Below are 72,089 nucleotides of genomic sequence, written 5' to 3'. Positions count from 1 at the left end.
CAAGGAACCGATTCATTTTTAAAATAAAATACTATGACATTATGAAATGTGCGACAGTAAATCACGTCACGTTGTATTGCATTGCACAAGTTATGCATATGCATGTGTAACGAGCCAAATCCTTTTATTTTATTTTATTTTTCTTAATGTATGAGGGTGCTTTGGTCTTTTTAGGTAGTCCCTCCCTAATGCCGCCTATGCGCATAGGTTACAGCCTAGCTATAATTTATTCACCCCTTCACAACTTAAGTGAATAATTAGTCAACCTGATGCTGTTCTAAAGCCATATTAGGCTACCTTTTTTTCAGATCACAAGTAAACTTCTTCAATCTTTTTACAAAAAGAATTCAAATGTCATAAACTATGCAACTCATTCCGTATCCCAGGTGTTCCTAAGGCATACGGTAGGGTTTGCTGAGAAACAAATGGAAAATGTAATCTGTTATTAAGAGAAAATCTCCAGTCATTGCTTCGTGCGTTTATACGAGTGTGGGGCAGTTCACGCCTGCACGCCTAGGAAAAGCACACAAGCAAGTCATTTTGAAACATCAAGACAAATAAAATCATGACACGAAACATGATTCTTTCTTCTCTGAGGTTAATATATCTGTTCGGAGACAGTCAGACAGTATTACCCAGCCTTGAAAGTGCGCAGAGAGCGCTACCTCATATATTCACCAAAAGCTGTCATTCACTTCAGTTCATCGTGATCTTGCTACGTTCTGTTACTCAATGCAGCTGTCTACACTGCACAATGAATCGCTTATTTACATCGTATTAGTGGTCGACCCAGTGCTTGAAGTGGAAAAAAAGAGGTGCCGGTACTCACCCCCCCCATTTATTTATTTATATTAAAGAAACTTTTTTAAGTACTTAAAAATTTAAGTACTTTTTAATCATTCACAATGTATGTATAGTGCTGCAATCAATTAATCAATAATTAAATAAAAGTGTTCAATACAAATTAGCACAAGTCAAGCTGCAATGCCACACATGACCAGAGGAAGACGCCAAAGACCACTAAATTATATGAATGCTTGGCTAAAGAGATGTGTCTTTAATCTAGATTTAAACGGAGAGAGTGTGTCTGAACCCCGAACGTTATCAGGAAGGATATTCCAGAGTTTGGGAGCCAAATGTGAAAAAGATCTACCTCCTTTAGTGGACTTTGCTATCCTAGGTACTACCAAAAGTCCAGAGTTTTGTGACCTTAGGGAGCGGGTTGGATTGTAGCGTGGTAGAAGACAAGTTAGGTACGCAGGAGCTAAACCATTTAGGGCCTTATAGGCAAGTAATAATATTTTGTAAATGATACGGAACTGAATAGGTAGCCAGTGCAGAGACTGTAAAATTGGGGTAATATGATCATATTTTCTTGATCTGGTAAGAACTCTAGCCGCTGCATTTTGGACTATCTGTAGCTTGTTTATTGAAGATGCAGGACAACCAGCTAGCAGTGCATTACAATAGTCCAGTCTAGAGCTCATGAATGCATGGACTAGCTTTTCTGCATCAGAAACAGGGAGCATGCTTCGAAGCTTGGCAATGTTTCTAAGATGGAAGAATGCTGTTTTTGTAACATGGGAAATATGATTTTCAAAGGACAAGATGCTGTCTAATATAACACCCAGATTTTTGACTTTAGAGGATGTAACAGTGCATCCGTCTAGTTGTAAATTGTAATCCAAGAGATTCTGTGTACTGTTTTTTGGTCCAATAAGTAATATCTCTGTCTTATCTGAATTTAATAGGAGGAAATTATTGGTCATCCAATCTTTTACATTTTTTACACAATCTATTAGCTTAGATAGTTTAGAAGTTTCATCTGGTCTTGTTGAGATATATAGTTGAGTATCATCAGCATAACAATGAAAACTAATCCCGTATTTTCTAATAATATTACCTAATAATTACCTTCTAATAATATTAAATGACTCCCCTTTTAAATGAACAAAGTGGTAGCGATCGGACAGGTAGGATCTAAACCATCTTAAAGCCTGCCCTTGAATACCAATATGGTTTTGTAATCGATCTATGAGTATATCATGGTCTATAGTGTCGAACGCAGCACTAAGATCAAGTAATACTAGCAATGAGGTGCAGCCTTGATCTGAAGCAAGAAGCAAGTCATTTGTAATTTTAACAAGTGCAGTTTCTGTGCTATGGTGAGGCCTGAAACCTGACTGAAATTCTTCATAGAGATCATTTTTTTGCAAGAAGGAGCACAATTGAGCAGACACAACTTTTTCTAAAATGTTAGACATAAACGGAAGATTTGAAATGGGTCTGTAATTTGCCAGTTCATTAGAATCTAGTTGTGGTTTCTTAATAAGAGGCTTAATAACCGCCAGCTTGAATGGTTTTGGGACGAGACCTAAAGATAACGATGAGTTAATAATATTGAGAAGCGGTTCTTCTGCTACAGGTAACAACTCTTTCAGTAGTTTAGTAGGTACAGGATCTAATAAACATGTTGTTGGTTTAGATGCACTGATAAGTTTATTTAGCTCTTCCTGTCCTATAGTTGTAAAGCACTGCAGTTTTTCTTTGGGTGCGATGAATGAAGCTGAAATACTAGACGCAGTAGAATCTACATTTGATATTGTATTTCTGATGTTATCTATTTTATCAGTAAAGAAATTCATAAAATCATTACTATTAAACTGTGAGGGAATATTTAGATCGGGCGGTGTATGTTTATTTGTTAATCAAGCCACTGTGCTAAATAAGAGCCTTGGATTGTTTTGGTTATTATAGACGGTGGGCCGAGGGTCCGTATCTGCTTTACTTTTCGAAATGGATGATCCCCATGGAGGGAGAACCTGGATTTGTAAAGTTGGGACGGTTGTTTTATTCTCAACGATATGAAAAGTGTTGCCACTCCCATTTATTGCACATTTTCCCAGAAATCATAATGCACGAACCGTAAATTTGCAGGCAAACGCGGTTGCCTACTATATCAGTTGAGCCAATAGCGCGGCAAGATACTGACATGGGATTATTATTAACCAATCAGATGTAGTTTATTTAGAACAGCTGTTACACGTCACAGATGATTTAGCTATCAAACATGAGCAGCAGCAGCAGCGCATTGATCATCGTCAAGGACATTCTTTGTGTGATTGTAAGTATTCATTTAATTATAATATATCTATATAAAATGTTTGTTTTGTACACTGTGTTGTTCAAACATGTGTAAGCGTCTCGTTAGTGTCGTTTTAAGTTGGGTAACGTTTCAGCTGGCGAACTAGTAGTAGCCAGAGCCGTCGTAGAATAACATATTTAACGGCTCTGGCAGTAGCTAGCATCATGCGATTGCATATTTGATTTGGTGTAAACATTCCATTCTAACGGTAATACTTCGTCCAACTCACATAGACTACAGCTCCACTGTATGTTGGCGGATAATTACCTCAGACCGTTTTGCAAACGTTCGCCAAAAACTCAAGGCAAACATGAACCTGTTGATGTTTTAAGACAGTTAGAACTGTATGTATTAGAAATAAGATTATAACTATCAAATAACATAAACTGCATGTAAAAGAAACAAGATTATAAGTATAACTATCAAAGAACATAGGCTATCAAAGAGAGCTGAGTTATAATGTACATAAACATGTCATACAGATTTACTTCTGCAGGAGTAGCCTTCACACAAACACACCACTCCCCACATGTGTACCTGCATACACGCATGTGCCCTAGTCATCTTCAAGTGACTTATTGTCACAGTTTACACACTGACAGAGGTTTGTACATGGCAGCTCATGCAGTTTACATGTGCATCTACCCTTAACACAATTCGTTTTTTTTTTACATGAGCAGTGCACAAGTTCCAGTATGGCCTCTGGAGCTGGCGGAAGTGTCATCCAGTCCACTCCGTAGAAATCTCCTAACATCTTCCAGCCATGATTTACAGGAGGAGGAATGTCTGGCATGCAGGGGAAAACTTATGCTCCATATATTGGTTCCACCTATTCCCTTAACATGGGTAATAAACCAGTTTCACAGCGTTCAGGTGCCCGGCCTTGTTAATGATGCCATAATTCGAAGGGTAAATTTTTGCAGGGTGTTTTTATTATATTACTGTTAATTAATTGTATTTATCTATATTAAGTTGGCTTGAAGTTTCTATATCTTTTCTAACTGGTTGGACTTTTCTAACTGGTTAAAATCCCATTGACTTCCATCGCAGAATGTTCAAATTGAGCCAAGGCTACGGTGGCCCAGTAGTGCCCAACACAAACTCAAATCTAAACTCCCTGAGGTCTTACACTCAATTAAACTTCCTTCCTTCCTTCATATCTATCTTTTTTCTATCTATATTTCTTTCTAACCTTTCTTTCTATATTTCTTTCTAACCTTTATTTTTTATCTATTCTTTTTTTCTTTCCACCTAATTTATTTTATTTTTATTTTTTGACCCATATATCGAACTGTATTGCCTTCACTTTCGGGCTAGGCCTTTTCAAGCCAACTTAAAAGTTTGCCAACAAATTTCATCTAGTTTCTTGTACTAATCTTATATTGTTACTGCAACTACACTGCGCACATCTGTATATGTTGTTCATACTGTATATCTATTCTGCTCTTATATATAATATATTTAATTTATATTACTGTAACCTATACTACTTTCTTAACTGTATACTACTGTCCATACTGCACTGTACAGTACAGGTCAAAAGTTTGGAAACATTACTATTTTTAATGTTTTTGAAAGAAGTCTCTTCTGCTCATCAAGCCTGCATTTATTTGATCAAAAATACAGAACAAAAACAGTAATATTGTGAAATATTATTACAACTTAAAATAATGGTTTTCTATTTTTATAATATAAAAATAAAATATTTAAAATATAATTTATTTCTGTGATGCAAAGCTGAATTTTCAGCATCATTACTCCAGTCTTCAGTGTCACATGTGACATCCAGTCTATCACATGATCCTTTAGAAATCATTCTAATATTCTGATTTATTGTGAGTGTTGGAAACAGTTCTGCTGCCTAATATATTTGATGAATAAAAGGTTAAAAAGAACTGCATTTGTTCAAAATAAAATATTTTCTTATAATATAAATCTTCTTTACTATCACTTTTTATCAATTTAACACATCCTTGCTGAATAAAAGTATTGATTTTATTTAAAAAAAGAAAGAAAAAAATTACTGACCAGTAGTGTATATTGTAGTTACAAAATATTTCTATTTTAAAAACATAGCTTCTTTTTTTTTTTTACTTTTTATTCATCAAAGTATCCTAAAAAAGTATCACGTTATGAAAAAATATTAAGCAGCAGAACTGTTTCCAACTTTGATAATGAATCATATTAGAATGATTTCTAAATGATCATGTGATAATGATCCTAAAAATTCAGCTTTGTGTCACAGAAATAAATGATAATTTAAAGTATAATAAATTGAAAATCAATTATTTTAAATTGTAACAATATATAACAATATTACATTTTTTCTGTATTTTTGATCAATTATAAAATTTTATTAAAAATAGTAATGTTTCCAAACTTTTGACCTGTACTGTATGTCTAATACTGCACCGCCTGTCTATACAATATAATACCAACCTTCCTTTGCAGTTTCTTCAACTAATACTGCCTTCTCTCTTCTCCTTTGTGCTCGTTTTATCTTCGTGATATTTGTGAAATGGCTGTAGCACTCCCTGTGGTAGCCAGTGTTAGCTGGTTTGACTAACTGGTTTGTAGGTTCCTGGCTTTGTAACTTGTATGCCTGTACTGCCTCTTCTGCAATGATACCTTCTCTGCCCTCAAGGTCTTTCCACAGAAACACTGATTTAATAAATTTCTCCCAACTTATGTCTGTGAAGGGAATGGTGGGTCTACCACTTCCCTCAAATATATGCATACAGCACTTCATGTTTTGCCATTTCTTCCAAGTAAACATGGGCGGGAAAAAGAGTTGTCTGTCTCGTTTTTTCATGACGTTGTGTTTCCAAGCAAGCCATTATGTCAAATGTGTTAAATCAGAAGGGTATATTTATTAAAGATTACAAAGAAATGACAGGACATCGTCTGACAAAAGGTGGTTACATAAAATAAAAATAGTACAAATGGATAACGTTACTTCTACATTCTCATTTTGTCAAACTGAATATGTAGCAAAATTAGGTAAAATAGTTCTTATCTTAAATAGAATAATCTGAAATCCTGGGCGCGAAGCGCGCCAGTGTGTCGCGTCACCAACACCGACACTTTCCACGCACGCTATTGGATGAAGGCAACAAATACGTCATGCAGGTCGGACCCCGCACGTAGCTGCTTGCTCTATTCGCCGGGAAAATAACCTGGAAAAAGTTACCGATATTATAGTAATGGACAAGGTGTGTGAGAGGCAACAATTTTTATTTGCTTTGTTGAAAAGCGTAGCGGTTACATATAAAAAACTGGGTTATCCCTCACCACAGATCGTTTGAAAACACGAAATCTCCCCTCGGCCCACCGTCTATTATCTATGAGTTTGCGGATATGCTCTACCCTGGCAGCTTTTAGAGCCTGTCTATAGCTGGACATACTGTTTTTCCACGCAATTCTAAAAACTTCTAATTTAGTTTTTCTCCATTTGCGCTCAAGATTACGAGTTTCCTTCTTGAGAGAATGGGTATAACTGTTGTACCATGGCGCAGTACGTTTTTCTCTAACCTTTTTCAATTTGAGGGGGGCAACAGCTTCTAATGTATTAGAGAAGATAGTGCCCATATTGCTAGTCATTTCGTCTACTTCATGTGTATTTATGGGTACACAGAGCAGTTGAGATAGATCAGGCAGGTTATTTGTGAATCTGTCTTTGGTGGCTGGAACAATAGTTCTGCCCGGACGATAACGCCGAGCCATATAACTAATATCAGTAATAGGCAGCATGCACGATACAAGGAAATGATCAGTAACATCGTCACTTTGAGGTACGATATCTATATCAGTAAGATCAAGTCCATGCGATATAATTAAATCTAGCGTATGATTAAAACGATGAGTGGGCCCGGTGACGTTTTGCTTGACTCCAAAACAGTTTATTAGGTCAGTAAACGCAAGTCCTAACGCATCATTTGTATTATCAACGGAATGTTAAAATCTCCAACAATTAGCAGTTTATCGACATTAACTAGTAGATCTGAGAGGAAATCTGCAAATTCTTTTAGGAAATCTGTATATGGCCCTGGCGGTCTATACACAGTAGCCAGAGCAAGAGATGAGAGAGATTTCTTTTGCATATCTAACAGTGTAACATTAAGCAGAAGTATTGAATGAGTTAAACCTCCTGTATCCTGTTTTCTGAGTAACATTGAGAATATCACTATATATTGTTGCCACACCGCCGCCACGACCAGTCTGACGGGGCTCATGTTTATAACAGTAGCTTGGTGGAGTAGACTCATTTAGACCAAAATATTCATTTGGTTTCAGCCAGGTTTCAGTCAGGCAGAGTACATCAAAATTATTATCTGTGATCATTTCATTTACAATAACTGCTTTGGGTGCGAGTGATCTAATGTTTCTAATGTTAAAAATGTTTTTTGTTCATTTATTTAGCGTTTTTCTGGTTTAATTACGATCCGATTTTTTCTAGATCCTGCATTAAATTAATATTTTGACCTCACTATTCGGGGGACAGACACAGTCTGTATAGATTGGACAACGCAAGTACTTCTATCTTTTAAGTGGGTAGAACAAAAGTCATCATAACAGTTATTTGAGAATTGGCTTATAGTCAGATGGAGCGTAGCGTCCTGGAGATGTTGTCCAACAGGAGTTCCGCTCCGACTCTGCTGGGGTGCAGGCCATCAGCACGGAAAAGCCTAGGACGCTCCCAGAAAAGATTCCAATTATTAACAAAGAGCAGTTTCTGTTCTTTACACCATGACAATAACCATTCGTTTAAAGCAAACAGTCTACTGAACCTTTCGTTTCCCCGTCGATACGCGGGAAGCGGTCCTGACACGATGATCATCGTCGCGGGTGATGTGCTGTGTACCGTCTCGATCAGGCTCCTGAAGTCCCTCTTCAGTGTCTCCGTCTGAAGCAGCTTGGTGTCGTTAACCCCCGCGTGCAGCACGACAGCACCGATGCTCTCATCGCCCTTCAGGATCGCGGGTATCTGCGCAGAAACATCGAGAACACGAGCACCGGGGAAACAGTGAGTGTGCACTTTACCTTCAGCTAACGTAGCACGGACGTGCCGGACGATGGAGTCTCCGACGATCACAGCGTCGCGTTCCGTCTCACGGAGGGGAGCGAAGCGGTTCCGGGTGGAGATCTCAAAGACCGGAGGCGGCAGAGAGGTCGTCGCCTGGGGCTTGGCTCGCGTCTTCCGCTGCTGGTGCACCTAGGGTCCGTGGCGTCCCGGCGACGGAGTGAAGGACATCTGGGAAGATCGCGTCCTGGATGCACAGGGCCTGTGCAGAGACACACACGGAGTAGAGGTGGTGAGAGTGTTAGCAGCCTGCTGTATACGTCCCCCGGACTTGTGAGCGTCAGCCCAGGATGTTTCCAGCGCGGCTCTCCGCTCTCTCTTTGTTACATGGTGTGAGCAGAACCATCTACAGCTCAATGTGACAAAAGCAAAGGAGCTGGTGGTCGATCTGCGGAGGACTAGGCCACCTATGATCCCTGTTTCCAATCATGGAGTCTCAGTCGATACTGTAGAGGATTATAAATATCTTGGAGTTCACATGAATAATAAACTGGACTGGACTAATAGCTCTGAAGCCGTCTACAAGAAGGGCCAGACCCACCTCTATTTTCTGAGGAGACTGAAGTCCTTTAACATCTGTAGGACGATGCTGAAGATGTTCTACGAGTCAGTGGTAGCCAGTGCTATCTTTTTTGCTGTTGTATGCTGGGGCAGCGGATTGAAGGTAGCTGATGCCAGGGGCGTAGATTACGCGGGGGACGTGTCCCCCCCACTTTTTATAAAAAGTAAATTCGTCCCCCGCACTTTTTCATTGGACAGTTGTGTTCTCGACATGTTGAGGTTTTAATGGAGCAATGTATATAAATGCAGAATAATTTAAGTGCAGAAAAATTCAAAGAGACAAGATATACATGACGTTTACGTTTCCATGGCAATCAGTCACTCAGTTTGTCACGTCACGACATGCCCAGGCTCGCGCCCGCGGTCCCGCGCTGTATCCGTCATTCAGAGGTGGAGATGAGTTCAAAGCGGCAAGAAACTCTTCACTCCTTTTTTACGAAGAAGTCAAGAAGCGTAAGTTGGCATGTGGTATCCGAATAGTGTTGCACAATGTTCAGTGACTCTGCCTATTGCTCTTGTTGAATAATTAGCAAGTTTGATCTTCATTATATGGAGAAAACAAAAAACTGCCTGGACAAACATGCACTTATTTATTTTCAGTGTATTTTTCCGTAACTCTTTTGTAACGTCTTTTATTTTAACACGTATCTATGTTATCAGAACCCTTCAAATAAGAATAAAGATAATGTTGAACTGAGATTTTACAGCGTTTGCAGCATTGTGACATGTTTAACTCTAATGTTCAATTATACATGATGTATTTCAATCAAGTATAGCACTGATCTGATACAGGACCGATCTTCATTTAGGGGTGCTCTGTCATTATTGCACTAATTTGACGTTTTTATGTGTTGTCAAGAATGAACAAGAAACAATCAGCCTAGGTTTGTTAGGACAGAATTAGGACGGCACACAGTGACAGGTGAGAAGAGTGGCTTTTAACACCTGGCTGTTTTTACATTGTATAAAATTATTAATACACAAGCGTTTGTAGGATTATTTATGGTCCAATCATAGAAAACACATAATTAGTAAAATATAGAAAAATAAAAAATAACATTAGTATGATGAATAACTTCTCAGCTATCATTTTTAACTACAGTAGGTAATTATTAGCTTGCATATTGATTGTTTATTAGTACTTAAGCACATATTAATTCTGTATTCTTCATGACCATATTCTGCATCCCATAATCCTAAACTTAACAACTACAACGACTACCTTACAAGCTATTAATAAGCAGTAAATGAAGAGTTTATTGAGGCAAAAGTCATAGTTAATAGTGAATATGTGTTTATCATTCTAAAGTGTTAAAAAAATAATTTAGGATACAAATGATTGGTTATTGTCCAGCAGTGTATTTAATGTGTTATTTTCTTCTGTATGTCACTATTCCCTGTATGTACATGTTTCAAACACTGCTTTATTTGCTGTAGACAGAGGCAGAAGTGAATACAGAGTTGAGAGTGAATGAGGCAGAGAGTTTCAGTGACGCTTCAGAGGTAAAGATTATTTACAGCATTGTCTATGATAAGATATTTATTTTAACAGAGTAATCAGACTAATGTATAATAGAACAGAACAGAATAAAGTAGTATGTGAATGTGCAAGTATCCATTACTGTGTGCCATGTACTCTACATACAACACTCACAAAATACAATCTGAAATATGTAAACAATAGTACTCTTATAAGGACATCTTTGTAACTTATAATCAAAAAGGTGCACATATAGAGTACCAATATGTACCATAATGTACAACTATGAAACTCTTTGGGGTAAATAAGGTACAAAGATGTCCTTTTAATGGTACTGTCCCAGTGACAAGCTGTTGTATTTCTTTCTTTTTTTCTTTTTTCTCTCTTTCTTTCCTTCTATTTTATAATCATATACACCAATATAATCATAAAGCATATTAAGCAAAAAGGTATGATTAAAAATAAAACCTGTCAATTAGACAAGGGTTAACTGAAAAAAAGAACAGGTATATCACTAGACATTCCGTCCCCCCCACTTTTGAAATGATGGCTACGCCCCTGACTGATGCCAATAGACTGAACAAACTTATCCGTAAGGCTGCTTCTGTTGTGGGGATTGAGCTGGACTGTAGTTTCTGAAAGAAGGATGTTGTCTAAGCTTCTGGCCATCTTAGACAACACCTCTCACCCACTTCATAATGCCCTGGGTAGATACAGGAGTACGTTCAATCAAAGACTTGTTCAACCTAGGTGCTCCAGAGCGACACAGGAAATCTTTCTAACCTGTTTCTATCAGACTTTATAATTCCTCAGTACAATAACGTACTTTATTGTGCAATATTATATTTTTACTTGTATAGTTATATAAATCTTAGTAGTTGATTTTTATTTCTTGTATATAGATTTCTATTTGTATTTTTATCTAGGTGTTTTGGAGCTGCGGTAACGAACCTAATTTTCCTCCGGGGTTTAATAAAGTATTTCTGATTGTGAAACACGAAAACCTGCTGGTCTACTAGTCTCATTCCACTTCCATAGAAGTGTTGAGCAACAGCTCAGTGCACTAAAACCCAGTGTTATCTTCCCAAGAAAGGAACTTCCTCTTAAAGGGTGCAAACAAGAGATATGGCAGGAGGACTGGAGCTTATCAGAGCAAAATACAGAGCAAAAAAGATGAAAAGAAAAAGAAAAAGAAGATGAATGTAAGAATTACAGAACCCCAGACACTTTGAACTTTTTAGATGGACAACACACACACACAGTGCATATGCATAGATATAATAGTGAGGCTATATCACCCACGCCTACTATATATTAACATTTATATGGGAACATCTGACAAATATGTTTTGTAATATATATCCATATATGTATGTATATATCCCATAATTTATGATTATACATTTGTGTGTGTGTATTAATATACAGTAAATATAATGTTAATATCTACTAAATGCATGTGAAAATACATTTGTACTATATATATATATATATATATATATATATATATATATATAAAACTTGCTACGTGTACTGCGTTAGGCTAACCGAGGCTTGTCACAGCACTTTTATTGCTCTTTTGTTGGTTTGATTGCTATTGTCCTCATTTAAATCGCTTCGGATAAAAGTGTCTGCTGAATGATTAAATGTGGACGTTAATTTGCCTGAATCTGCATAGAATTGGGGACCGTTGTAGGCATATTGGGAATGTATTTTTGAGACATTTAATTTTGTATGTAAACCCATGTGTTAATAAAAAGGAATGAGTGTTTCATTAAAGCTATGTAGTGCTGTATTGTTTCTGTCTTATTGCTAAATATATATTTTATATGTATGAATATATGGCTATACTTGGTTCATGCATATATTGCAGAATACTGAAAAATATAAGGACTAGAGTCCCATATATCAAAATATATTATTTCATATATCACATTATATCTTCCAATATATTCACATATATTTTAGTTTCGTAAGGGATTAATGTCCCATATTGTGAAGATTCTGGAGAGACTGGTGCTGGAGGAGCTCAGGTCCATGGTTAGGCCTTTTATAGATCCTCTTCAGTTTGCCCACCTGGGAGTTGAGGACTCTATCATCTACATGCTGGATCAAGCTTATACTCACCTGGATAAGGCAACAAGCACTGTGAGAGTCATGTTTTATTTTACTTTTCCAGTGCCTTAAACACCATCCGTCCAGCTCTACTGGGTGAGAAGCTGACAGCGATGCAGGTGGATGCTTCCCTGGTGTCCTGGATTGTGAACTACCTGACTGGCAGACCACAATATGTTTGACTGCAGCATTGTGTGTCAGACAGAGTGGTTTGCAATGATTGTGATAAACACGAAAACCTGCTGGTCTACTAGTCTCATTCCACTTCCATAGAAGTGTTGAGCAACAGCTCAGTGCACTAAAACCCAGTGTTATCTTCCCAAGAAAGGAATTTCCTCTTAAATATGGCAGGAGGACTGGAGCTTATCAGAGCAAAATACAGAGGAAGAAAGATGAAAAGAAAAAGAAAAAGAAGATGAATGTAAGAATTACAGAACCCCAGACACTTTGAACTTCTGAGATGGACAACACACACACAGTGCATTAACATACAGACATCTGTCTCCACATCCCACTGAGAGAAAATGTGGGAAAACGCCTCTCTCACATATGCATCAGTTCCTTTCCATCCCCTCTTCCCCTCACCCATCCTTCCCTTCACTCAGCTCACTCAGAATGCTCAATAGTACAATATAATGTTCTACGTGAATGCAAGTGATATTTACAGTCATGTTTGGTATCATTTGAATTGTCTCAGGGCGACTGGTACATTGGTCTCATTCTTATAAGAAGTAAAGTAAAAGGTACAGATCCTAACAGTTCAGAGATGTTTTGCATACTGCAGAGGGTGGGTCAGTTCCTAGTGGTTTTCATGCAAATTACCTTCTACATTTACATTTATTCATTTATCTGATGCTTTTATCCAAAGCGACTTACAATTGCTATATATGTCAGAGGTCGCACGCCTCTGGAGCAACTAGGGGTTAAGTGTCTTGCTCAGGGACACATTGGTGTCTCACAGTGGATTCAAACCCGGGTCTCTCACACCAAAGGCATGTGTCTTATCCACTGCGCCATCACCACCACCTTCTGTCCCTAAAGGTGTTAACTCGCAAATTACAACTGTTATATGTATAATGTACAATTGTTAGTCCCTGTCTCCACCTCGGGGGGTATTGGTCTTGGTCTGAAGTACTTAAGGAAATGTTGTAAAAGGATCGGGGTGATTCTGTAGCCAGAAGCCCGTAGTGTGGTGTGTCTCGATACTAAACACTATGTATTTCTATAAAGTCAGGTATGCATCTTTTACCCGTAGATTTATCTTTGAGAATTCTATGTTTTGTATTGATATGATTTGATCTCTTTGAATTGCTGTGTAATTGACATATTCATACAGTATTTAGCTGACTGATAATAAATTGTTACATTTGAGCTTATTCTGTTTTCTGTAATTATTGACTCTAGTAGACATGAGCACCTGAATGAACGAGTAAATATAAAGTCAAGAGTTAACTAGAATAATCAAATATCAGAAGAATACTAATTAGAAATAGACAATCAATTTGCATTTTAACCTAAATACGAAGTCATAATAAAATGGAGTCAGATTAAATAATAAAATGTAGTCAAATTAGAATTTAACTTAAATTGAAGAACTTTGTGCATTGAAAAGACCGAACACGCAGGAAACCTTCATCCACCATCGGATACCTTCATTGGGCCAAATGTGTGGACCTTACATGAACATAGAAATGGCATTTTGTATTTACTGTAAGAAACAAAATTACATAAATGTTTTGTGAATAGAACTGATGTTTCATTGGCGTTTTAGACCTCAGCTTATGGCTGTTTCCTGTTCTTGGTTTTGTGCTGTTTTTTTATTGGCAGCGGCTATTTGCACTAAGTGTAAATAGCATATTTTTGAAGCGATAGATACTATTTACACTAAGTGCAAATAGCAATGGATTCTATTTACCCCAAGTGAAAATAGCAGTATTTTTTAACGATATGCTATTCACACTAAGTGCAAATAGCTATAAATTGTATTTACACTATGTTAAAAAAGCAATATTTCTGCTATTTATACTACTTATTGCAAATAGCGGCAATTATCTGCACCTCAGTATTGTAGTACATTATAAAACTGTATGCAATAACAACGTACTGAGTGTAAATTACAGTTTTAATTCAAATTATTAAATTGATGCCACCTTATTGGTCTAGTCAAGTCAAGTCACCTTTATTTATATAACGCTTTTAACAATACAGATTGTGTCAAAGCAGTTAACAGTATCACATTGGAGGATAGAGTGTCAGTAATGTATAGAAATAAGATTAAACACTACATTTTCATTATTGAATTCAGAGATGTTATTGTCTAGCTCAGTTTAGTTTAAATAGTATCTGCTAAATCAAATTGACTACAAATCAAGTGTCCCCAGCTGAGCAAGCCAGAGGTGACAGCGGCAAGGAAACAAAACTCCATCAGAGACAGAATGGAGAATAAACCTTGGGAGAAACCAGGCTCAGTCGGGGGCCAGTTCTCCTCTGGCCAGGAGATTATTGTTTATTTATTGTTTACTTATTGTTTTAATTAAAATTTTAAATGTATAAATGTATTATATTTCTATTTTATATTGTTGCAATTTCTAACAATAATAGTATTATATAGTTAGGTATTTTATTATATTTTTTGTCATTTTCTTTTATTTTTATTTTTATTGTATTTAACTCGAGGTCTTCACTGGGGATATGTCCCCGGGGCTCATCCAGGTGTCCCGGCCTCCGGAGACGATCAGGGAGACATCATCTCCCAGCGCCGATCCACCATCTGATCCGGACACGGACTGAGAAACAGAATAAGAAAGAAACAGACAAATATTAGCGTAGATGCCATTCTTCTTATGATGTAACGAGTACATCGTGTGTTATGGGGAATGTTCCCGGTTCCGGTTGATCTAATTAATGCAGCCTAACAATCCTTTAATGGATTTGAATAATAGAAGTGTATTAGTGTGTTATGTGTAAACCAGGTTAAAGAAATGGGTCTTTAATCTAGATTTAAACTGACAGAGTGTGTCTGCCTCCCGAACAGTGTTGTTCCAGAGTTTGGGTGCTAAATAGGAAAAGGATCTGCCGCCAGCAGTTGATTTTGATATTCTAGGTATTATCAAACGGCCAGAGTTTTGAGAACGCAGCAGACGTGGAGGACTATAATGTGATAAGAGCTCGCTCAGGTACTGAGGAGCTAAACCATTCAGGGCTTTATAGGTAATTAGTAAGATCTTAAAATCTATACGATGTTTGATGGGGAGCCAATGCAGAGTTAACAGAACCGGGCTAATATGGTCATACTTCCTGGTTCTAGTAAGGACTCTAGCTGCTGCATTTTGGACCAGCTGGAGTTTGTTTATTAAGCGTGCAGAGCAACCACCCAATAAACCATTACAATAATCTAACCTTGAGGTCATAAACGCATGAATTAACATTTCTGCATTTGACGTTGAGAGCATAGGTCGCAATTTAGATATGTTTTTGAGATGGAAAAACACAGTTTTACAGATGCTAGAAACATGGCTTTCAAATGAAAGATTGCTATCAAACATCACACCTAGGTTCCTAACTGATGAAGAAGAAATGATCGTCAGCTGTCAAGTGTTAGATAGTGTTCTAGGTTATTACATGTGGGGTTTTTAGGTCTGATAATTAACACTTCTGTTTTTTCAGAATTTAACAGTAAGAAGTTACTCGTCATCCAGTTTTTTATATCGACTATGCATTCCGTTAGTTTCTCAACTTGGTGTGTTTCACCGGGCATATAGAGCTGAATATCATCAGCATAACAGTGAAAGCTAACACCATGTTTCCTGATAATATCTCCCAAGGGTAACATGTAAAGCGTGAAAAGTAACGGCCCTAGTACTGAGCCTTGAGGTACTCCGTACTGCATTTGTGATGGATATGATACCTCTTCATTCACTGCTACGAACTGATGGCGTTCAGATAAGTACGATTTGAACCATGCTAATGCACTTCCACTAATGCCAACAAAGTGTTCTAGTCTATTCAAAAGAATGTTGTGGTCGATAGTGTCGATACGGTCTAAATCCTGACTGGAATTCCTCACAGATATAATTTTTCTCTAAGAAGGAATATAATTGTGAGGATACTACCTTTTCTAGTATCTTTGACAGAAAAGGGAGATTTGAGATCTGTCTGTAATTAACTAGATTGTTGGAGTCAAGTTGTGGTTTTTTAATGAGAGGCTTAATTACAGCCAATTTGAAGGTTTTGGGGACATATCCTAATGACAATGATGAATTGTATTAATAATAGCCAAAAGAGGATCTATGACTTCTGGAAGCAGCTCTTTTAGTAGTTTAGATGGAATAGGGTCTAACATGCATGTTGTTGGTTTAGATGATTTAACAAGTTTATACAATTCTTCCTCTCCTATAGTAGAGAATGAGTGGAATTGTTCCTCAGGGGATCTATAGTGCACAGTCTGATGCGATACTGTGGCTGACAGCTGCATGATTACAATTTTATCTCTGATAGTATCGATCTTGGAAGTAAAGTAGTTCATAAAGTCATTACTGCTGTGCTCTTGGGGAATGCCAACACCTTTTTGGCGCTTTTCCACTGCGTGGTACGACTCGGCTCGGCTCGGCTCGGTTCAGAACGGCTCAGTTCGGCTCGGGTTGTTTTTCCACTGCATTTTAGTACCGCTTTAGAGTGGGCGGGATTATTCACGTGTCGTTATAGTTGCGCTGCCTCTACTGCCGTGACTGCCGTGAACCTTTTAACTCTGCGTCGCTTTCGCTGGATCCGCTCTCGCTGGATCCGCTACTCGGCTATCAACGAGAGGAACGTCTGTACAGACAACGAAACAGCCATTTTTTGGTTGTTAAAAGAAAGGTGCGCTCATTCAAAACAGTTGCGCTCGATCCTTCGCTGGCGGTGCTGATTTAAATCTAGTGGGTCTGTTGGGTCTCGTGCCACAAGTTCAAATGATGCAAAAAAAAAAAAAAAAAAGTTAAAATGAGGCAGGCAGTGACGATTTTCTCCGGCCAATCAGTGATCAGCATGGTTTACACGTCACGTTTTGGTAACGGTACGGCTCGCTTGGAACCTCGGCTGAGGTGGTACTAAAAAAGTACCAGGTACCAGGTACTGTACCCAGTGGAAAACCCCCCAAAAGTGAGCTGTACTGAACCGTACCGTGCTCTACCATGCAGTGGAAAAGCGCCATTTGATGCTTTATTTTTCGTTAATTTAGTGACTGTATTGAATAAATACCGGGGGTTATGTTTATTTTCTTCTAGAAGAGACAAAAAGTAATCAGATCTAGCAGTTTTTAATGTTTTTCTCTAGGATAGGGTACTTTCCCGCCAAGCAAAATGAAATACCTCTAGTTTTGTTTTCCTCCAGCTTCGCTCCACTGTTTTTTTTTTTTTATCTTCCTTAAGCGTAAAGGAGCAACTGTATCTAAAGTGCTAGAAAAGAGAGAGTCCATAGTTTCTGTTACATCATCAAGTTTTTCTGTGCTGTTGGATATGCTGAGGAATTGAGATAAACCAGGAAGATTACTTACAAAGCAGTCTTTTGTGGTAGAGGTGATGTTTCTACCATACCTGTAACAAGGAGTAGAATTTATCGTTTTAGCTATATGGAGTTTACACAAGACGAAGATCTGAGATATCATCACTTTGCTGCAGAATTTCAACACCACTAACATTAATTCCATGTGACAGTATTAAGTCTAGAGTATGATTTCGACAATGAGTAGGTCCCCAATAGAGTTCAGAATGTCTATTAATGCTGATTCTAATGCATCTTTTTCATTATCGACATGGATATTAAAATCGCCAACAATTAAGACTTTATCTGCAGCCAGCTCTAACTCAGATAGAAAATCAGCAAATTCTTTAATAAAGTCTGTGTGGTGCCCTGGTGGCCTGTATACAGTAGCCAGTACAAACATCACAGGGGATTCTCTAGATAATGTTATACGTAGCACCATAACTTCAAACGAGTTATACTTAAAGCCTGCCCTCCGAGAAATACTGAAAATATTTGTTTCTGTCAAACAGAGCAAATCTAGGTTATGATCATTGATCAAATCATTTACAAAAAGTGTTTTTGTAGAAAGGGACCTGATATTCAGTAAGCCAAGCTTTATCAATTGTTTCTCTGCATTGTAAACATTTTTTATTTGTTGAACATCAATTAGCTTGTTACTCTTACTTTGGTTTGGATGTTTTCTGTATTTTCTAGTTCAGGGAACAGACACAGTCTCTATAGTGTGATATCTAGGTGAAAGTCTCTATGTGCTGAGAATTAACTGACTTCTGTGACGTAAGGCAGCTAGCAGACGGCCGGTTTAGCCAGTCTGTCTGCTTCCTGACCTGGGCCCCAGTTAGTCAAGTACGAACTCTTAGACTATGTGCCATATTTCTAGAGAGAAGAGCGGCACCACCCCAGGAGGGATGAACACCATCTCTTTTCAACAGGTCAGGTCTGCCCCAAAAACTCTTCCAATTGTCTATGAAACCTGTTATTCTGCGGGCACCACTTAGACATCCAGCCATTGAGTGACGACTATGTATCTCATCACTCCGGTAAGCAGGGAGTGGGCCAGAGCATATTACAGTGTCTGACATCATACTTGCAAGTTCACACACCTCTTTAACATTATTTTTAGTGATCTCCGACTGGCAAAGTCGAACATCATTAGGGCCGACGTGAATGACAATCTTACTGAATTTACGTTTAGTCTTAGCCAGCACTTTTAAATTTAAGATGTCAGGTGCTCTGGCTCCCGGTAAACATTGGACTATGGTGGCTGGTGTCTCTATTTTCATGTTCCGTACAATAGAATCGTCAATTACTAGAGCACTTTCATCAGGTTTCTCAGTGGGTGCGTCACTGAGTGGGGAGAACCTGTTTGATGTTTTGATCTGAACGGAAGAGCGGTGTTTTGATCTGCGACTAGGCCGCCTCACAGTCACCCAGTTGCCCTGCTGCACGGGCTCAACCGGAACCAAACGATGTACATGATTCCCTGAGCTAGTCGCATCCAAAGCAGTATCTGCAGCCCTCACATTCTTACTGTCCTTAGTTAAAGTTTGGATACGTGTGTCTAGTTCTAAAATCTTCTCTGTCAGCCTAACTATATTCCTGCATTTATCACATGTGAATCACGGACGGGCATTTCATGTTTTCAGGTGGGCATGAATGAGATCAACCTCATTGCAATGCATAATATCATTAATTATGAATTAAATGGACAAAAAAACGAGGAAGAATTGACGTATCACTCCACTGACGCAATACAACAGAGGAGTCGTAAAGATTGGACGTAGCCGACTGAAGCAGTCGAAACACACATCGCAGGGCTCGACATCAACGGGATTAGTTATCCGGGAAAAGTGGATTTTTTAAAAGGCCAACTGAAAGAGAATTTTACTTGCCCGACCGGACAAGTAGCCTAGCCTGATTAAAACGCCAATAACAATCACCAAAACACGATAATGATTCTTCATCATTTAGTCTAAATGGCGATCGATAGTGCATAATGTAATGAGGCTAACAAGGCTATGCTGCCTCTCTCTCGAGGAGAAATAGAAACAAATGAGCGCAGCAACCACAAAGTGAGTTAAAGTCAGTTAACATACTGCAGTAAAATTTAGAAATGTGGAGTTTTTATAACATGATAGAGTTAAGCAACATCACACGACCAAGAGTGCTGAATACCATCACGACTGAAAATGTGACACTGATTTAATATGACAGTTCACTAAACAAGTAATTAATATTAAGTCACTTACATTTTAGACGCAATATTGACTGTTTTTGTTGTTTCAGCAGCGAAAATAGTTCAAAGATCACAGCAGAACCATAACCTCGCTCGCCTCATCTCACAGCAACTCAACCGTGTTTTCATTACTGAATGATCCAGCGTTTTGAACGAATCGGTTGAGTCAAAGATTCAATGACCCATTCATAAACAACTGCCTCATTCTTGATGAATCAGCCGTTTGAACGAATCGTTTGAACGAATCAATGACTCGCTTAATAAGACCGCTTATCACCTGCCGCCACCTACTGGCAGTTTAGTTTGTTTAAAAGTGTCATTCTTTCCAATATTTCTTATTTGTATATTCAAAAAAATATTTAAAACAATCTCATAACATTATTTAATGTAAATTATTAAATTTGATTGGTAACATCCCTAAAGTGTCTTATTCTAATTTAATTTAATGATCAAAATTAAGAATTTTAAATGAAAGATGAAGCATATATTTAAAAATATAAGTGGAAAATGCCCTTTATAAAGGGCCTTTATAAACAAATATGCATATTTAAATATGTCAAAGCTGACTGAACTCTGATGAGAATATTGCTTCATAATCAATTATATACAACATAATTGTCACAATGTCAAGCCCTGACAGTGTGTTCACACCAGACGCGACTTGTGGCTATTCGCGCGTAGTTTGACGCTTGAACATTTTGAGTTTACTCGCTTCATTTGCGCGTGAAATTCACTTCACAACAGACACGAATTCGCTTCATGGCAGGGGCTTCTGCAGGCGGCTCCAGTCTGGTTGCGAAATGGCTCACATGGCTTTTGTTGAGAGGCAGTGGAGGACTGGCCATCTGGAGCACCAGGAGTTTTCCCGGTGGGCCGCGGTACAATGTGGGCCGGCCCTTTGCGTAATATATATAAAAAGTGGATTGTAATAAATTTATGTATTTCCTTTCATTGGCCCAGACGAATGGCCCGGGCCGCGTGGCCCACTTCATTCAAAAATTGTAATTAATGTAGCGTGCTCGTCAGTGTCAACATGTTTGAAACAGCCAATCAGAGTGAAGAAGGTGGGATGTACTGTTCACAGACGCTGAGCTGCGCGCGACTTCAATGCGAGCTGATTTAAGTTGAAAACAGCTAACATGACGAGAAAATTCAGCAATATTTGCCAACCCTTTACGAAAAAAGAAAAAAAAGTTAAACGCCAGACATTAATTTTCAGGAATGAAAACTATTACTGACCTTCTTGAATTTCTCAGATTTTAATGCCATTTACGTTATTCGTCACAATGTAGGCTATACATAACATAGCAGTTTTCAGCAGACATGAGATAAGAGTTCATGTGTATCTCTATAGGCTTCCGTGATTTCACGTGTCTAAGAAAATGTTTAAAAATCTATTTGAAAAAAAATCATTCTCAATCTTACTATAGAACATTGTAAATATGACTTACATATTATTTATATTATAGGCCTAATAAAAATGCATTAGCCTATTTTATATAGACACTGTGGGTTACAAGTTTGAAATAATTAAAGCCTTTTATTTATTTATTTATTTCAAAGAAGATTGAATTTATTTGATCAAAAATACAGTAAACCAATAATATTATGAAATATTACACTTAAAATGGTTTTCTATTTAGGATGTTTTAAAATGTAATTGATTTTTGTGATCAAAGCTGTATTTTCAGCATCATTACTCCAGTCTTCAGTGTCCCTTCAGAAATCATTCTAATGCTGCTTAGTTTGCTGCTTAATTATTATCAGTTATTGATTGTGATCAATTATTAATAATGGTTTTATTATTGGTTTAATGGCTCTCAGTTAAAGAACAACATTTATTTGAAATATAAGTACTTCGTAATAAGTGTAAATATCTTTACTGTCACTTTTTGTATTCTATAATCTTTGATTAATTCAACATTGTTGAAGAAAAATATTAATTTATATTTTCTAAACGTACCCTAAACTGAATGGTATCACATTTTCCACAAAAATATTGTGCAGCAACTGTGCAGCAACATTGATAATAATCAGAAATGTTTGTTGAGCAGTAAATCAGTATATTATTATGATTTCTGAAGATCATGAGACACTGAAGACTGCAGTAATGATGCTGAAAATACAGCTGCAGATCACAGAAATACATTACACTTTAACACATATTCACACAGAAAACAGCTGATTTACATTCTAATAATATTTCACAGTACGTTTACTGTATTTTTCATCATCAAAATAATTGGTATACTCTTTTCCACAATTGGAGCTCTATTCCTTAAAATGCTAAATGTCAAGCTCCTGCAAAATGACAAATAGTGTATATGACCAGTAGAAAGGCACCATAAAACCAGTCTGCATTGTGCACTATTGAAGTCTTCTAGACGATACCAAAGCATTGCGTCATATGGACTGATAATATAGGTATTTAACTTTAGTGATAGTAAACTGTCCCTTGTAAAAATTCTCCCAAATTATTTTATATTTGTCATATACACCAGAAAAGACAAATTATGATGTAAAGAAGTATGTCACTCATTTATGGTGAGGTGTGGCGTGTTGCGGATCAGGTTTGGTGGGCCGCTCTGTGCCCCAGTCCACCCCTGTTGAGAGGGTAGTTGCACTTTATGTGCTATGGAAACACTGGACGTGTGTACTTCAGCCAAGAATGTAGTTGTTTAAAACTCAAATCTGCGGTTTATTTATAAAAACAGCGCCTATCTGAAAATGTGCTTCGCCGATTTCGGAGCCGTGAGCTCCAGGCGATCACCGGGAGGAGATACACGCGTCAAACGCCCGAAACGCTCAATTCACGCGAATCGCGCCGCAGGATGTCTATTGGCGTCTTTGCTTTGACTTAACATGTAAATCACTCATTCATTCGCATCTGGTGTGAACGCACCATGACACATTTTATTTATGTATTCATTATTACAGCCTATATCTTTGTGTTACATCTAGTTTTTTTAAAAAGGCAGGGACTTTGTAAAATAGTCAAATATAAGCAACTCACCACTCCAACAAGTTTAAACAAATAATAAAAAATAATATAAAACTAGGACTACTCAAAGTGCTATTTTCTGTATATAACCATATCATGTGTTTTGTTTAATTTTTCACAATGTCTAGACAAGGACCTGCCTAAAATAAAATAGGCGTAGCCTACTCATCACATTAGTAGATCCATACTTCAGATCTCTATTATAATTCGTCATTATTATTTTAAATCAGAGGGTTTTAAAATGTTTAACCAATGCCAATCATTAAAAAGAGCTTGTCAGTAAAACCTCGTAATGTCATTGGATCCTCAAGCTCTCAGTGAAAGCTCGTAACTCCTCCTTTCAGATTCAGATGCCGCGCACAGCCTGGAGGAAACAGATCTCAAGCGTAAATAAATAATAACTGATGTTTGAATAGTACAGCGTTTTCTTTACTCAGCAGGCTCGTCCAGGGCGGGCACTAGTGACTCACAGGGCAGGCCAGCTCCCCATTGCCCGCCCGTGGCATCTACCCACTGAAACGGATACCAAATTAGCATCTTTTTTTAGTGTTGACTAACCCAATCACACGTTAGAGGGCGGAGTTAGTGTAAATAGCCTCTGCCAACAAGGCATTTAGTGTAAATAGACACTCCATTTTTTATTTCTGCAAGAACACTTTCCAAAGAATAAATCAAGGATAAGAGTTCATGTTGCTCAACTGATAAATGAAACAGTACACACAACAATATACATCCCCCATCCACACACACACACACCGTGAACACACACCCGGAGCAGTGCACACACACACACACACACACCGTGAACACACACCCGGAGCAGTGCACACACACAGACACACACCGTGAACACACACCCGGAGCAGTGCACACACACACAGCAGTGAACACACACACACACCGTGAACACACACCCGGAGCAGTGCACACACACACAGCAGTGAACACACACACACCGTGAACACACACCCGGAGCAGTGCACACACACACAGCAGTGAACACACACACACACCGTGAACACACACCCGGAGCAGTGCACACACACAGACACACACCGTGAACACACACCCGGAGCAGTGCACACACACACAGCAGTGAACACACACACACCGTGAACACACACCCGGAGCAGTGCACACACACACAGCAGTGAACACACACACACCGTGAACACACACCCGGAGCAGTGGGCATTTATGCTGCAGCGCCCGGGGAGCAGTTGGGGGTTCGGTGTCTTGCTCAAGGGCACCTCAGTCGTGGTATTGAGGGTGGAGAGAGCGCTGGACATTCCCTCCCCCCACCTACAATCCCTGCCGGCCGGAGACTCGAACCCACAACCTTTGCATTACGAGTCCGACTCTCTAATCATTAGGCCACGACTGCCTAATACACAATTGATAATATTATGTATTATGTAAAACTTATCATGCAAATTAAATGTTAAAATAATACTTATAATAATTCATAGATGTAGACAGATTTGGGAACAATATTTGAGCGAAATAGGCCTTTTTTGTACATAGAAAAAGTCTTAAATCTTTGAGTTCAGCTTATGAAAAATGGGAGCAAAAACAAAAGTGTTGTGTTTATAATTTTGTTCAGTGTATATAATGGAGATTGGCCAATCAGAACCTGGTAATGTAACAAGCTGCTCACAAACTGAAACAAGTTTCCATTATTTTTCGCGCAAAATGGTTCAAAAAGCGCAACTTTTGAAGTTCTTTAAAAAGAAGGTATGATTTTTCCTTGATCAGAATTTAAAGACATTCCCCTGCTATAATGTCATTGTGTTGTATGTGTGTGAGGGACTGAGAGACGATATAGGAGAGCCGACATTATCGAGTATGTCACCGACTTTGCAAAAAACAAACAAAAACACGTCTTGGGAGTCCAAAAGCATTTACTGCGCGATGAAGCTCATTAGAATGCAGTTAGAATGCCTTTATAATTTAAGCAATGAAAGAAAATAATACCCATATAAGTTATGTTTTTATATTCATTGCACAAACAATGTACTTTTCTGAACATCAGTACATGTGCGCGAGCATAAATATGCTAATAATTGTAAACAACAGTGCAGAGCAACATGTGTTTCATTCCTTGAATGAATCTGTTTTTGAATGAATCAAGTGAGCCAATGATTCAAGGGTCCATTCACTTGTTTCGTTTCTAATTGAATCAGCTGTTTTGAACGAATCGTTTGATTTGAATGATTCAATAAGTAACTTATTAAAATAGGGACTTGCTGCCACATACTGGCGGTTTTATTGTCATCTTTATTTATCCATGACAGTCCTAAACCAGCCAAGGTGCCAGCACAAAAACATATTCAGAAAAATATTGTTTAATTAGCAGTATTAACCAAAATTCCTCCATTTCAGGCCCCAGAAGGAGCTTATAAATAAGGAATAAAATAAATATATAAAAAAGGTTATACATAAGAGTTTAATAAGGTAAATTTTTCATTAAATAAAATCTTTTTTAGACAAATTTTGTAATCACTATGTAAAATTAGCTACAACCCCCCCAAAAGAAATTGACCACCATCCCTGAATTGTTTTAAAAATTTGACCACTGTATACAATACAACAATACAAAAACAAAAAATGAAAACAGGAAACACCTACAAGTTCAAGTATAAAAGGTCAACCAGTGCTATTAGTCAAATATTCTTTCTATAATTTAGGTGGTTTTACACAGAAGCAAGACTCTGTGAAAACATTTAGGATCATTTTTGCTTGATCTCAGTGCAAAGATTTTGATTTGCTTTTTGGAAGATAAAAACACGAAGGAGAGTGAAGAGTCTGGTTTTAAGTTAGTGTTTAGACGTATTAACTAGAAGAGAGTGTTGTAATCACTTTTGTAAGAGGAAGTTCCTTTCCTGGAATTCAGAGCCGCTGCGACACTCTGATAGGCTTCCAGAGGAATTCAGAGCCGCTGCGACACTCTGATAGGCTTCCAGAGGAATTCAGAGCCGCTGCGACACTCTGATAGGCTTCCAGAGGAATTCAGGAATGCAGAAGTAAAGCGTGTCACGAGCAGCCGATAGCTCCAAACAGATAGTTCCAGCATTGAAGCCATTCATTTCAGGATCTTTGGAGCATTTTCACTGGTAAGTTCATGAAATAACTGCTTTTTAAAATATTTCAACGCCTTAGCTGACCTAGTCTTGAATAGTTATTAATAGTGGTATTTTCATGTCATCAGGTTTAATAATGTTTATCGTTAGATAATAGCTAGTGAGACTATTAGATTTTTATTATATTATTATAGATATACTAGCTACAATAACTAAACTAGTTATCATAACTGTATTAAAATGTGAATAATAGATGACCATAGATGAAGAAATATATATTAATACAATAACACATTTTGCATACTAATTAGATTTCTTATACTCTTTAAATAAGCATAATTTATTTAATCATTGGTCTGCACATCCACAGGAATAAGTGTAACACAAAAACACAAAGTCATGCCTCAAGTCTCCAATCTCTATTAAGCAGTTTACACTATTTATACTTTACATACAAAGAGTTGTAACCGCCTTATCCTGTGTTGCATTGTACTATGTTTTTACTCCTCCATAGTTAAACAAGAAAAACCCATTCATATTATTTCCATTAAACTCCACAGACAAAATGCTACTATCAGTGTATTAAACGAATGAATCAATGGACGTTTTGTGTTGAAATATGCTGCAAGTAAACCCGCTGTTGTTGTCTGACCCGATTAATCCCATTCAGACCCATTGAGAGCTCCATGAACCACGTGACCGCGCGGCGGCGAGATCAAAGCGTGTTGCAACTCTGTTTCTCAACGGCTCTGCTGGAAAGATAACGCCCAGTTAAAAAATAAAAACCCCTTCCTGTTAGTAGAGACTGTATATAAAGTGCTGCATATATCAGGGCTAGTGACTGACTGACACTGCAGAGGAAACTCTACAGTCAGCAAAACAGAACAGGTAAGATACATTTATTTTTGAGAATAGAAACAATGCTGATTTCTGCTGTATTAAATGAGATAATATTGTTTGAAACTAAACATTGAAACACTGTAACTGTGATCTTTAATGAAGCCACTACTGAGGAGGGTCCAAATGCATTTTTGTCTAATTATGACCAGTATATCTATTATTATTTTTTTTTTTAAACAATCTATTTTTGGGGAAATGCTTTGTGCTTTCTTCAAAATAAATGCCACTTGGTTTAACATTATTTTCAAATGCAGTGAAATTCATCCATTTGTTCGTGTGGCTTAATTTTCCAAATACTTATTAATGTTCAAGGAGAACAGAGGAAAACAGGTCTATAAAAGCACAGCACTTCTTCTCTTTACAGGTGTTAGATACAGAGACAGCAGAACAGCATGGCCACTGCGACTGAGAAAGACACAGTATGGATCGGGTTCATGGACATCGTTCCGGTCATCGGGGCGGTCAAAGAGGCAGTGGAGCTGGTGTTGGCTCTGTATGAAGGGAATAAAGCGGTGATAAAGGAGAAGGAGAAGGCCGTTGAAAACATTGTGAAAGAGTCATTAAAAAAACATGTGAAAGTGAGTCATATTTAAATATCATATAGTCAAAGATTGCCAGATAGTAAAGCAAATTCTCCTAATATTTTTTTTTTAAAAAGTCTGCAGTTAAAAACTTGAAAAACTGAACTTCAAAAACATAAAAATCCTAGTACACTCCTGTTATTATCAGAGTGCAGTTGGATATCTTTAAAAAAAAAATGATTTATGATTTTATGTTGTTCTCCTGCATGAACCATCATGTACGACTCCTGTACTCTACTCTTTATTAGTTTCCAGTTTTGATTTTAATTTTGATTTAAAGTAATCATCTCTTATGAGGCTCAGAGTTCCCGAAGTGGATTATTGTATGGTCAGCAGCAGGTCTATCACGTGTTATTCTTTACATTATGTATAAATATGGTATAATTATTGCATGTCACAGTGCACCATCATGCCAGTCCATGGTAACAGAGTTTTTATTTAAATATTTAATCTTTCCATATGTAGAAGTCGACTCTTCCTGATAAATCAGCAGCAGCTGGAGCTGCATTTTTAAGTGATAAATCAGCAGCAGCTGCAGATGAATTTTCTGGACTCCGAAATGTGAGAGGTGCGTGTTATTTCTGCTCTTCTCACTGTTCTAAATTTACATGAAATAAATTTAATTTAGAGTTAAATCTTAGCAAGGACTAATTTTGTTTTTTTCTTTTCTCCACAGAGGTCAGAAAGGAAAAGATTACTGAATATATGGCCAAAGGTTCCAAAAGTGGAACAAAACCTCCAACTTCAGCTGAGCAGAAAACAAGACAGAAAAAAGTGGAGACTATTAAGAGAGATATGTTAGAAAAGATCCGTATCCTCAAGCCAGACTTCAATCAGGAGCTGAACGATGAACTCAAAAGGTCGAGAAGAGGCGAACATGTCTTCAACAATGACATTCTTAAATTTCATTCCAAGGTGTTGAATCAGTTTATACAAAAATATGGTATCAGTAATCGACAACGATATAATCAGCAGGCAATGAATGAATTAGGCAGACACACACTTCCCCAAAACACAGAAGCAGATGTTCAGACAAACATGGTGGTTCACTTTAGTGAGGATGAATTCTACGTGAATGCGAATGGAGTGGTGTATGGTGAATATTGCAGAGCACTGCGTGATGCTATGTTAGATGTGCTGGGCCACATAAACCCAGGTGACGTGACAGAAGAGGAGAGACAAAGGGTGAATGTTGTCATAGATGATATGAATAACCTTCAAATCTATGTGGATGAACAGGCAAAGGTCAGGTGGATTGGCAATAATACGACTAAACGGACCCGGTTTGAACAGGTAAGACGGGAAGTTGTGCACATGTATAACACAGACCGTGGGGTTAACTGGTGCATTGACATTCTGCGTGAAGTTGCACCTTTGTTTGAACATAGATAGTGAGTTTCTTTCTCCTGTTCAGGGTTGCCAGGTTTCCTTTCAAAATTTCCAGTTCAACTACATCCTAAATCCCACAGACCTGAAACTAGCTCAAAAAGTTTGGACACTGGAAGAAACGGACACCCGTTTGTTTCTTTCCAACAAATGTTCACTGTGGTGCGCACACATTTGTATATTTGCAATATTTCCAACACACTTAGTGTTAGAGTTTTGTCATCCATTGCGTGTTATGACTGTCATCCTCTCCATAATCCTGTTTTTCCTCTCCCAACCTGTGCAGAAATGGCTCCATACTCAGATCTTGCCTTTTTTGTTTGTTTTACTTTCCCACACCCCCAAAAATCACCACCCATGGATTTGCTTTTTCTACCACAACCTTGCTTCAAAACTGAAAAATCTGACTTTGGCAACCCTGCTCCTCAAAATTATAAAAAAAAAAAAAAAAAGCTAATTTCCAACATAAAGATTAATGCACTCAGCTAAATGTCTTTAACTAAAATTTAAAGCTGAGTCTAATAACAATCTGAAGTTTAGTTCTTATTGAAATGACTGTGTAAATGTGAAGCAGGACGGGGATGTTGGAGGCATCTCAATTCCTCCTTCTCCCTTTATTCCCTCCATCGTCGTTGTTACAATCATCTGATCAGGAGGATTCATGTGCAGAGACTTCAGGGCTCTGTAGTATTGCTCTAAAATGAAAAGAAAACTTATGTAATTTAACAGAACAGGAGGATTAATGATTATCATCCAGCCATCAGGGCTTTTAATGCAGCACTTATTCTCTAAGGACTCTAAACATGTTTGAGCTTTGTTGAGAAAAGCGACATGTTTGGATGTGTGGGTATAGTACGAGTTTATATTACAGATGAATACATTATTATTCGACTTTATAGCACAGCTTATAGCTTATTACACAGACATCTTCGCTGGTATTGGAAACTTTTTTAATTTTTCAGATGATTCATGCTGATGATTGAATTATGATATTTTACCATTTACTCTAATTATCTGATTATGGTTACTAACTCATTTTGTTTAGCAATTCTCATTGTGATCTGTTATATCGATTTGTTTCTAATGCAAAATTCCTGGAAAGCATGCTGAGCTGCATTTACATGTATGGAACAAGGAAATATGTTTAAAATAAAATAAAGTGATTACTAACAGCCTACAGTGCCTTTACTTACTATTATTATAATTATAATTATTATTATTGTCACAAATGTAACTCTACAACCGCTGAGCATCTTAATTAACATCCACAACCCACAAACACAACATGAGCCACACAACAGCTGTGTCCCAAACTGAAGTGCGTGGACTCCAGACTGCACACTTGAAGTGCGACTGCGTCAACCCCTGGGTGAAGGGGTGAGTGGAAGCTGGTGGAGCTACTCAGGGAGGAAATCAAACTCCAGAGAGAGAGAGAGACAAAGGAGAGAAGAGCACAGGAGAACAGCGAGAGACTGATTTCTTTTCTTCAGAGAATGCTTAACTCACACACCGCCACCGTCCCACAGAACACCGGCGACTCAGGCCTCAGTAGTTCTTCTGATGGACTCAACAGGAAAGAACATCGAACCCAAGAAACTCTTCCCCAGACAGCGGGTTCTAGAGCTCCACTCCAGAAACACAAAACGTGTTCATGAACTGCTCACTAGTGATCATCTCGGCAGCCCGCAATGTATTATCATTCATACAGGTACGAATGACCTCCATCATTTAAATGAAGGTACAGCCAAGGCAATGCTTGAGATGGCAGAGAAGCCTCACAGACATTCCCCAGTTCACGTGTACTGGTCTCCAGCTTGCTCCCACGGCTCGACGTCCCACCCTCTGTGATTGATAAGATCAACGAAGAGGTCCGTCTCTCCTGTTCCAGTCTGCCCAACGTGCACCTAGTCCATCACAGCTCTATAAGACCGTGGCACCTGTATGACGGGCTCCACCTGAATTCAGGTTTTGCCTCCAGATAAACAGCAGTACTACTTAATCACCGATCATATAAAAAAATTAAATATTAGCTTTTGGAATATTCAGGGTTTGTGCTCTAAAACATTTGGATTAAAAAGCACAAACACAGATTTTTTAAATAGCATCACAAATGTTGAGATCCTAATTCTAACAGAAGCATGGTGTAGATCAGATGTGTCCACTCAGTGTCCTGCAAGTTACTCTGAAATCATGTGCCCTCCTGGAAACTCAACTCAATACATCGTGGTAGAGATTCTGGAGGTTTAGTCATATGGATAAAAAATTACATTGCCCCTTTTACATCACCAGTACAGCAAGGCAAAAATCACATTTGGTTAAAATTGGATAAAAGCTTTGGAATTCTAGATAAAGACCTTTTTATCTGTGGAATCTATATTCCTCCATCAGATTCCCCATACTACGACAATGAAGAGTTTTACACTTTACAGGAAGAAATTAATCAGTATCAATCTCTGGGGAAAATTTTACTATGTGGAGATCTAAATGCTCGATCCGGTTCAGAATTAGACTATATTGATAACTCGGGAGATAAACATCTGTTCACAAATTTACTCCGAGATCTCTTCAGTACTCTACCTGGAAGAAATAACCAGGATATTGGAGTCAATAGGCTTGGAAAAGAGGTAGCCCACCTGTGTCAAACTTTAGGACTTTATATCCTCAATGGTAGAATCAAAGGAGATTCCTGTGGACAATGTACCTATAGCTCAAACCTCGGCAACAGTGTTGTAGATTATGCCATATCAAATATAAGCCCGTCCCATTTCAGTGCACTTACCGTCAAAGCTCAGTCCCCCCTGTCTGATCACAGCCAGATCAATCTCTTCAGGTGAAAACATCAAATCAAGAGAGATCCAGAAAAAGCCAATTCATCTACATAAGCTCAAAACACCATATAGATGGACTCGTAATGCTGCTGAAACATATATTAAAGTATTGAAGTCAAATTAAATAGTCAATTCCATAATACTGTTTAACAATTCAACATATGATAATAACTGGAAAGGAATAAATTTAGCAATTAAACATATTAATGATATTTTTGAAAATATAGCAAAAAGGCTAATTTAAATAAAACTACCACATATACAGTTGGGCAAAAAAGTATTTAGTCAGCCACCAATTGTGCAAGTTCTCCCGCTTAAAAAGATGAGAGAGGCCTGTAATTTTCATCATAGGTACACTTCAACTATGAGAGACAGAATGGGGGGAAAGAATCCAGGAAATCACATTGTAGGATTTTTAATGAATTAATTGGTAAATTCCTCTGTAAAATAAGTATTTGGTCTCCTACAAACAAGCAAGATTTCTGGCTCTCACAGACCTGTAACTTCTTCTTTAAGAGGCTCCTCTGTCCTCCACTCGTTACCTGTATTAATGGCACCTGTTTGAACTCGTTATCAGTATAAAAGACACCTGTCCACAACCTCAAACAGTCACACTCCAAACTCCACTATGGCCAAGACCAAAGAGCTGTCGAAGGACACCAGAAACACAATTGTAGACCTGCACCAGGCTGGGAAGACTGAATCTGCAATAGACAAGCAGCTTGGTGTGAAGAAATCAACTGTGGGAGCAATTATTAGAACATGGAAGACATACAAGACCACTGATAATCTCCCTCGATCTGGGGCTCCACGCAAGATCTCACCCCGTGGGGTCAAAATGATCACAAGAACGGTGAGCAAAAATCCCAGAACCACACGGGGGACCTAGTGAATGACCTGCAGAGAGCTGGGACCAAAGTAACAAAGGCTACCATCAGTAACACTACGCCGCCAGGGACTCAAATCCTGCAGTGCCAGACGTGTCCCCCTGCTTAAGCCAGTACATGTCCGGCCCGTCTGAAGCTTGCTAGAGAGCATTTGGATGAGCCAGAAGAGGATTGGGAGAATGTCATTTGGTCAGATGAATCCAAAATAGAACTTTTTGGTAAAAACTCAACTCGTCATGTTTGGAGGAGAAAGAATGCTGAGTTGCATCCAAAGAACACCATAAACATCATGTTTTGGGGCTGTTTTTCTGCAAAGGGACCAGGACGACTGATCCGTGTAAAGGAAAGAATGAATGGGGCCATGTATCGTGAGATTTTGAGTGAAATCCTTCCATCAGCAAGGGCATTGAAGATGAAACGTGGCTGGGTCTTTCAGCATGACAATGATCCCAAACACACCGCCCGGGCAACGAAGGAGTGGCTTCGTAAGAAGCATTTCAAGGTCCTGGAGTGGCCTAGCCAGTCTCCAGATCTCAACCCCATAGAACATCTTTGGAGGGAGTTGAAAGTCCGTGTTGCCCAGCGACAGACCCAAAACATCACTGCTCTAGAGGAGATCTGCATGGAGGAATGGCCCAAAATACCAGCAACAGTGTGTGAAAACCTTCTGAAGACTTACAGAAAACGCTTGACCTCTGTCACTGCCAACAAAGGGTATATAACAAAGTATTGAGATCAACTTTTGTTATTGACCAAATACTTATTTTTCCACCATAATTTGCAAATAAATTAATTAAAAATCCTACAATGTGATTTCCTGGATTCTTTCCCCCCATTCTGTCTCTCATGGCAAGGCAAGTTTATTTATATAGCACATTTCATACACGGTGGTAATTCAAAGTGCTTTACATAAAAGAAAGTGAAATAGACATTAAAAATCAATAAAAACATGGAAGTAAAAACAAGGAATTTTAAAATGATATAGAAATTGATTTAAAATAAATTTAAAGAAAATGATTATACATAAAATTCGTTGCAGTCAGTTAAAATCAATCCTAAATGTAACTGGAAGCCAGTGTAAGGACCTGAGGACTGGTGTGATATGCTCAGATGTTCTGGTTCTAGTCAGAATCCTGGCAGCAGTGTTCTGGATGAGCTGCAGCTGTCTAATGGTCTTCTTGGGAAGGCCGGTGAGGAGACCATTACAGTAATCCACCCTGCTGCTGATAAAGGCATGAACAAGTCTTCACTGGAAACAAAACATCTAATTCTTGCAGTGTTTTTGAGATGATAGTATGCTGATTTAGTTACTGTTTTGACATGACTACTGATAGTTGAAGTGTACCTATGATGAAAATTACAGGCCTCTCTCATCTTTTTAAGTGGGAGAACTTGCACAATTGGTGGCTGACTAAATACTTTTTTGCCCAACTGTAAACCCAAAAACAGAGCTAAACAAAAACCTTCTGAAAAGTGGTTTGACCGTGATTGTAAAATAATAAGACAACGATTAATTTCAAATTAAAAACACAAAGTTCCAGTCAACTCAGAATTACGCTTAAAGCACTCAGAACTTCTGAAACAATACAAAAACACACTGAGACAGAAGAAACTGGATTATTATAACAACACACTTCAGAAGATGGACAACACAGTTGATCAGGGTCAGTTCTGGAGCACTTGGACCAGTCTAAACAATACAAAGCCACAAGAACTAGTCATTCAAATTTGGAAAGATTATTTTGAGAAGCTCTATACACATCAAACTGACTCTCTGAATAATCCCAACCAGTTAAAAGCCCTTGAAAAACTGAACGCTCTTGAATCATGTATCAAAAACAACCAAAATCCGCTTGATTATCCAATAACCCAACAAGAACTTAGTGGAAAACTGAAATCCCTCAAATGTAAGAAATCCTGTGGCCCTGACAACATAAAAAATGAGATGCTTAAAAACAGCTCTCCTGAACTTCAGATTGCATTACTCAAACTGCGTGGTAGGGATTCGTTTGGAGCCCGACTCTGCGCGGTAGGGATTCGTTTGGAGCCCGACTCTGCGCGGTAGGGATTCGTTTGGAGCCCGACTCTGCGCGGTAGGGATTCGTTTGGAGCCCGACTCTGCGCGGTAGGGATTCGTTTGGAGCCCGACTCTGCGCGGTAGGGATTCGTTTGGAGCCCGACTCTGCGCGGTAGGGATTCGTTTGGAGCCCGACTCTGCGCGGTAGGGATTCGTTTGGAGCCCGACTCTGCGCGGTAGAGATTCGTTTGGAGCCCGACTCTGCGTGGTAGGGATTCGTTTGGAGCCCGACTCTGCGTGGTAGGGATTCGTTTGGAGCCCGACTCTGCGCGGTAGAGATTCGTTTGGAGCCCGACTCTGCGCGGTAGAGTCATGGGGTGGAGCCGCGGAACCAAACTCCCGCAGACCCAATCAACCGTAACGACACGCCCCGTTTTTATAGCATTACTAGCTAAAATCAAACTTACCACAAAAATGAACAATTGAACATATATCAGCGTGATAACAACTACCTTAAATGACAAATCATATTTTGGAAAATTGTATTGGAAGTGTAATTAATTTTGTTATGACTCAAGTCCCATTCGTTTACATGGAGAGGGCGGGGTTTATGACCTGTACTGCAGCCAGCCACCAGGGGGCGATCAAAGAGCCCGCAGCTTCAGTTTCCAATACGAGTGAGACACACCCGGTCCGAACGTATAATTATATCATATAATAATTAGATTAAACAAATGTTCCGTGTATTCTTTACACACAGCTAACTGTAAAAGCACAAAACTATTAATTAATATTAAAATGGCATACCGACCGACTCCATCTTCATTCAGTCAGAGTAACGGACAAGATGACGGTTTCTTTTCAAGCTTGCATCTTTGGCGTTGTCATGGATACCGCGTGCACTTTAGCCATAAATAGGTTGTTTGCAGTCACGTGGTTCTGATGATGCGCGAAATGCAGCTGGAGGGCAGGGAGTGGTTTTAGGAATCAGTAGCAGAAACTCAAGATGCCTGTGTTTTGTGTTGTTTATGGATGCTCAAATCGGTCAAACCGAGAAAACACAAGGAGCTTTTATCGTGCACTAAAGTGTGTTGTTCATAAGGGAGGAAAAGTCAAGAAACTGACTGAAAATCGCTGTAAAAAGTGTCTTGAACACCTGTGTCTGCGGCCAGGAGGAGACGAGTCAGATAATGCTCCTGTGTGCAAATGATTAATATACGATATAATAACATAAGATATTAATAAATGTGACAGTCAGAATTCACTTAATGCTAAACGCCACACGCAGACACAATGTAAATAAGATATGATTTGCAGTTCAGAGAGCTTCGCTGATTATAAAGAACATTGTGAGATGTTTAGTGATTATACAGAAGCCATATGGAAAAACAGATGAGTCGATCAACACCCCAAAGCTTGACAGTAATTATTACCTCTTCATTTATTCATAACGTTACAGTTTTGATGCTGGTTTATATCTGATGATCGTGTTAGATTACATGTGGAAGCATCTGTTTCAGTTTCTTCTTCACGTGTGTTTTTGGAAATTCTGTCCAGTAGATGTGTACTAGCTTGCCATACCTTATAACAATGAAAACACGGATTCTAGGAGCACAAGTAGAGCTCTTTTTATAAGTATAAGTCAAGTATACTTAATGTCATTTTAAGTATATTTCTGAGAAGTACATAAAAAGTCGACTGCAAAAAGAGCTGCAGTCACTCCTACTAAAGCAATTATTGTCTTAATAAAGTCTCACACTATAGCTTCAAACTTTAGAGCACAGTTACTTAAAAATGATGGGATCGAACTACTCACCATATCGTCCTGATGGATGGGGACGCAGCCTCGGGAGTGTTGTTCCATTAAAAGAAAAGAAAGTCTCCGTGCTGGAATCAGATTCAGACGAGGGCTGGACGATTGGATATATCGGCCATGATTCGACCCTGATCGCTGCACCTTTATTATTGATGATATATGGAAATAACAAACCGTTTGGACAGTAGTACAGATGGATAGATGTTGTGTGGGCTTAACAAACAACTAAAGAAACCATAACTTTTATCTCTGGCACAAACAAGATTAGATCACTATATTTAATCATGTTATATTTCTCTGATTTGAACGAGAGGCTTCACATACTCTGAAGAACACCAATAGAACTACAAAGAATTCTTCTTTATTTTTTTACATGTTTTGCACACACTCATCACTATTTTTGTGTATATGCAGAGATGTACATGCGCTTAAAAGACTTCATTATCAGGAAGAGATGCAAGTGAACGGTTTCAATAAACAAACAACAGCTGGACAAAACCATGGGAAAATCTCTTCTCTTTTTTTCCTCCAAATTTTAATGCAATACAAAATGTGTAAGGCTCACACGTTCAGACGGACTAACAGGTGTTTGACTGAGAGACGTCGTAATGACAGACGGTGGGCTTGGATCTTCAGTCTGGTGTTGGGCTTTTACTCACCGCTAAATTAGGAGGAATGTACACTTGTGTTGATTCCTAAGAAAACAGTCAGCATAAAGAGCTTAGTGGCATCCAAATGGAGAATAACCTCTTATAATAATAAATAAATGAATAATGGAATAACCCTGATCATTAAATTAGCTAATAAATCAACAGATAAAAACATAATATAGGCTGAACAAGGATGTGAAATGCATCATGTTTTAATGCCAGAAAACGAAAGCTAAAGTAACAGAATAAACGAACATCTCTGCAGATTCGTCCTCATTCATATCCCCTTAAGAAATACATAGATAAAGTTCTGATATCATTCAAGAGCAGAGTCAAATCTTATTGGTTTCTCTACACTTCAAACCATTGCTTAAATAGTTTCACATCTAGTTTTCTTCAACATTTACACTACTATTAAAATACTTTGGGATGGAAAGGAACTGAAAAGCTAGTCGATCCGTCGAGTCGGCCCAAGACTGTACGACGTGCTCTCTTTGATCGAGCGAGACACATTTGTAGAGCTTTACTCTATAGACAAGCATCCTACGGTGATTGTTGTGCATGAGGTTTGTATGCAAACTGTCCTGCAGGGCCTGGGAATGTCAACGGTGGAAGGCCGGCACACAGCATGCATGGCTTTTAGCTGGAGATGTGCTGGCTTCGCCAATCGAATTCCCTTCGGACCCCTAAAGGAAAGGTGAATGGACACGGGTGACCTTTGCCCTCCTCGGCCCACCGGAGAACGAATGAAGCATGCATGCTAGCTGGGACGCGTCCGCTTTTGGAGGACGACTCGATTTGGTTGCAGCTCTGCCACATTTCTAAAGGCACACCAACTGTTGACATTCACAGCCAAAGGGGGAATTACTGGTTTAATTACTCTGTCATCGAGTAAAGCTCATGCTCGGCCTCGGCGCCCGTGGCTCGTTCGGAGCCAGCTAGTTTTCAATGAAGAAGAACAAATAGTGAAGTAATGAAACGTCCTCCTCTGCTGGAGACGAGCGGTTACATGGAGATGTTGCTGTACAGTTGCTCGATTTCCCTCTTGAAATACTCCTTCAGCTCCGGTCTCTTGGCTTTTAAAGTGGGGGTCAGCAATCCGTTTTGTATGGAGAACATTTCTTTATGGATGTGGATGTCTTTAACCTGTCAGAAGTCAAAGAAAGCGTCGTGAATGATCAAGTCCAGCAGCACTCCATATGCTCACTCTCAAAAACAAAGATGCTTTTTTTTAAGCACAGTTCCAGGAAACTTTCCATTATTCTTTGGATTAATCAAATCTTCTTCACACTAAGGAAATGTTCACTAAAAATGTTTCTCTGTGGCATTGCTGTGAAAAACGTGATGTAATAACTACATTGGCTTAAGCATACTTTAATATATATATGACCCTGCAGCACAAAAGCAGTCATGAGTAACACAGGTATATCTGTAGCAATAGCCAACAATACATTGTATGGATCAAAATTATACATTTCTCTTTTATGACAAAAATCATTAGGATATTAAGATCATGTTCCATGAAGATATTTAGTAAATTTCCTACCGTAAATATATCAAAACTTATTTTTGATTAGTAATATGCATTGCTAAGAACTTCATTTGAACAACTTTAAAGGAGATTTTCTCAATATTTAGATTTTTTTGCTCCCTCAGATTCCAGATTTTCTAATAGTTGTATCTCAGACAAATATTGTCCTATCATAACAAACCATACATCAATGGAGAGATTATTTATTCAGCTTCAGATGACGTATAAATCTCAATTTTGAAAAATTGACCCTTATGACTGGTTTTGTGATGCAGGGTCACATATGATATGTGATACAGCACAACTCTGTAAAGTGGGCTTTCTGCTGCTGTGCCACTAGAAAATTGTCCTCCAAAAAATTATTTTTGTGTTGCTTTAATTGATGTCATCATGCAGAAAAGCCACATCATGGATTTTTACATTAAATCTCGATGAAAAACATGTAAAGCCTGTTGAAATACTATGATATTCAAGAAAAAAAAAAAAAAAAAAAAAAAAAAAAACACTAAATAGTTTCTACATTTCATTTATTTCTGCTGTGTACTTAACCACTTGTTTGGGGACAATCTTGTACCCATAAGTGACTAAATCAACCAAAACTCCCTTTTGGGGACATCCTCGTTTGTAAAAATCATTCTAAATTATGTTAGGATAAGTGTGTGGTTTAGGGTTAAATTATAATATTTATAACTAGCTGTATATAAAAACAAAAGAAGTCCAGGAATTTGATGCAATGTCCCAATTTAGACGATTTAATGTGTGTGTTTATGACTTGAACGATGTCGTTACACCTCTGTCTTCCGTTGCATTGCTGATCATGGTTTTGAGAATCAATAAATTTGCCCTTTGCACTGAACACAAGAATGCACAGTAATCGTAGATAATTCAGCCCAGAGGATTTCATTAAACTCTCATGAGATGCGTTTGAAGAACCACATCAGCCAGAGATGAGTGATCACGATGAGAAGACGAGGTGCATCACAGCATCCCAACAAGAATAAAGAAAGACCTCTTGGTTCAAAACATTCATTAATCAGCAATGACACCCTTCACCTTTAAATTCAAAATGAAATGCTTCCCTAACTAATCGGTGCTATTACTAGTCTTAAAGCGTGCTTAGCAATAGTGAGGAAATGGGAGTCATTTTCACACCAAAGAGTATTTAGTAAGCAATAACTGTGTTTATTACAGTAGCCAATGTTGCGAACGCACCTGTTCAAATGAGTGGAGGCTGCTGGCTTTTCCCAAGCGCACCATGTCATCCAGAATGGCTTTCTTCAGTTCCTTCAGACACGAAACACAGACCAAAGGTCAACAACCGCTAACGTGGTGAAAGCTGCACAGCACAGGATCAGCAATACACTTTTTCCCCTCGGGGAGACAGTGCAATATACACTTATGTGCTGCTATATCATTCTCTACTTGCTTTTGTTGGAAGTCAGTCTTAGAGTAACTCGACTCTTTATTGTGCAAGTATGTTACATGGTTAAATTTGTGATTCATGTGTTTGTTGAATGTGCACCACGTGATGTATGTAAATTATGCTGAGGGGAAGCTATCCTAATTTCATTATACGGGTGTATAAAAAAAAATACACAATAAAAGGCATTCATCAAGCCTTACTTTATTTTCACACAGCTCATCATAGCATCCCTCAAAGCCTTTCTTCTGAGCCCACGATGGGAAGACCTCCGGATCCGGGACGATGATTCCCACCAGACACGACTGCACACACAATCATCAGCCGTTATCAACCGGTCAGCGCTGTGAACTCATGCCAAAGGTGAGCCACTGACCTGCAGGCTGTCTCCGTGCACATAGAGCTGAGACACGGGCTCGCTGCGGATGTAGATGCTCTCGATCTTCTCCGGGGAGATATATTCTCCTTGAGCTAACTTGAAGATGTGCTTCTTCCTGTCGATGATCTTCAGCGTGCCGTTCTGATGGAAACAAACCAAAGCTGCTGTCATTTAGAGTGACCAGGATGGTCCAGACTGCTCTTCTCGCTGGTTTTTGGGTGTGTTTAACTCTCTATACTCAGTGCTAGTTTTCTGGGTAAACATGCAAGAAGCAGCCTTGAAGCTCAGTCGAGCAATATCTGTCAGATTTCTGTATAGACAGATCATAACATCACAACACGTCGAGAGAGCAGCGGTCGTCACATAAACGTACCGGCAGCCATTTGCCAATATCTCCAGTGTGAAGCCATCCATCTGTGTCCAGCGTCTCTGCCGTCCTCTCGGGATCCTTCAGATATCCCTTGAAGACATTTGGGCCTTTCACACAAATCTGAATCAAGAAAGAAACAATACAGGTGATGATTGATCTTGAGTGTTATTAGTTACCTCGTTTGGCGAGCGAAAAATTGCAGATCTCTTATAGAGACCATCGTATGGAGTTTTTCCATTCTTCCTCACAGTCGCCTTTGGCTTTCTCACTTAAAGACAGATGCACAGTGGTAGGAAAGGATTTGTTCAGCCCTTTACGATTCAGAATTTCATGATATTTGAAAAGCAATATTATACCCTTTGACAGATTAAAGTGCACACTCAAGGTTTATGAAATTGACAGCAAGTGCAAATAGCATATTTTCTTAGCTATAGATTCTATTTACACTTAAATTAGCAAGATTTTATGCTATTTATTGCAATTATCTGCACCTTGTATTATAGCACATTATAAAACAGTATACAATAATAACGTATTGAGTGCAAATTATAATTTGAATTCAAATAATTAAATGGATGCCACATTATTGGGACAATAAAGCCCTCCCTACACCTACCCAATACTTTATTTTAATTTTTTAAATTATTTCCTTAATTTTTATTGAAAATAAATGCCTTTCCAACGTGATATGAGATTTGAAAAGGGACAAAAAAAGTCCGGCAAAAGGTGGGTTCGAAATCTGGTAAAAAAAGAGCAAAAAGCACGCACCTTCCCATCTACACCACTGAAACTGATGCTTAATGAGTGTCTTTTTTCAGCGTTGACTATCCCAATCACACGTTAGTGGGCAGAGTTAGTGTAAATAGCCTCTGCCAACAAGGTGTAAATAGACACTCCGTTATGGAATTAGTTTTTACATCATGCTTATAATAACGCATAACATTTTGTTTACATTTCTGCAAATATAAGTAGATTTCTACTTTTCAGTTTCCTTATAGTAAAGTAGATCTTCAGAGGATTTCGGCTTGCTCATTTATTATGATGAAAGGCCGTGTTAACAAACCTCTCCCTCTCCTTTAGCAGCAAAGTAGTTCTTCTCAGCCACATCCACCAGTTTAATGAGATTACACGGCAGCGGAGCGCCTACATGGCCTGCAGAAACACACAGGAGGAGAATAACTGCATCATAATGAGCCACGATATTCAGAATCTCCTCAAACTCGACAGCATGGATGAACTCGGAGAGAAACCTGCACAAACATTTCAGTACAGAGCTGTAAAATGACCATGTGTTACCATATTACTCCTGAAAACTCTTTACACGCTGTCCTGTTTTAAATTAAATACAGGAAAAGAGTAATATCATGTATTATCTGGTGTATTTCAACTGCTTCCATGTTCTCGACAAACATAAATCCAGAGCTGCAGCTCCCAGAATATGTTACAGATGACTCTATAAACGACTGTTTACAGGAGATACTGACTGAAAAACACAGACGGCCGACTGGAAATGATGTCACTACTGAGAGCAAAACTCAAATGAAGTGTCTTGTAAAAAGCAGCCAGAAGAGGGAGAGCTGTGCGCACAGATGCATTCTCACCACTTCTTCATGCTGCTGCACAATATTCATCTGCCTGAGTGCACATGGTGTCAGTCTTTGGAGGATATAATCTTGATTACTGAAGGTGTACTTCTGATCGCTCAGTCACATACGCATGTGAATGCTGGAGACGGGAAAAACAAGCTCGCTGCGCTCCAAAGTTCAGGCTTGCTGAACTCTGACCTGTGGATTGATATCATGTGGAGACGTGTGACCGATAGAAGATCGACACGACCTCTGAGCCGAATTAAAACAAACCTTCAGTCTGCAGGATTGCAGCGATGCAGTGCATATTTTTTTCTGCTTTAAGGTTTTTGTTATGTAACTGTTTAATAAAAGCAATAAGCATACTGTGTGTTACAAAAGACGGATCAGCTGTAATCACTATCACTCATTCATCATGATGAGTTAGTATGATAATCACACCACACTGAAATAAATTATACTCTAATTTGATACATTGGTTCCCGGTTTCATTCAAACATTTAAATTGAATGCAATATTAATTAGTATGATTAAATCAGGTAAAAATAGCTCTTTAAAAGGTAACAGTTGGAGGTTAGCAGTATTTACGATGTAGTTTATGCACTCAGTAACCATTAAAAAAGTATTAATAATACTATAATTAATAATAATAATACAGTTTTAACTGCTTCCACACTAAATCTTTCCTTATGTCACACAGTTTCTGAAAGCTGAGACTCAAACAGCAGAAGCACAAACCTATTCTGCAAAACTAATTCTCAGACTATGACTCAGGAATTCATAAAACACAACACACAGTTCTCTATGTAACACACAAATCTAACAGGAGGTAACTTGATTTCCTTTTTCAAACACAACCAATCAGAAAGCCACAGTAATTCATCACTAACTCCTCACATGTGCTTCACTGAACACCAACCAATCAATAAACACACATCCACACAACTACACATGCTGGATGTGGTTCTTTTCTTCTGTTCTGTGTAATACTGTATTCACTGACACCAATGCCTACAGTAAAAAAAAAAATAGCTTTTGCTTGATGATGTGATAGTTTGAATGCAGTGCTTCATTTTGCATGATATGTGAAGTATTTTGAATTTTGTGTGCAATTCTTGGATTTGTGTGTAATGTTTAAAAAAAAAAAAAAAAGTAATGATATTTCTTTTAGTTTTTTTTTTTCTTTGAGGAGTGTCATTTTCTTTTAGACTGAAGAAAATGAACCAGAATTTGATTAGATCAATATAAATCAGTACAGTATTTCAGATGTGTGAGTGCTGATTACGCTGATGAGGGTCTCACCGGCCGTCCAGTCTCCGGGGGTGGTGTAGGTGCATCCAGCGGTGCACTCCGTCTGACCGTACGCCTCGTACACCTGACAGCCCAGCGCCGCTCGCAGGAAGTCCAGCACTGTCGGAGACGCAGGAGCCGCTCCGGTGATGATCATCCGTAACCTGCCGCCCAGACTGGCCTGTGAGGAGATCAGACGAGCGGTCAGACAACAGACGAGTGGTCAGACATCAGACAGAGACCAGCGCGGCTCATCACGCACCTGGATCTTGTGGAAGAAGATCTTGTCCCAGACGCTGTCGCAGCGGATCACGCCGCGCTTCACCTCCAGCCCTTTCCTCTTCGCGGCGAAGTTCAGCAGCCAGCGCTTCAGAGAGGTGTTGGCCTGACTGAAGATCTAAGAGACGACACAGACAGCATGTGCTCAGTATTTTATGGGTTCATTCCATGTGTGTAGCAGTTTCCCTACTGTCCAGACTGTATTTTCTATCCCCCAACCCTAAACCTAGCCCTCACACAAAACTACAGGCATTTCTACAGTCTCAAAAACACACCGTTTAGTTTGTTTTTAAGCCATTTGGTTCACAGGGACACAGGAAGTGTAAACCTCATAAACCATGTTCATGTTGTAATACTCATATCATTATACACATTTGTGTCCTCATAAACCAAATAAATGCCTGAAAGGCCTGTACACACACACACACACACACACACACAATGTCAAGAGCCTCAATATAAACATTTAGAATTCAATATACACCATTTTTATAAACGGCAAATATTGTCTTAAACAATAAACCACGAGTCGCTCATCAAAAACACACAATGAAGGTAAGAGTGCTGCACATCTGCTGTTCAACCTAAAACATCTCAATTAATGAGTTAAGTCAAAAATATGATTTAACATCAACCTAAATACTTCCATTAAAGTGAGTTTTGTTGGAATAAACGGGTTAAATCAGGCAGAAAAGGTTCTTTAAGCTAACATTTGCAGGTTAGCCCTTGTTACACTGCTGGTGTCTGTGTGCATTACTGCTCTTCAGGAATATGTTTGTGGATCAGTCAGTTTGAGCAGGACTTTCATACGCAGACAGACAGGAATCAGGCAGCGTCTCACCTTGTCATACATGCGGTTCAGGAGCCTTGGCACCACTGGAAATATGGTGGGCCGCAGAGCCTTCATATCATCTGAAAGCAGACGGATATCGCCTTGGAAAAAGCCAATCCTCCCGCCGTGGCAGATGACCACCGCCTAGAGATCAGAACCAGCAGACTGAGCGATCAGAAACACTGACAAATATTTGACTGCACTGACAAACTCCAACTGAACTGATCTGATCTGACAGAATGACTCTATTGCCTTATGTTGAGCTGAAATTAAAACAAAAATCTTATAATGGATGATTTGTGCAACATTAACAAATATTAATTTAATTTTACTGTGAACCCAGCTGACAAAAATGCGTTCTAGGAACATATACATACATACATACATAAATATTTATACATACATACATACATACAAGGATCATATAAGGACTGCAGCGTCTGAGAAAGAGGAAGCGTGTGTTTCTGTGTTTGTGTAGGTGTGGTTTCATGCCCTCTATAGTGTGCACTGCTGACACAGCGCCAAACTGTAACATGAGCAGAGCTGGAGTTTGTGCTGGAGGGTGTGTGTGTGTGTGTGTGTGTTTGAGCTCTAAATGAGCCGAGCTACTGAATATGTCACAGGAAGCACAGGGAGACGTTTTCTCACACATCTCACCTCAATCAGTCTCTCGAACATGTGAGCAAGAGGCAGGAAGGAAATGAGAACGTCGTCTTGGTTTGGAAAGATCACCTTCTGCAGCGGCACGAATAGAAAGCGCTGTGGTTAGTTAGAAAGTGCCAGTCAACTCAATGCAGAGGAGATTCGAACACGAACCACTCACATCGGTCACTTTCAAAAAGCCGCCGAAGTCTGCAGTGATGTTCCTGTGGGTCAGCATCACTCCCTTCGGGTTTCCTAAAAGACAAACACACGTTACTGTGTGTTAGATCAGCTCACTGATGAGGAGGTGACGTCACATTACTCTGCTCCACATCAGCTGCTGTTTGCTGGTTTGACTGAACAGAGCAGAACTAATGAAGGGACTCTCGAATAGAATAAAGCCACTTGGCAGATATTACAGATATAACAGCCCATACGACAAGAATATATTTTAAAACATACAAAAAAATAAAAAATAAATAAATAGGCAAAATATATTTACGTAAACATTTTCTAACTATAGTTTTTGGCAACGTTTAATATGAAATATATATATATATATATATGTCACCTTAATTTGTTGTCTGCAACGTGTGAACACTTTTGAAATAATATCAGCAAGAACATACTTTAAAAAAAAAAAAAAAATGACAATGTATATATACACAAAAATTAATATAAAAGTACAAAATAAAAATATATTTTATCAAAATCTCTTTTCCCCAATTTTAGAATTTAGTGTAATCAAGATTGCAAATGCATTTTCTTACCCCCGAAATACATTCTGAAATATATTTTGGTATACAGTGCATTCAGAAAGTATTCAGACCCCCTTCACCGTTGTTATGTTGCAGCCTGATACTACAGTTGTATAAAAAAAAAAAAATAAATCCTCATTAATCTACACTCCGTACCTCATAACCAACTGAAAACAGAATTTTAGAAATGTCTGTAAATTTATTAAAAAGAAAAAAACTGAAGTATCACATTTACATGCAACAACATTTGAAATTTAGCTCAGGTGCCTCCCATTTCTCTTGATCATTGCGGAGATGTTTCTGCGCCTTGATTGGAGTCCACCTGTGGTAAATTAAATTGATTGGACATGATTTGGAAAGGCACACACCTCTCTATAAAAGACCTCACAGCTGGCAATGCATAGAGTGAAAACCAAGCCTTGAGGTCAAAGGAACTGCCTGCAGAGCTCAGAGACAGGATTGTAATGAGGCACAGATCTGAGGAAGGCTACAAAAAGCACAGTGGCTTCCATAATTCTCAAATGAAAGAAGTTTGGCACAACCAGGACTCTTCCAAGAGCTGGTCGCCCAGCCAAACTGAGCAACTGATGGAGAAGGGCCTTGTCTAGACTGGTGACCAAGAAGCTGATGGTCACTCTAGTTGAGCTCCATGACCATATATGCAGGTGGGAGAAACCTACAGAAGGACAAACATCACTGCAACACTCCACCAATCTGGGCTTCATGGCGGTGTGGCCAAACTCAATCCTCTCCTCAGTGAAGACACATGAAAACACACTTGGAATTTACAAAACAGCACCTAAAGGACCCTCAGACTCTGAGAAACAAGATTCTCGTCTGATGAACCTCAATTCCAAGCATCACGTTTGAAGGAAAGCAGCTCTGCTCATCTCTTGCAGAGAACCATCCTACATACTTTCTAATTCTGTTTTCACTTCATATGAGGTACGGAGTGTAGATTAATGAGAAAAAAAAAACACTATTATCAGGCTACAGCAATTTAAAAAAAGTGAAGAGGGTCTGAATACACTGTACAGGTCCTTTTCAAAAAATTAGCATATTGTGATAAAGTTAATTATTTTCTGTAATGTACTGATAAACATTAGACTTTCATATATTTTAGATTCATTACAACACAACTGAAGTAGTTCAAGCCTTTTATTGTTTTAATATTGATGATTTTGGCATACAGCTCATGAAAACCCAAAATTCCTATCTCAAAAAATTAGCATATTATGAAAAGGTTCTCTAAACGAGCTATTAACCTAATCATCTGAATCAACTAATTAACTCTAAACACCTGCAAAAGATTCCTGAGGCTTTTAAAAACTCCCAGCCTGGTTCATTACTCAAAACCGCAATCATGGGTAAGACTGCCGACCTGACTGCTGTCCAGAAGGCCATCATTGACACCCTCAAGCAAGAGGGTAAGACACAGAAAGACATTTCTGAACGAATAGGCTGTTCCCAGAGTGCTGTATCAAGGCACCTCAGTGGGAAGTCTGTGGGAAGGAAAAAGTGTGGCAGAAAACGCAGCACAACGAGAAGAGGTGACCGGACCCTGAGGAAGATTGTGGAGAAGGACCGATTCCAGACCTTGGGGGACCTGCGGAAGCAGTGGACTGAGTCTGGAGTAGAAACATCCAGAGCCACCGTGTACAGGCGTGTGCAGGAAATGGGCTACAGGTGCCGCATTCCCCAGGTCAAGCCACTTTTGAACCAGAAACAGCGGCAGAAGCGCCTGACCTGGGCTACAGAGAAGCAGCACTGGACTGTTGCTCAGTGGTCCAAAGTACTTTTTTCGGATGAAAGCAAATTTTGCATGTCGTTCGGAAATCAAGGTGCCAGAGTCTGGAGGAAGACTGGGGAGAGGGAAATGCCAAAATGCCTGAAGTCCAGTGTCAAATACCCACAGTCAGTGATGCTGGTGTTGGTCCACTGTGTTTTATCAAGGGCAGGGTCAATGCAGCTAGCTATCAGGAGATTTTGGAGCACTTCATGCTTCCATCTGCTGAAAAGCTTTATGGAGATGAAGATTTCATTTTTCAGCACGACCTGGCACCTGCTCACAGTGCCAAAACCACTGGTAAATGGTTTACTGACCATGGTATTACTGTGCTCAATTGGCCTGCCAACTCTCCTGACCTGAACCCCATAGAGAATCTGTGGGATATTGTGAAGAGAAAGTTGAGAGACGCAAGACCCAACACTCTGGATGAGCTTAAGGCCGCTATCGAAGCATCCTGGGCCTCCATAACACCTCAGCAGTGCCACAGGCTGATTGCCTCCATGCCACGCCGCATTGAAGCAGTCATTTCTGCAAAAGGATTCCCGACCAAGTATTGAGTGCATAACTGAACATAATTATTTGAAGGTTGACTTTTTTTTTTGTATTAAAAACACTTTTCTTTTATTGGTCGGATGAAATATGCTAATTTTTTGAGATAGGAATTTTGGGTTTTCATGAGCTGTATGCCAAAATCATCAATATTAAAACAAAAGGCTTGAACTACTTCAGTTGTGTTGTAATGAATCTAAAATATATGAAAGTCTGTTTATCAGTACATTACAGAAAATAATGAACTTTATCACAATATGCTAATTTTTTGAAAAGGACCTGTATAAGGTTGAAGCCAAATATAGATTCAAACATGTATTTCATTGAGCTTCGACATCTTCAACACTGGATGTTTTGTTTTAAAAGTGTGGAACTGCATTCAGACAGAAGTGAGAGATAACTAGTTCTCCCTCGTTCACTCCCTTATAAAAAATAAACTCAAGAACAGGGAGAGAGGAAGGGAGCGTCAGGATCAGCCGGATATCAAACACATGAGAATGGACTGTTATATGTGTGAGCGTTATGAGCTATCACACACACAAACACGTTTCCAGCTGTGCATGTGCAGCAAGTAATTTACTCGCACTCCTCTGAAGGAGCTGCTGATTTCTGACACGTACTACATTCTGCTTCACTTCATGATGTGTGTTATATAGATGTAGTAATGCATCTGCCAGCGGGGGCTGACTGGACCATCAAAGACCAGCTAACGCTTCATTAACTAACTCTCATAAACTACTCAAAAAAAAAAAAAATTTAATCCAATTTTGTCTGATCAAATAATGAGTCAAAGAGGAGATGCTAAAATCTCCACAGTTGATTCACTGCACTGGAGATGTAAAGTCAAGTCGGGCCCATTGCATTGTGAATGTGCTTCCGGTGCACAGATGATCTGCAGCATGTGGCGTGACGATCTGGTCATCATATAATCCCTCAGTCACGGCAGCATACTGTATGTTTTTCCATAATTCTTCACGGTTTTTAAAGTTATGCAGGAGTCAGTGAATGAGTTGAAATGTCTTGTACAGCCAGTTCAATTATAACTAACACTTAAAGCAGCAGGATTTTAAGTTGGTGGAAATTAATGACAGCGTCCAAACACACACGTTCCTGCTCGCATACATTCACATGCATGTAAACAGAAACAAACTAATAATATCCTTTAAATCTTTTCAAAGCAAACTATATACTCTAGAGTTACTGTACCTTCAAAAAACATGAAAACATGCTAACGACATCTAACTGGTACTGGTTTTTAACCCAAATACTACATGAATTCATGCCAGCAAAAGACAGCTCAGATTTGCGGTGTGTGAGAGACGAGAAGCTGAGTGTCGACTCACCTGTGGTTCCGCTGGTGAAGCACACGATGGACAGGTCATCTGGTCCCGGAGGCTAAAGAAACACATCAACATACATCATCAAGGTCAAACGACACAGGGTTAAACAGTCTCTGCTCTGTCTGTTCATGTTGGGAAACTCCTAAAGTTCTTCACAGACAGACTAGCAGCTCGGGGAACATTAAAGCATTTAATCAGAGGAAAACTACAGTCTGATCACTGGACAGCTTCTGCAGGGCACCAGGTGTCACCTGACTAATCACCTGACCAATCCTGCGCAGTGAATGAATCACATGACACAACATTTGTGACAGTGAAAACTTATGCTTTCATAGCACTACAGTTCTTACACACTACACTGACTAAATGTAATATCTAAATGAACATTAACTTACACCAACAAGACTACTTCTATGGGTTAAATCAGGAACAAATGGCAGGTTACCACTTTTTACACGGTATGTTTTTATAGGATATTTGTTGAAGAAATTTTCCAAAGACTTGACTGCTAGTAGTCTATCATCTCTCAGCACATGTGTTTGTGATAGACAGCGCTGGTGAAACACTGCTTGCACACTCACCACAGGTTTCCTGTAGTTCTCTCGACCCAGAGCCTAAAACAACAGAGACGTTAGTCAAGACATGCAGTAGACCCCCAGGATTCATCATACACTCACGCTGCTAATGTAATGATGGTCAGATACACCGCTGAGGAAAACCAGCCTCGGCCTTCTGCTGGACTCATGCATGATGGGAGAACCAGCTCGTTTATCACCAACCCTCAGAGGAGCTTTTCTTTCTTTTGTGTGATTTTTAGGAGAATTTCTCTTTTCAGTACGGTGAAACTGAATGAGGACTGGAGCCATCAAGCTCCAAATGAACAAACACTGACAGGAAAATGATCACTAGAGTCTAGGAGTTAAGAGTTTAGTTATTCACTGAAAATCTGAAAATCATTCACATACTCTTAAGATCAAATCTGTGCATACACATGTTTTATAAACGAGCCCGCAGTTCTTAAATAAAAGCAGTAGTGGTTAAGGGAACAAATTAAAATAAGAAATATGATTTCAGCTTACGTTTTAGCATATTTTAAAGGGGTCATATGATGCGATTTCTTGTTTTCTTTTCTGTAGTGTGTTATGTAGCTATTTGTGCGTGTAGAAGATCTGCAGAGTTACAAAGCTCAAAGTCTCCTACAAAAGGATTTATTGCATCTAAAAGAGAAGGCTGATCCAGACCGGGTAAAACACCTCATGAAAACATGCCCCCACATGTCTACGTCAGCGATGTGGCACGCTGTGTTTTTCTGTGAAAGCAAAAGCACTTTATTTGACCTTCCGAAAGTAGATGCATTTAGGAATCATTGTTAAGATTGGTTTACAACAGAACAGCACAACCCAAATGTTCGAATTTGTGCTACGCATTTTATGGATGACCATTTTCATGAACCTAGTTGAGTACAAGGCTGGCTGTGCACAGGCTATTTCTTAAAAAAAAAAAAAGGGGTCTATTCCACGACTTTGCTCTGACAATCTGACGCTTCTGAATCAGCGACTGGAAGTATGATTTGTTATTAGTTCAAGTATTTGCTATTGACTGTTCAAATGTGGAGTTTTGCGCAGTGTAGAGTAATGCGTCGTGTGTGTGTGTGTGTGTGAGACAGAGACACATCACAGTGGAGTTAGCCGTGTTAACTGCGGCTTGTGTGCAAACACACATGAGCTTCATCACGGTGTCGGTCACGCAACTCTGTTCCCTGCTCAAGCTTGAACTGATGGTAAAACTAACGACATTATTAACGGTCTTTATATTTATTTTGAAAGTTGAAGCTCGCGATTATGGAAAGGGGCGTTACATTTCCGACGCATGCTTGTGGTGTTCGGCCAATCACAATGCACGGGGTCAGCTGGCCAATCAGAGCAGACTGTGCTTAACGGAAGGAGGGACTTTGTAGAAAGCGAAGCGTTTGAGAGAGCCGGGCCATAGAGAAACTACAATAATGTACAGTATTTGAAAAATAATGTGTTTTTTGAACATTAAAGCATGTCAACATATTCTGTTACACCAAACACACAAAATACTGATCTTTAAAAATAGCATCATATTAAACCTTGTTTTGTCTTATTTTAAATCATTTAAAAAAAAAATCTGAATGCAAAATTTGATCTGAATGCTGAACTGATCTGCCGTGATCCGTCTCACCTCCACGTCTCGGAGCGAGCGGAGCAGAACACCGCTCTTCTGAGCCTCCTCCAGCAGCGGAGCGTCGAACGAATCCATGAGGATGATGGTCTTCAGACCCGGTGTCTCTCCTCTCTGAACGTTCTCCAGGAGCACCGCCGCTTTCTCCACTTTATCACAGATCACTGTGGAGATCTCAGCTGGAGAATACAGTGTTCAAAGAGGGAATGAATACAAAAAAAATCCTTTTTAGCATCTGTATGGTTCCACGAAGAACCTTCAACATCCATGGAACCACTAAAGGTTCTTAGTGGAAAAAGACTAATAAAATACAAAGAAAAAAGCATGCCTCTATTACAGTATTTTAAAACTGCTTGCACACAAAATCTTTCCTTGTCACAGTTTCTGAAAGCTGAGACTCAAACAGCAGAAGCACACACCAACTCTGCAAAACCAGACACTAATTATCTGCCTTGGACTCCGTTTTCAATTTCATTTTGCAAAACACAACACACAATTCTCTATGAAACACACACAAATCTAACACAAATTAATATTATGGCAAAAGTGTTTGGTTTTGAGATGTGTTTGTGATATTTTGAATGCAGTGCTTCATTTTGCAAAAGATGTGAGGCACTTTGTGTGCAATTCTTGGATTTGTGTGTAAAGCTTTGAAAAAAAAAAAAAAAAACTTTTGAAAATGTAAGCAGTTGAAAAAAAACTAAGACTTGATCAGTGAAAGGTTCTTCTATGGCATCGCTGCAGAAAGCCTGTTGTAATCGGTGTTCTGAGGAGCATGAGTGAGTGGCGCACCTCTGTTGATGATGTAGCGGATGGCGTCGGGTCCGAGCGTGTCGTACAGCGGCACCACCACCATAGAGTACGTGTAGCACGCCAGCTCAGAGATGATCCACTGTGAATGCATGAGACCAGCACATCATGAGCTTCTGTTCATGGCTTCTGCAGCCTCGTGTTTTGGTGTTTGGTGCTTTACCTCAGGCCGGTTCTGTGCGAACACCCCGATGAACTGATCCGGATTGGGCTGACATCCCTGAGACAGCAGACCGGAGCCCAGGAGCTCGGCGCGGCTGAACACCTGCGGAGCAGACACGCAATAACCCGCTCTTACCACGCAATTCACTACTGGAAGTTATGAAAAAGTAAATGATTACTTTTAAATTTACTATCATTTCATTTACAGTTACTTCTTGTGTACCTGCATTAAATTCTGTATTGGCTTTAGAACAATTCTATATGAAAACAACAGTGGATTTAACATGAAAAATTAACATCTGATGTTAAAATGTATGTTTTTAAATGTTTGTTTCTCCCTTTAAATTCTTTGGTTAATGATTTGTGCATTTTTACACTACAAAACAAAAATGCTTTTCTTACTTAGATTTTTTTGTCTTGTTTCCAGCCCAGATACAGTATACTGCCAAAAGTATTGACACCCCCTTCTAATGAACAGGTTTATCTATTTTAGTCATTTCCATGAGCACAAATCTGAATGTTTAAGCATATAATGATATTCTAGGGAATTGTGTGCTTCTAATTTTATAGCAACAGTTTGGACAGAACCCTTTTCTATTCTAACATGACAGTGTCTCTGTGAATAAGACACGGTTCAAAAAGACATGATTGATTGAGTCAGTGTGGAAGAACTGGACTGATCTGCAGAAACCTCTGCTGTGACTTTAAGAGCCAAAAACTCATCACCAAACACCAGTCACATATGGGTACAGTCATTTTAGACGCTTCCAAAACTGTTACAACAAATAAATGAAATGTTTCCATGTTTGCTGCCACAGTTTTGGAAGGGGATTTTTCTGTTCTACAGAAGGGGGTGTCCCAACACTTTTGGCAATATACTGTAAATAGGATTTTCTAGACAAGTAAAAAAGTATTGTTGTGTTTTCAGAAAAAAAAAGTCAAAATGAAGTGAGTTATTGCTTAGAACAAGCAAAAACAATCTGCCAATATTAGTCTGTTTCTTTCTTATTCCGAGGTCACCGTAGCCACCCAGATCCAGACTGTATCCAGATCAGATGGTGGATCAGCACCTAGAGATGACCTCTACAGCAGGACACCTAGATGAGCACCAGAGACTGATCCCAAGACAGACAGCCATCGGGACAAGACCACAGGAACCAGATGAGTCCTTTGCACAATCTGACTCTGCTTTAGTCTAGATTTAAACTGCTGATTTAGTCTGGCCAGAGGAGAATGACACTATTTCAACAAACTCTTTCCTCGTCTAAATACTGTAAAGCTGATATAAAGCCACCCAGCTCTATATCAAACTGATGCAAAGCTCCTTTGAGACAATTTGTATTGTTAGAAGCGCTATACAAATAATAGTGACTTGATTTAATCTTATTTCAAACAGAAAACAAGATTATTTTGCTTACCCCATTGGCAGATTATTTAGCTTGTTTCAAGCAAAAAAAACACTTAATTTTGACTTGTTTTTTTCAGAAAACAAGACAATTTTAACTCGTCTAGAAAATCCTTCTTGATTTAAGAATTTTTAGATATCTGGGCTAGAAAAAAGGCAAAAAAATCTAAGTAAGAAAAGCATTTTTTGCAGTGTATATTATTTATTTGAAAGAGCAAAGCGATTAAAAGAGCAGTTTCATGTTGTTTTGCTCAACTGATGGAGGTTGATATGGGCTTTAGAAGGTTAGTAGTAATACGTAACGCAATACTTATGAGAGTAATTAGTAATCTAATGACTCTGTTGGATAAGTACCACAGCTAGTAATGAATTCCTTTTCTACAGTAACTCAACACTGCTAGCCGTCTGAAATCATAAGTTTGCTTTGAAGGCAAATAAAATGTAAAAAGTCCTGATTCTAACACAAACCCACAGAAACAGAAGCTGCTGCTCTCTGTATTGTTTTCTGTTGTCTCCTTTCACGAAAGTAAATTGCACGGGCTTATTTCACAAATCAGGACAGAGCACAGAACACAAACAGCAGGTGTAAACGGGGATGTGTCTATTGTGAAACACACATTAATATCAGGTGTGAGCGGGTCTGCTGTCCGTACTCACCTCTCTGTAGGACAGCCATTTGTAGGGTTGATTGGGGAGTCTGGAGCCTAAAAACGGCCCGTCACCTGCTCAAAACACCAGAGAGACGTCAGGTCTTTCACACTCATCCTCTCCTCTATTCTCTTTTCACCAGTGCTTTGAAAGCAAGAGGATCTCAGAGAAATCACCAGCCAAAGGACTGCAATGATTACCATTCACTTAGTGTTTCTGAAAGAGTCTAGGCCAGGGTTCCTCAAATCTTTCCCAGGAGGGCTAATCTGCTGCAGAGTTTAGCTCCAACCCTGATCAAACTCACCTGCCTGTGATTTTCTAATGATCTTGAAGACTCATTAGCAGCTCAGGTGTGTTTGATTAGGGTTAGAGCTAAACTCTGCAGGAGTGGGCCAGATTTGAGGATCCCTGGTCTAGGCTGCATTTACGTGATCAAGAATACTATACTGTGAAATATCATTACAACAACAACAACTGCTTTTTATATTGTAAGTGAAATTAAAATTTTAGAGCATTATTAATAGCTATTTGGCAGCTGCTATTTACACTAAGTGAAAACAGCAAGATGTTCTGCTATCTATACTACTTATTGCAAATAGTAGAAATTGTCTGCACCTCAGTATTGTAGTACATTATAAAACAGCATGCAATAATAACATATTGAGTGTGAATTATAATTTTAATTCAAATTATTAAGGCAATTATTATTATTATTATTTGCCTAATTATTATTAGGCAAAAGGCAGGTTCGAGTCGATTGCGTCAAAAAGCACACGCCTTATCTACGCCACTGAAACTGATGTTAAACAAGCGTCTTTTTTCAGTTTTGACTAACTCAATCACACGTTGGTGGGCAGAGCTAGTGTACATAGACACTCCGTAACTATATTTATTTATACCAAACATTATAACACACTTCCGAGTATAATTCAGCTACTAATGTGTGTAAAAATGACAATATAAACAGGAACAGACAGTCACTCGATCACAATATTCTGCTGCTGCTGCAACACCGAGGCCTGAGCTGTGCACTTTACCCATAATGCACTGCTCTTTGCATGACTCTCATGGGTTGTGCCGCTCACCGGTGATGTGCAGGCCGCGCTGGAACACCTCATACATGGTCTTGGCGTCCTCGTGATAATACGAGAGCAGCGTGGAGCTGTCGCCCATCATGGACCTTCGAGCTCCATCCTCCATCTGGAAAACAGGAGGACGCTCCTCTGTAAATCCCATTCAATAGCCATATGAAAGGTGCATTGTTGAGTTGGTCGTCTACATGTTTGCATTCGTGTTTGCATTCATATTTGCATTCTGCTGGATTGTGTGCGAGGAGAATGTGCTCGCTTCAGTGCTTTCATCTGTGATCATAACACTGTTGTTTAAAATCAAACATCAGTCTGCATGCACAGAGCTTTCCACAGGCTTATAGTGAAGGATATATTACCCCATCCTCTCCTGAAGCACATTTGAAAAGAGTATGAGAATATATTTATATATATATATGTGTGTGTGTGGTGTTGTTGTTGTAGGTCGCTGCAGTCAGCCAGTTGCTGTGAATGCTTTGCTTATGCAAAACCTCAGATCTGAGCCAGATTTGAACACACAGGACTCAAAGGAGATCATCACAGGACACAGAACCAGTCTGAACATGCACTCGCGTTTAGTTTGATTTATTGTTGAAGTGATAAAAGCGTAATGTTGGAGCTGCATGAATGAAGCCTCTCTCTATCATCATGGCACGCTTGTGCACACTAGTGAGGGAGGAACACATGTGATGAACACTTCAATAACTACTGCTGATCAGCGCTTCTCAGGCTTTATGTCGCCAAAGCTATTTACTGTCAAAAATTATTGTTCTAATGTTTATTTAATTACCAATAAATTAACATGACTTCTAGTTTTATTATTTTTTTTACCAGTATTATTTTAGCATCATTTACATATTATTATAGTCAATACATTGAATTAGTTTTCAGTTTATTTTTAGTTATAGGTTTTGTCATTTCTTTAGTTTTGTCTGATCAGCTGACCCGAGGTTTACCTGCACTTCCTGTGACTGGAGCCGGAGGTCGCAGGGCGGTGTGATGGGCCGCGGCCGAGTGGAGATCCAGTAGGCCAGCACAGCGGTCAGGGCACCCAGACCCAGCAGAGCCGAGGTGGGCAGAGAGCGGAGGAACTGACCCAGATCATCCAGCTCAGGCAGCTGAAGACCCAGCAGCAGATCCCGACACTGCATCTTCTCCATAAACGTGGAGCTGAGCTCTGACACACACACATACACACACACAGATCAGACCAGATCCAACATGCATGATCATGAGGAAGGATAAATCTGAAAGCACAAAGTCACAGTTTATCTGGACATCAACAAAAACAGACAGCAGCGCTCACTTCTTCTGACAGCTTACACATTAACATACAGTCTGCTGTCTAATCCAAACACCCCTGAACACTCACTCACACACTCTCACACACACACACACACACACACACACACACACACACACACACACACACTCACACACACTCACACACACACACACACTCACACAAACACATGCACACACTCACACACACGCACACACACACTCACACAAACACACTCACTGAGCTTTGTTGTTGTTTTGAAAGTTTATTCATTTGGAAAGAGTTAGCAATTATTCTTACAGTGTGATTTAGCATTAAAATGAAGTATGAAGAAGAATTGCACACATGCTGGAATTCGGCAGCGTTTCTCCAAGTCCCTGTTGAACAAACCAGCATATTCTGGTTAGGTGTGTTGTGAAGCATGGCAGCTGGTTTAAGCTGGTTCGTAGTTGGTCATGAGCAGGAGCTAGTTGCTTAGGACCAGCTTAAACCAGTTTAAACCAGATAAAACCAGCTCAAACCAGCTAAAACCAGCTGACATGCTTCAAAACACACCTAACCAGAATATCAACAGGGGTGTCTGATGAGGACGTGCTGAAGCTGACCGTATCTCGTCTTTATTTAGAGTTTTATCTGCAGACGCTTCACTGGCGGCCGGTGAAATCATCTCAGTCTCAAAATGATGAACTCATGCCAAACCATGAAGAAAACACACAAACTCAATCACAGCAGCTGCGCCTACAGAAGATCAGATCTGCTGATCCTGAGCAGTCTTTCCATAAGTGACGTGTGTGTGTGTGTGTGTGTGTGTGCATGTTTATGAGGACACAAATTTGTATAATGACATGGGTATGACAGAGGTATTACAATATGAAGGTGGTTTATGAGGACACTGCCTATGTCCCTGTAATTCAAAAGGCTTAAAAAACATACTAAATGGTGTTTTTTTGAAAATCTAAAAATGCACAAAGTCTCCTGTGAGGGCTAAGTTTAGGTGTAGGGTTGGTGTAGGGCAATAGCACACACAGTTTGTTCAGTATAAAAACCATTACGCCTATGGAGAGTCCCCATAAACCACAAAAACCAACGTGTGTGTGTGTGTGTGTGTGTGTGTGTGTGTGTGTGTGTGTGTGTGTGTGTGTGTGTGTGTGTGACGTGTGTGGTGAAGACGTGTGCAGCTGAACACTGATAAACTTGGTCTGAGATCCAGTAATTCTGTGCTTCATCTCTGGACTTGATTTGTAAACACTTCCAAAAACGTCTAACATTCATCAGCATGCATTAGGTTTCTAACAGTCAGCTCTGTAACCCGCAGGTCCACAGTCTCTGATTGTGCAGTATATAGATATCACATCAAATCTGCTGTAAGTGTGTGAAGTCGATATAATAATCAGAGTCACTCACCAGCATGGAGAAGCAGTGGCGTCTGACTCTCTCTCACACACACACACACACACACACACACTCTCTAAAGTCCACTCTATCAGTTCTGTTGGATTTGGTCAGTCACTCTCACAGAAATCACATCAGCGCTTATTCAGAGATCTGCATCTGCTTTTACTGCAGGATCTCAAACATCAGCTGAGATATTTTCTTTGACAAAAGGAGTGAATGAAATGGTTTTAAGTATCTAGAAGGCAGTGATTCTTTAAATCAATGAATGAAGCCACAAGCCGTGCTCTAAACGCAGTGAAGCTCCTCGCTGTCACAGTCCAGATGCCACTCATCCTACATAGAACTCAAGCATTCATGATCATATAAAATATACTTCAATGTCATTCCTGCTGAAGCTTGTTTGTCATGTATTTAAATAAATTGACACATTTGTAATGATGAAGCTGCAATTTAATAAACATTAATTTTAATATCAAATAACATACTGAAGTTGAATTATAATCAAGTACTTTACATGTGCTTTAGTATTTTAGTCAACATGTCAAAATAAGAGTACTTCAAAGCACAGCAGAAGATTATTGAAACATAATGATGTGAAATGTAATTTAAATTTGATTTTACATTAATATAAAGTGCACATTTTAAAAGTGTACTTTAGTGTTTAGAAACAGTCAAGAAAGTGTCTCTCTTTAAGTCACTTAAATGGCCATTAATTAATTTTTCATAAATTTTCTATCATGTGCAAGTACAGTTTTTAAGAATATACTGTGAAGGTTTACACTAAGTGCACGTTCAGTACAGTTCAGCGCACGTCTTTCTCTCAAGGTTCTGCACTTTTGCTCAGTTCACACAAATACTGGATGACACTCAACTGTTTTACTTCTTAAAGTATATTTATCATTGGTCTTGCCTCATTCATCATCTTAGAATTCATTTCTCATTTGTCAAGGAATCTCAGGAGACCGTCTTCATCTTAAAATGTCCATAATAAGTGATGCTCATACGCTTCAGAGGAGAAAGAGACTGATGCAGTAACACTTCAGACGAGGAAACGCATTCACTCTTTCTCTCAGTAGAGTTTTCCCTCATTAAACTCCTCACTGATAGTAAATAAGGTAGTTGTTGTAGTGCTTGTTTAGGAGTTGGGTCAGTAGAATATGGTCATGCATTACTATCTGCTTTATAAGTGTTAATAAACATCTACGATGCAAGAATATGCTAGTAATATGCATGCTAACACTTACTTAAGTGTTATTATAATTTATCAATAAAATAACGGCTCTTCTGGTTGTTCCTGGCAACAAAATTGCTTATGTTTCTATATAAAGTATTGATTGTTTGTGGAGCCTTTTAAAGTCTATTTACTCGTAACTTCCTTTCTATCCAGACTGCATGTGCTTTAAATGCACTCATAAATAACTGCACATAAGAAACCAACCACTGTGATATGGTAATTATATTGGCAGAACATGTTCACAAACAGCCTACAGAGGCAGCGGCACACTATCATGCCATCCTGAAGACCTCTGATTATCTCCACAGACATCATCTGATGCCAGTTCATCCATCACTATACAGATGCTCTCCTAATGCACAAGCGTTCATTCATACGCTGTAGATTATCAAAGGATTATCAGCACTAAATATAGAACGTCTGCGGGATATGCAATATAATACATTCATATTCTGACCGAGCGTTTCACTTGTTCCTCAGAAGATCAGTAGTTCATGTTTATTCAAAGAGTGCATTTGAAAATATATGATGATGATGATGATGGGTTCAGCAATATTTAATGTAACATTAGTCTTTCTCATGCAGTCATGAAGACTTAATCATTTCATAGTTACTTCTATTGTCTTTGAAATATGGTTAAAGTATTATCTATTGTATACAATCTATTGTAACTATTGGTAAGTCAAGTATTTAAATATATTTGTAATTACACATTTGTAATGATGAAGTCGCAACCTAGTACATTCAAAATGTATGTACTAAGAAAATATATACGGCTATATAACTTTCAATATAATATGTAATATCACACTGCATTTCTAATCATAATCAAGTGCTTTACATGAGCTTTAGTAAGTCACACATAAAAATAAGAGTACTTCTTTAAAACACCACAAAAGATCATTTAAAGTAGTGCTGTCAAACGATTAATCGCATCCAAAATAAACGTTTTTGTTGCATAATATATGTGTGCGTACTGTGTATATTTATTATGTATATACAGTGCTGTGAAAAGGTTTTTTCCCCCTTCCTGTTTTTTATTTTATTTTTTGCATATTTGTCACACTTAAAATATTCAGATCATCAAACTAATTTTCATATTACACAAAGATAACCCGAGTAGATACAAAATGCAGTTTTTAAATAATGATTTCATTTATTAAGGGGAAAAAACTGTCCAAACCTACCTGGCCCTATGTGAAAAATGAATTGCCCCCTCCTGTTAAATCAAGAAAGAACTGTGATTAACCACATGATTTTAGAAAGCTGATTTATATTACACTAGCCACACCCAGGCCTGATTACTGCCAGACCTGTTGAATCAAGAAATCACTTAAATAGAACCTGACTGACAAAGTGAAGCATGCTTAAAGAGAAACACATCATGCCACAATCTAAAGAAATTCAAGAACACGAGAAACAAAATCAAACTGAATGTATCTGTCTGGAAAGGGTTATAAAGCCATTTCTAAGGCTTTGGGACTCCAGCGAACCACAGCCATTATCCACAAATGGAGAAAACTTGGAACAGTGCGGAACCTTCCAGGAATGGCTGGCCTACCAAAATTACTCCGAAAGCTCATCCAGAAAGACATAAAAGAACACAGAACAAAATCTAAACACGTGCAGGACTCACTTGCCTCAATTAAGATCTGTGTTCATGATTTTACAATAAGAAAGAGACTGGGCAAAAACGGCATCCATGGGAGAGTTCCAAGGCAAAAGCCACTGCTGACCAAAAAGTACACAAAGGCTCGTCTCACATTTGTCAAAAAATATCTTCATTATCCCCAAGATTTTTGGGCAAATATTATGTGGACTGATGAGACAAAAGTTGAACTTTTTGGAAGGTGTGTTCCCGTTAAATCTGCCGTAAAACCAACACAGCATTTCATAAAAAGAACATCATAGCAACAGTCAGACATGGTGGTGGTAGTGTGATGGTCTGGGGCTGCTGTACAGCTTCAGGGCCTGGACGACTTGCCATAATTGATGGAACCATGAATTCAGCTCTCTATCAGAAAATCCTGAAGGAGAATGTCCAGCCATCAGTTTGTGGCTCAAGCTCAAGCGTACTTGGGTTATGCAGCAGGACAATGATCCCAAACACACCAGCAAGTCTACCTCTGAATGGCTCAAGAAAAACAAAATTAAGGTTTTGGAGTGGCCAAGTGAAAGTCCAGACTTAAATGCGCTTGAGATGCTGTGGCATGACCTTCAACAGAACATTCATGTTCAAAAACCCTCCAATGTGGCTGAATTAAAACAATTCTGGAAAGAAGAGTGGGCCAAAATTCCCCCACAGCGATGTGAAAGACTCATTGCCAGTGATCGCAAACACTTGACTGCAGTTGTTACTGCAAAGGGTGGCACAAACCCTTATTAGATATGGGGGCAATTACTTTTTCACTTAGGGCCAGGCAGGTTTGGACAGCATTTTCTATTTACTTGGGTTATCTTTGTGTAATATTAAAGTTTGTTTGATAATCTGAATTTTTTAAGTGTGAAAAATATGCAAAATAAATAAATAAATAAACAGAAAGGGGGCAAACTGTATAACGGCACTGTATGCACTGCACTGTATGTACACACACATACAGTATATATTTAGAAAATATTTACATGTCTATTTTTATATTAATTTAGTTTAAATAAATATATTTAGTATTTAAAAATAACATATTTTTCTGAAATATATACATGAATGTGTGTGTATTTATATATACATAATAAATATACACAGTATACACATATATATTATGTAAACAAAAACTTTATTTTGGATTGTGATTAATCGTTTGACAGCACTACTTTAAACACAATGATTTGGAATGTACTTTAGATATAAGGTCTGTTGGCGATACGGATCGGTTAGGCTGTGAAGCAGGACAGGGTCAGATATTGATAATAAGCTCAAAGCTCAGATGAAGCTCTGCGCTGGTCTTCCTCTGCTCTCTATAGTGCTCAGTTCACTACAAACCACAGAGAAAACACACACAACCGGCTCGTTTGCTCAAAGTGTGTTTGTCTAATTAAACCGGCTGTCTAACCGCTTTACTCACTACAGAAGTTAGTGTAAAAAAAAAGATGCATATTTTAAAAACATCATAATAAACATTAAGGTCTTTAAAAGTTGTCTATTTTTAGTAAGTAAACAGTGACTAATAAAATGAAGAATATTACTATTATCTTCAGTGAAAGTTTTACTTTCATATTATACCTAATTTAACTTTTGTTTATGGCGAAATTAAGTTATCGATCTATCGAAATGTATATCGATCTTCATTAAAGGGATAGTTCACCCAAAAATGAAAATTCTTCATTATTTACTCACCCTCAAGTAGTTCCAAACCTGTATGAATGACTTTGTTCTGCTGAACACAAAGGAAGATATTCTGAAGAAAGTTTGTAACCAGGCCGTTTTTGGGCACCATTGACTTCCATAGTAGGAAAAATAAAAAATACTATGGAAGTCAATGGTGCCCCAGAACTGCTCTGTTTCCCACATTCTTCAGAATATCTTCCTTTGTGTTCGGCAGAACAAAGTCATTCATACAGGTTTGGAACTACTTGAGGGTGAGTAAATAATGAAGAATTTTCATTTTTGGGTGAACTATCCCTTTAAGTAACATTTTGGCTTATGTCTAAAGTCTAAATACTCTGATTAAGTATGAGATGGTCTTTATAATAAACTTTGCATTAATGGTTTTTGTCTTTGGGAAAAGATTTATTTTTGGTTCATAAAATTGGAACCAAACCATAAATATAACTTGGGAAAATATCAGTTAGGCTGTAACAAGAGTATGAGAGTGTTTTTTTAAGTTGGTCTAAAGTATCGTGAGAGAGACACATTACCAAAGCAATGACACTGAGAGAAAACAGCGAGAAAATACTGCTATCTAATGCTTGACACTGGATAATGAATCCATAATCAGCAGGCTGAGCTGAGTAATAATACACAGATCAGTGTGCTCTGCTGTGATTCTGCTGCTGGAGTCTCCTTTGCTTCATAAAACTGCACTTGAGAGTTTAGGTCTCTATAGTCATTAGACCAGCTTCTCCATGTGTGTTTTGCAAATGGAGCTTGTGAGCAGTGATGATTGGCTGCTGTCCATCTTGAGGGCGGGATCTGGAGAGTAAGGCTCCGCCTCCCCTGCCCCGCCCCCACAAAGGCATCACTAGCAATTAGCTTGCGCTGTCACCGGAGATTACGGCCTATTAGTCCAGAAAACAGATGGACGGGAGTAACCCTTGCTTTCCATTGGCTGTCTAAAGTCTGTCCACCTCTCCCTCCTCACATGTGCTGACTTCCTGAAGACCGCTCCTCTCATGTAGGTCACGTCTCCTGCACTGTTGCCCTAAAGAACTAATTCTACCTGATTTAACGAAGTTGGTAATCAGTGATGTTATATAATATTTTTTTCTTGAATAAATGCAGTTCATGTAGTGTTACCTTTTGTAAAAAGTGACTTGCAGATGTTTCCATTAAGAGATATGGACACCTGAATTAACCTTTTTTGGTATATATTAACATATTTAGGACAGTTAAGTTCAGTTCATAATAAGCAGGTCCTTTAGATGTAGTGTGAAGATGAACCCGATCTGCACTGAACACTGTGCAACTGTGCAATTAATCATTAGGTAGCACTTTACAAAAAGGTTTAATTAGTTACAATACTTCTACAGAATTTCAGTTAATGTTAATTGCAACATTTACTACTCATTATTCAAATCAAAAGTCCTATGTTACCATTTTAACCATAGCATGAACAAACACTACACAATTACATTTTCTTATCTAACATTTACAAATATTAATGCAATGAACAAATTAATGAACAAATGCTGTAAAAACATATGGCTCACTACTAGTTTAGGTTAACTAACAAGACATTACTGTACGCTGACATAATAATAATTACTCAATCAACCCAAATGCAGTAATTTATACCAACAAAAGTCATTTTATGGGTTAGAAACAGGTCGCCACTTTATACAGTCTGCAAAGAGCAAGAAAGAATCAAAATATGGTTATTGTAGTGACCACACTCACACACACACACACACACACACTCTCTTGTACACACTGATGGAGCTGAACTGTTACAATGAATTCATTGCAGTTACTGAATTTAAAGGCATTTTTGTCTCCTTGATATGTCTTGAGCCTGTGTTGCAGCAGCTAAGCAGCGCTGATCGCTCTGGTTCTGTGTGAATGCTGCTGCAGCGCAGTGATTATGGAAACGCTGGTCCTCGCGGCCGCCGTATCACACCACCCTCAGCAGATGCGGCTCCGCTCAGCCCTCCCTCCCTCCATCCCATAATCCACCGCTCTCCGTCTACCCTTGACTACATGATACACAGTCTTAGCTTACAGCTCACACACACACACAGACACACACCGGCTGAGAGATGCACAACATATTAAAAATCAAACACACACATTCTCAACCAGCTGCTATATCAGTTAACATCACTGAGCCAAGCTCAACACAAAACTCAGCTCTGCAGAGTAACACATGCAGCTTTGTTCTTCTCAGTGTAACCTCAGGTCCATCCATTCATACTAAACCACATTTTCTAGTATCTGCTTGAATAAAGCCAGAAGTCCCGCTGCTCTTTGAAATGCATGAAGGTGCACATCATTACCAGCGTGAGAGTAATCCAAACAACTAGCGCTCACACATGACCTACCCAACTAACCCAGCTAGCATGAGCCGCACAAGACGTCCTCTTTACTCAGCACATTATTCTGCTCACTAAGCGACATTTCAATGGTCCACACAATCATAAAAATCAATCTTCCCCATTCAGCGAGATGGGCTGTGGCTAGACACACATGACTGCGGCCAAAAGAGGATCTCGGTGATGTTCCTGTAAACAGCCAGCTGTCGGTGTCCAGCTGTAAAGCAGAAGTGCTGGAGACCATTGAGCAACAGACTGAGAAAATCCCAAGTCTTGCTTTCACTCGTCTTGTGATTTAAGATAAATCGTTCTGCATTACTTTCAGTAAGGATTGAGCATTTTTAATGAGATTTTGCACGTTTGCTTGTCCTGTACACTAATTAAAGTCAACGCAAAGCTGGCTATCAAGCCAAAATTATCACATCTAAATTACCAGGTTTTATTTGAGTCAAAAATATGTTGAAGAATGTTGGTATCAATATGTTGTTGGTAACATTGACCTTCATATACTTTGGAAATCAATGGCTATCGTCAACTGTTTGGTTACCAACATTCTTCAACATATCTTCTTTTGTGTTCAGCAGAATAAAGAATCTCATACAGCTCTGGAACAACTCCAGGGAGAGTAAACGATGACAGAATTCTCACATTTGAACTTTAATGGTGACAATTCCAGGTTAGCACTTTTTACAGTAAGTGCAGTGTGTCACATAGTAAGCCTAAATCTTTAAATTATAGAGGACGGGCTGAAAGATTAGGTTCACCTCTGTCTGTCATCACACTGGACTCAATATATTATTGATACGGATGGCAGCCGGGCCGCTCGGGTTCGACTCGGCGAGCTGTGGGTGTCTGAGTGCTGGCCATCAGCACATGGCTATGAAAAATGCACGAGGTGAAGGCTACACTGTACCAAAAACCAAACCAAACCAAACACTTTAAGTTTAATTGCTGCCTTGAGTTTTGAGTAAAATCAAAAGGCGCAAGCATGCATGTTTGAACCGAAACTCATAAAATGGAGAAATTAAGTGCTAGAGCGTGTCACTGAGCCGGTTACCTTGAATAAAAGAAACACTTCGCACTGTTACCCTGGCTGCAGAACCCGTCGTGCCCTAAGCAGTGCCCTAAGCAGTGCGCTACCCGCTCAGCTGGGTGGAGTGAGGCGCGGTGACGCTTCAGCACCCCCTCGCTGGACAGCTCCACCAATCAGGCGCGCCGCTCTCGCCGTTACGTCACCGGCCTCTGCGTAGTAGCCTACAATGAAGCACGACACCGGCAAACCAGCCGTTTAACACCACGTCCCATAACATGCACCAACATAAGACATATAAGTTACACGACTATAAGTGTCTCGCGTCGCTGTTCCACATCATGCACACTCACAGAAACACACTCTCACGCAGCGACGCGTCGCTCGAGCTCTTAAGCGTCTCGTGCCGCATAACGCAAAAATACCACCATCAGCAACAGCACCATCAGCAAAGCGCTGCTGAGGCGAGTGTTAACAGAGTAGCTGATACAGATGAGATAGCGCAGAGAATGCCTCTCTCAGACGATGTTAATTCGTGAGCATCTAATGATGTCCGTCTCTGTGTTTCGAGCGAGCATGAGGACACTCACCTAGCACAACCCAGACAGAGCCCGCGACTAACGCGAAGGCGAGCATGTCTCGTTCATGGGGAGCGATGCCGCAGCGCTCATCTGTGCCGCGTGGAGCCGAGCTGAGACGCGCTGCCGCCGGCCGCAGGAAGAGAGAGTGAGGATCACCTCCTGTCTCCTCCCTCACCGGGATGATGATGAGGAGGAGGAGGAGGAGGAGGAAGCACCTATGAGGCTGCAGATGCTGCGGGCTGATTCCTCACGTCATGTGTGCACACAGCGGTTAACAAAAGCAGGAGTGGTTTCTCCTCATTTGATTACTATAAGATCGTCACATTTTTAAATCTTTAGTTTTACCTGAATTTTAGCTACTTGAGCTCGCAATAATGTGAGATGTTTATTTATTTTTTGAGTTGTTTTTTTTAATCTCGTGACGCGCAGTCTATCTTTTGCTCCATCACCAATTCCCAGAGGAATAGCGCATCACGTGACTCTCAAGCTCCTCCTCCCCTGTTTAACCTTGAGTCGCTCTCCTTCTCCACATCCATCCAGAGCGGATCACGTGACGCGCTCAGGGCTCACAGACGTGCATTTCATTCATGTTGGGATGCTTCATCACATAACAGTGCTGCTGCTGAGATGCTTCTTCCTCACACCAGACTCTGGGAGAGGATAGGTTTGTCTGGAGAGAAGGACAGGCTGGACAGTGACGCAGCTGCTGTGGATTTGTCACTCAATCCAATGTGACCGAGCTGTCAGAGCAGATGGCCCAGTGGAGATTTACTCAAGCCGCTCTCTCTCTGCTTCACACTGACACTTAAACGCTGTGTGTCTGGATCAGTCTGATTGGGACAGCTCATCTAAAGTTTTATTTTCATCGACTAGTGCAATTCCAATTCAGGCCTTTTCTGAGATTAATTTCTTAAGTGTTCCTTTTGTAATGTTTTGCTTAAAAATGGCAGCAGGTCATGCAGCGGAGATCTCTGTAGACACAATAATGTGTGAAACCTGATAGGAAGTTTAGTGGAAAATTTTGACATGATGTGTGGAATCAGACACCATACAGTCTCTCAGATGATCAGTGTGTGTGTGTGTGTGTGTGTGAGTGTGTGGTGTGTCAACACACCAACACACACACATGTTGGTTTTTGTGGTTTATGGGGACTCTCCATAGGCGTAATGGTTTTTATACTGAACAAACTGTGTGTGCTATTGCCCTACACCAACCCTACACCTAAACTTAGCCCTCACAGGAGACTTTGTGCATTTTTAGATTTTCAAAAAAACACCATTTAGTATGTTTTTTAAGCCTTTTGAATTACGGGGACATAGGCAGTGTCCTCATAAACCACCTTCATATTGTAATACCTCTGTCATACCCATGTCATTATACAAATTTGTGTCCTCATAAACCACATAAACATGCACACACACACACACACACACACACACACACACACACACACACTCACACACATTACATTACATTATTATGCATTCAGCAGACGCTTTTATCCAAAGCGACTTACATTGCATTCAAGTTACAGTTTTTACATTTTATCAGCTCTTGCTTTCCCTGGGAATCGAACCCATGACCTTGGCGTTGCTAGTGCCATGCTCTACTATTTGAGCTACAGGAAAGCGATTACACACTCTCTCTCTCACACACACTCACACTCACGCAAGCACGCACTATCTCTCTATTTCACACACACACACTATCTGTCTCTCTCTCTCACACACACACACACACACACAAACACACTATCTCTCTCTCACACACACACACACACACACGCACTCTCTCTCTCTCTCACACACACACACACACACACACACTATCTGTCTCTCTCTCTCTCACACACACACACGCACACACACTATCTGTCTCTCTCACTCTCTCACACACACACACACACAAACACACACACTATCTCTCTCTCTCACACACACACACTCGCACACACACACAAACACACACACGGGAGAGACAGAGATATTGAGGGAAATGAAGAAAAGGTAAAGGGAAGTGAAGGTGCAGTTCAATAGAGAGCCTTTAATTACAGCCCAGCCTCTGTTCGGATGGCCTTACAAACAATAGTGTTGTCCGTGTTTCAGGATTTGCTGTGGGTGTATATGATGGCCTGGATGAATGTGAAATTTCCCGGTCTGAATTGTTTCCTCATCCACCCTGCTATAGGCCATTACACAGTGAGAAAGTGGCACACTGATACTGTTTTTCTCATTTGCTAAGACACGCTTACAGTTTTTTTTCGATTGCTAACAAGCATTGTTCAATACTGAAACCACATTTTCAAAACTGTTCATACAGTCTGCATTACCAACATGAATCTTGGCCAAACGGTTCAACTCACCTCCAAAACACACTCAGACCAACAAAACACATCATATAGGTCTCAAAATAAGCTTGTTTCATCATAACACTGGGAACAATTCTCATTCAAAAAACATGCATTTCATTCATAACAAACTGATCTAAAAAATACTAACAACAGGGAGCACTTCATAAACGATGAACGTTTATCTTTGAAATTTGAATGATTTGTCACATAAGTATTTCATCATAGGATGAGAATAACATCTTTTAATTTTACTGATTGTATTACAGCACAAAGAATGAAGGAGAAAAGCAGCATTTCCTACCTGTTCCTTTACATACCAAAAACAAAAACCCATCAACATTTACTTGTGAAAAATTAAAACCACATGAAATAAAATATTCATATAAAATAATAATAATAATTAATATAAATTCTGAAGTAATAATTACAAAAATAACAAACAAAAAACATCATCAGTCTAGTATCATCATCAGTCTAGTATCATCATCAGTCTAGGTGCTGTCTGTGCAGTACTGGAGTCCCAGAAGACCTTTGAGTGTGTATGTTCTCTCTGTGTTGATGTTGGTTTCCTCTGGGTTTCTCCCACAATCCAGAGACATACAGGACAGGTTAACTGGAATATATAGCGCTCTTTTTTGTATTGCTGTACACTCAAAGCGCTTTACAATCATATAGGGGGTTTCTTCTCAACCACCACCAGTGTGCAGCATCCACTTGGATGATGCGACAGCAGCCACAGTACAACGGCGCCAGTGCGCTCACCACACACCAGCTACAGGTGGAGAGGAGAGAGAGTCAATCAAGTGGATGGGGATTATTAGGAGGCCATGATAAACAAGGGCCAGTAGAGGGAATTTGGTCAGGACACCGGGGTTACACCCCTACTCTTTACGAGAAGTGCCATGGGATTTTTAATGACCACAGAGAGTCTGGACCTCGGTTTAACATCTCATCTGAAAGATGGTGCTTTTTGACAGTATAGTGTCCCCGTCACTATACCGGGGCGTTAGGACCCACACAGACCACAGGGTGAGCACCCCCTGCTGGCCTCACTAACACCTCTTCCAGCAGCAACCTAGTTTTCCCAGGAGGTCTCCCATCCAGGTACTGACCAGCTCAACCCTGCTTAGCTTCAGTGGGCAACCAGTCTTGGGCTGCAGAGGGATATGGCTGTGGCAATATCTGGAGACTGTTGGTGAGTGTGAATATGAATGTGTGTGTTTGTCATCCCTGTGATGGACTGGCCATCTGTCCAGGGGCTTGTCCTGCCTATGACCCAGGAAAGGCTCCAGCTTCATGACCCTACACAGGACAAGCACTAGAGAAAATGTATGGACTAGATGGATGTACTGTAAGGCTTCTCGTCGTCCCTCTCTCTGACACTCTTTTTCCCCACTAATGTGTCTTCCTTGATCCATGTTCCCAAACAAAATCATTCCAAAGCCATCCATTTATCAAAAGATAACCAAAAAGAAAGAAAGAAAGAAAGAAAGAAAGAAAGAAAGAAAGAAAGAAAGAAAGAAAGAAGACTAAAAATAGGACATCTGACTTGCCTTTCAGCTGAAATTGCATTTAGTTGTTTTCGGAATAATTATTATTCAATTTCATAATAAATATTCTGCTAAGATTTTATATTTCAATATAATTCCTGCAGAAATGGACAGTTTGCCATCGTTCTGAATTGAATGAGCTTTTATCAGTTTTGAAAGCAGTTTGTTAGCATCTGAAAAATGTGCTGAAAATGTACAGTGTTGCAGGTTGTGGAGTATGAATGACAAAAGTGTTTGTGGATTTTGACAAATGTGGTCATTGCATGCATTTTGTCTGAAAGCAATGAAAAATTATTCATAGTTTGGTCCACATGTGTGAACAGTTTTGAAAATGTGGCTTCAGTATTGAACAATGTTTGTTAGCAACTGAAAAAAAACTGTAATGAAACTTGGATCCACTTGATCATCATCATCACATTCTTAGCACAGCAGAAGTCTTCTTTTGCAAATGCCTTAACACTTTTTCATTTGTTTCAAACATTTTTCACACCCTTTGTCAAAACAATCACCACAGATCTCACTGAAAGACCCCAAACTCATGGATTCACTGTGTTGAACAAAAAGAAAACATCTATTCACAGCTGATAGAAAGCACTTGCATAGTTATCAATCTCC

The 72,089-nt window shown here is 39.3% G+C and overlaps 2 protein-coding genes across 4 annotated transcripts; one reads left to right on the top strand and one right to left on the bottom strand.

The window, feature by feature from the left end:
- The first annotated feature begins 26,157 nt into the window (after nucleotides 1-26,157).
- LOC306856441 (uncharacterized protein) lies at nucleotides 26,158-30,254 on the top strand. Of its 2 annotated transcripts, XM_079395735.1 has the most exons (5): nucleotides 26,158-26,251; nucleotides 26,889-27,106; nucleotides 27,483-27,696; nucleotides 28,165-28,267; nucleotides 28,376-30,254. In XM_079395735.1, the coding sequence occupies exons 3-5, from the start codon at nucleotides 27,511-27,513 to the stop codon at nucleotides 29,089-29,091; spliced, it is 1,005 nt and encodes a 334-aa protein (XP_079251861.1). In that variant the 5' UTR covers nucleotides 26,158-26,251; nucleotides 26,889-27,106; nucleotides 27,483-27,510; the 3' UTR covers nucleotides 29,092-30,254. The 2 variants fall into 2 exon arrangements, with proteins under 2 accessions (XP_079251861.1, XP_079251862.1); XM_079395736.1 differs by lacking the exon at nucleotides 26,158-26,251 and having other exon boundaries at nucleotides 26,974-27,106; nucleotides 28,168-28,267.
- Nucleotides 30,255-36,974: 6,720 nt separating this feature from the next.
- LOC306856017 (long-chain-fatty-acid--CoA ligase 6-like) lies at nucleotides 36,975-68,224 on the bottom strand. 2 transcript variants are annotated; one of them, XM_079394976.1, is made up of 21 exons: nucleotides 67,583-67,778; nucleotides 67,020-67,216; nucleotides 57,323-57,543; nucleotides 56,364-56,478; nucleotides 55,288-55,352; nucleotides 53,227-53,328; nucleotides 53,046-53,145; nucleotides 52,254-52,432; nucleotides 50,630-50,662; nucleotides 50,052-50,103; nucleotides 45,794-45,867; nucleotides 45,628-45,705; nucleotides 44,980-45,114; nucleotides 44,122-44,256; nucleotides 43,872-44,040; nucleotides 42,047-42,135; nucleotides 40,987-41,103; nucleotides 40,611-40,754; nucleotides 40,438-40,539; nucleotides 40,027-40,098; nucleotides 36,975-38,429 (listed from the first exon to the last, which is right to left on the bottom strand). In XM_079394976.1, exons 3-21 carry the CDS (start codon nucleotides 57,524-57,526, stop codon nucleotides 38,289-38,291), a joined length of 2,106 nt encoding a protein of 701 aa, XP_079251102.1. In that variant the 5' UTR covers nucleotides 57,527-57,543; nucleotides 67,020-67,216; nucleotides 67,583-67,778; the 3' UTR covers nucleotides 36,975-38,288. The 2 variants fall into 2 exon arrangements, with proteins under 2 accessions (XP_079251102.1, XP_079251101.1); XM_079394975.1 differs by lacking the exon at nucleotides 67,020-67,216 and having other exon boundaries at nucleotides 67,583-68,224.
- Nucleotides 68,225-72,089: the final 3,865 nt, after the last annotated feature.

Source organism: Barbus barbus (genome assembly GCF_936440315.1).
Source record: "Barbus barbus genome assembly, chromosome: 36".
NCBI lineage: Eukaryota > Metazoa > Chordata > Actinopteri > Cypriniformes > Cyprinidae > Barbus > Barbus barbus.
This window is presented reverse-complemented; position numbering and strand designations above follow the sequence as displayed.

Excerpts from the sequence above, each read along its gene's own strand:
- LOC306856441 (XM_079395735.1), top strand. The coding sequence starts at position 27,511 with ATGGCCACTGCGACTGAGAAAGACACAGTATGGATCGGGTTCATGGAC. Across the intron at positions 27,697-28,164 it reads CATTAAAAAAACATGTGAAA|AAGTCGACTCTTCCTGATAA; the intron begins GTGAGTCATATT and ends TTCCATATGTAG. Across the intron at positions 28,268-28,375 it reads TGGACTCCGAAATGTGAGAG|AGGTCAGAAAGGAAAAGATT; the intron begins GTGCGTGTTATT and ends TTTTCTCCACAG.
- LOC306856017 (XM_079394975.1), bottom strand. The coding sequence starts at position 67,628 with ATGCTCGCCTTCGCGTTAGTCGCGGGCTCTGTCTGGGTTGTGCTAG. Across the intron at positions 45,868-50,051 it reads CTTCACCAGCGGAACCACAG|GAAACCCGAAGGGAGTGATG; the intron begins GTGAGTCGACAC and ends TTTGTCTTTTAG. Across the intron at positions 40,099-40,437 it reads ATGAGCTGTGTGAAAATAAA|GAACTGAAGAAAGCCATTCT; the intron begins GTAAGGCTTGAT and ends TCGTGTCTGAAG.